At 46.6% G+C, this 71,799-nt stretch overlaps 3 protein-coding genes across 3 annotated transcripts; all 3 read left to right on the top strand.

Annotated features, from left to right (window-relative positions):
* The first annotated feature begins 27,364 nt into the window (after positions 1-27,364).
* On the top strand, positions 27,365-32,531 carry LOC142559583 (uncharacterized). The gene is made up of 2 exons (XM_075671164.1): positions 27,365-27,553; positions 31,893-32,531. The coding sequence occupies exons 1-2, from the start codon at positions 27,450-27,452 to the stop codon at positions 32,221-32,223; spliced, it is 435 nt and encodes a 144-aa protein (XP_075527279.1). The 5' UTR covers positions 27,365-27,449; the 3' UTR covers positions 32,224-32,531.
* Positions 32,532-43,363: 10,832 nt separating this feature from the next.
* Positions 43,364-47,736, top strand: LOC142559582 (zinc finger X-chromosomal protein-like). The gene is made up of 2 exons (XM_075671162.1): positions 43,364-43,564; positions 47,119-47,736. The coding sequence occupies exons 1-2, from the start codon at positions 43,461-43,463 to the stop codon at positions 47,429-47,431; spliced, it is 417 nt and encodes a 138-aa protein (XP_075527277.1). The 5' UTR covers positions 43,364-43,460; the 3' UTR covers positions 47,432-47,736.
* Positions 47,737-56,711: 8,975 nt separating this feature from the next.
* LOC142559821 (uncharacterized) lies at positions 56,712-61,640 on the top strand. The gene is made up of 2 exons (XM_075671492.1): positions 56,712-56,794; positions 61,298-61,640. The coding sequence occupies exons 1-2, from the start codon at positions 56,718-56,720 to the stop codon at positions 61,638-61,640; spliced, it is 420 nt and encodes a 139-aa protein (XP_075527607.1). The 5' UTR covers positions 56,712-56,717.
* The last annotated feature ends 10,159 nt before the right edge of the window (positions 61,641-71,799 follow it).

Below are 71,799 nucleotides of genomic sequence, written 5' to 3'. Positions count from 1 at the left end.
AGAATATTTAGAGTGGGCAGGAGGTGATTTTAAATGACACATGCGGCAACAGCGTGCTGCGTTACTGAAACAAAGCACAATATGCATCAGGCCGATAACATAATTATGAAGGCCTTAAATTTAAGGCTAAGTACAATGATGGTCGGTGAATAACAAGTACGATATAAGAAGACACTTTGTGCTCAGATTGGCACAAACTGGAGCAGACTAAAATGCGATAAAATAAAGCAGAACAAGCTGACTGAGAAATGTACAATATACAACATTTTTGTCAGTCCTTGTTTTACGCCGACACACGTTTACCTAAGATGCAGGCGAATTCGTAAAGGGCAAGAACATTTAAGTACTGATTACGATGTTGTAATTCTCAAATATCCTAAAAATTCACAAGTTAGCCAATAATATTAACTGCGAAACCCTGAACAAAACATGCTGGAGATGCAACTTATTGTGAAGCCTGGAGCCTCCAAAAAACGCTATGACCTTAAATTTCATCAGAAACAATTCCTGGCACTTCTGGGCGTTTTGATCAACGGTAAATTTGTTCGGGACGGATGAGAAGTTATCATAAAACCATGAACGATAATACTGTGCGTTAATGAATGGATTTGTGATTCTGATGCAATATTTTCTAGTGCCTTCATCGTTGTAATTTACTGAACCTACAGGCGACACATTAACATTGTGATTGAAGCTTTGACGACGTTACGATGCGTGCGTGCAATGTTTGGAAACGAGTAAATACAAGGTTTTTACCGAGTAATCAATCTTATTACTTTAACTACACATTAAAGAGCGCTAAGTTTCGAGGAGGCGCGAAGACCCTTAAGACAAACCTCGTGCAAAGTTCGCCAAAAGTGTCATTTCAAACCACAGCATGTAAAGCCTTGAGACGAAGAAAGCGGGAGAGAAATATAGGTTCGGCAGGGACGTCTGCGTAAGAAGACATTTATTGTGTTGCGACACCACGAAACCGAGCACAGCGGTGTGGGACCGTCCCGAATGTAACCGTGTGTGGCCTGGCCGTGTCCGAGGGAAACAGGGGCTGTGGGGGTCGATCATAGCCGGGTGTTTGGACCTTCAATGCCCCTCGGTGGGTACAACATGCCACTTTGGCCCCAGCTTCATGTAGACGGCATCCCCAAACCGACCCATCTGGGAGAAATTGGTATTAGCCCTTTTCGGAACCCTTCTCTCGAATGTTCGTCTTCACCCCCCATTTTCAATGTTCTGTAGTCGCTGTTTTATTACTTCCGATTACAGTTACCCCGCACCACGTCCTAAACATCATCCACAGCGTGCCGATGACCCGAAGCAGTGAACTGCGTAATCACGTCGTCTTACGCAGAAAAATGCAGAAGATAGTAAGAAAAGAATTAGAATAATTGTTCGTAATTAACGTACGCACTTCAAACATACGGTTCACATTACCCATAATAGTGGCCACATTCATTTCAAATTTTGCATTGCTCGAGCCCTTGTGTCTCTCAGAAAAGCGAAAAGAACTTTGTAAGCGCTTCAGGCAACGGCTTTTGAACAGGAAAAACTAAGTGTTTAGAATTTATCCCTAAACAACACCCACCCACGTCATATGTCCCCATTTCACCCATAACACGTCCCGCATTGTTTCCAAGCATAAACTTCATGCATAGGCTATAGTTTTTTCGGGGCACCAAAAAATCCCGGTTTGGAGCGGTACCGCACTGTAGCGCGAGGTTATTACCAGGTTAGTCCAGTGCAATGTTTGAGCTGCATGCTGTAACAGATATGAAGCACTATTTTGAATGTGCGCACTGGCCCCGAGTCAAGTTCAGTGCTTTCATCATTTGGAGGCGCCCAGACTCATCCCGACGTCTTCAGTCGTTCCCCTTAGCCACCCGTAAGGAGTGCCTCGGCGACTAGATTGCTCACTGAGTCATCTACTCTTAGTATGGAATGCCACAAGTGCAGTTAATTAGCTACGTTTGCATACGAACGATTGTTTATACGTGCGCGCGAACCCAGGCAGCAACAAAGAACGTTGGCGTTTGGAAGCAGGGACCGTATCACACGTGCATATTGCTCCTGCGAGTGACCTCCACTCGAAACAGGATTTCTGGCGGAGCCATGGAACCGTACAGGTTCTAGCAACGTCGACAAAGAAAAACGGTGAAGGGCGAAGAGGACTGCCTTGTCAAACTTTACGTCAGAGCACATTTTGACGTTTCAAAACTCTTGGGCCAGAACGCGTGCGTCCAACGTAGCTACGATCGGCATTCGCGACTAATGTGCCCTACATGTCAGCGGCTTTGTGTATAGGCGATGAAAGTTCCACCACCACCAATCGTCTACCCGACAAAATGACGAAGGAGCCGAAGACTGCTTTTTACTTCAAAATGTCAGTTATGCGTGCGGCCTTCAAAAAAAAAAATAGCAGTTCCGCCCGAAAGGCGAAGCACCGATTGCGATAGCAAATTAGTAGATAGCTGTACGAAGTAAGAATAGTAGTTTTATCGGCCGTATGGACTTGTAAACATCCTCTTACTAACTAAATTACCTGTGATTGAATAATATATGAGCGACTCAACAAGGACGTTGAAACACATGGAGATAGCGCTGTCTTTGTGCGTCTGCTTCTTTCCACGTCTTTGTCCAGTCGCGCTTACACATTCTATCATGGATTTAAACCAACTAGCCCGTCAACGTGTTTTAACTAAATGAACGAGCACGGTGTCATGCGCGCAGAGGTAGAGATAAACACGTCTCGCTCGATGAGCGCGAAAACTCGCTGCGAAAATTCTGCAGCGAGGAATCGCGGCCGCAGCAGGCGAATGGACCTTCATGCATGTCTCGCTTCAGCGCGACCGAAACGTGAAAAGCACAGCGCACACGAAGCTACCGGCACTAAGCGCACTCTGCAAACATCGCAGAGCGCTTTGAACACGAGGCCCGCGCGGGCGCGCACTTCAGCCATGTCGCAGACCGCTTTCAAGACACACCAGCGCCGGATACGGCGTGGTGTGTCGCGTGGTCAGCGCTGCGGTACACGCCGCGGTTGTATCCACTTTGTAGGAAGGGCGGGCGAGGACACCGAGGCGCCGTAGCAGCCGCCGGAGAAGAACGCCCCTCCTCCCTCGCCTCAACCCCCTGCCTGGCACGACACAGGAGAGGGCACGCATCCCCATCCGGGCCGCGGTCCTCGCTCGCGCACGCGAGATTGAGCCGCGTTCGCCGGCTCACCCTCACACGCTTTCACTTATACGGAACCTCACGGCGACGGCAGAAATGTGCCAGGAGTGTCCATATAATTGCTATCGGAATGAAAAGATACCTGGACTGTGAGCGCTTTGATGTCTACGTCATCAGACGAGTGCGCGAGAGCGAGATATCGAGAACGAAATGGATCTCTAATAGCTGGCTCCTTTTACCTGTACTTCCGAATGATAAACGCGAAATTCTAGATAGCCTAAGATGTTTTTTATGTGGGTTTGCGCTCGATTTTCAGCAGCCGTGACCCGCGTGTGGGAAAGAACTCGGTTCTCCCATCAGTTTCGTGTAGCATGGCTCGATGCCGCGGACTCGGAGTGGCATATTACAACTTCGTCGTTTCCCAACTTCAGCAAACAAGGCGCGTGTTATACGAGTCCAAATGAATGATCGGACAGCAACGGCGGTATTTGCTCCTAATGTATTTCCTGCAAAACGGTTACCACTGAGGAGCATGTTCGTTCTTCACCGAACTGCGTAATTTCAGATTCGGCCACTTCAGGGTAGTGAAAATGTTCATAATGGTGCTCGGTATCTGTATTGCCGCAGAATTCCTGGAAAAACCTGGGAACCAGCAAGCTACAAGGAATGGAACCAGATTCAGAAAACAGCCATCGTGTGCCATCTGTGTGGAGCTGCGTTCACTGACATGGACACCTTCCAAAGGCACAACGCCGGTCACGAGAATAAGGAAAACATTCCCAGCCATGTACGTGTTAAATTTGTTAAAAAAAATTACCGCGCCCTGTAGATACATTACCGAAAACGCAGGAGGAAAGAACCATTTCGGTGTGACTTCTGAGACAGCGAATTTTCCGTGCTAAGGAGGGCTCACGAGCCATATGCGTAGGTGCCATTCCGCCGCAGTCGTTCAAGTTCCACTTCTCCATGCTTGCATATAGTTCGAAGCAACGACTGTACTGGCACGCTGCCCAGCGCACCGCACGTGACCTTCGCACCAGTGTAACAAAAAGTCTCGCGAGAGCGTTTTTGAAGTATACCTCAATGACGCCGTGGTATGTCGTTTAATATCGGAGATACGATGCTTTGGGCCGGGATATTCGGGCAAATTACTAACTTATTGACAAACACAAGTGGGACATTGTTCTCATTCATGCCTACGGCTGAATAATGGACACGTACAAGATGTTTACGGCGGTTATCTCAAGAAATACTGTTTGTGAGCCATTGTGGCTAGTTCTCTTGCAGTATACACGCTCAATTATTGATGCTCTAGCCGTGTTTATGATGAGGATTGTACACTTTCCGGATCATGTGCGATCCTTAGCGAGATATTTTTAGCCATAATAAAGAAAATAACACTTTTGACGGAGTTCTGATTTTCGACATTCCATGAACTGCAACGCCGATATTATCGAACCTTCATTGCTTGCGTACGCAATAGTTGCTTCATTTTGCACAACTAAAGCTTTGAAAACTGATACAGATTTGGTTATCTGAAGCAACTGAACGTTGTGCCACCTTGCCACTAGAAAATTGTCTCATTTAAGTGTGAAATTCACAGCACAACAGGAAATACATGGCGTTCAAATAGAAACAGCGGGTTTGCCCGTAGCCGCGGGTCCTTAATATTATAGCGCACTTGGTGACCTGACATCTACGACTTCCTGCTTCCATTTATTTCGTGTTCAGGGACGATAAGTCTGCGCTCCTCAAGGTTTACCTGCTTTCCTCTAAAACGAGGTTATCTTGTATGAAAATATGTGCTTTATTCAATCGAGATTGATATAGAAGCACGCTTGATTAAATTTAGTCTCATTAGTAAGTAGGTAATCACATTTCTCAAAGTATCGACAAAGAATGTCGCAGTTTCGCGAAGTATTTCCAGCAATAGGAGTCCAAAAATTACACAAAATGAAGATCTGCCATATAAGTTTCGGTAAATGTTCGTTTACTAATTAGCAAACACGGTGGAACCCACGCACAGGCAACTATGAGTCCATCTCACTTGATGACCGCGGAGACATGGCGTCAAAACGCTGGCATGAGGATTAGCGGAAGCAGCAGCGAGCGAATTGCTCTTCGTGCTGAGTCTCGCTTCAACGCGAACTAAGCGACAAGAAGAAAGCGCACAGGAAGCCACCCTGTTAGACAAATGTAGGCTCTTTGGGTCGTGTTTTGCCACACAACAATGATCGTCATCTGCCTTGATTGCGTTTCCTTTCCTGAAAACGCTGCGCTCGCTATCTTCCTGTCGAGAATGCTCTTTCATGCTGATAACGCGCATGCCGTCCGTGACTTGGAAGGACTGGGCTCGCGGCGTTAAAGAAAGGAAATGCGGACAAGACAGATGACGATTGTTGTTTTGCGGCAAGATACGACCGAAAAGGTGTAATTTTGTTTAAGAGTGCACAAAAACTAAGCGGGCCTGTACTGTGTACCCACGACAGATAGTTTTGAAGATACGGCCCAAACTGCCACGTTTAGCCGCGCTTTAAGCAGCCGCCGCCGGAGTAGAACGCCCCCTGCTGCCTTGCACGTGATTGAAGACGGCGCTTCCTCCCCGTCTTCCTTCCTTCCTTCCTACCTTGTGAGCGTTGGATTGAGCCACCATGTTACTCGGCTTACCCTTGCACGCTTTCACTCGAACTCGCAGCACATGGTATGCGGCCGCAATATTATCGAACTTGTACTTTATACGGAACATCACGGAAACGGCGATGCCTATGACTGGAGTGTCCGAAGTTGCCGGGAGTGTTCATATAATTTCTATCGCAATAAGCACCTGCACAGACGCGCGCGATGTGAACGTTAAAGTGCTCACGCTGACTATTTCACTGAATGTGACATCGGAAGACATCTTCTGCACAGCGAAGACGAGAATAAGAGACTGTTCCTTGTTTTTTTCTTCTGTTTTGCCTTTCCGTTGAGCCGGCGAATACTGCCGCTTAAATGCATTAGCCATTTTATTTCTTCTTTGCATTTTCCTGAAACCAGAGTACCTTTATTCTTTCTCAACTCTCGCGGGTAGTGCATAACACAGATGATCTAAGCCAATGTGATGAGGAGGCGGAATATGTGTTAATAATGGTAGTTTGCTGAGAAGCTTTACCAGTTCGCTTTAGTACGCCGCCAGTAACACCGTTACCATTCCGTCAGTGCTTGCGAATGTGTGAACGATCGCAATGCAGTCACAGTTCAGCGGTTTATGCCAACTGAAGCATCGTAATTCACGGCAACAATGAGAAGTTTACTGGCGAAAAAGCAAGCGGGGAAAGGAAGCCAGTGCACTCAAGCGGCAGCAGTATAGTTACTACTAGAAATTGAACACGAGGCAAACTAGAACCGATAGTCTCGTGTGCTATCGTCTCCGCAGCCCTGACCACGCCCTCAAACGGCGAAGTTACAATTGTTTCGATGTTTGTACTTTAACTGATTTAAACTTGACGTCACGTATTACTCTACTGCTCAGTCGGGGCACACGACTCCGGCCGAGAAGCAAGTTCTTCAACCATTGCCTGAGATGCAGGGCGGCCCCAGCAACGCAATGCAAGGTGCAAGCTGTGCCGGCGTCCAACAAGACACGGCAAGGTGAGCTTCCACTGAACATTTCCATTGAATCTTCAGAGGGACATGATCTTGGGTTGTAGCGCGAAGGGACACGGACACAGACTAGAAGCAGACAGGACGAGCGCTACAGGACAGGACAGGACGAGACAGGACGGACGTCTGCTTCTAGTCTGTGTCCGTGTCCCTTCGCACTACAACCCAATCTCATGTTACCGTACCAACTCGCCGAACTTTCTATACTTTTGCTCCACAGGGAGGCTAGCTTAATACTGATAATTTACGCATTTTATTTTTATAATGCTTTTTGTCGACGTAAAAAAAGATCAGCAGTTCTTCGTCGCTCAATATGTCCGTGCGCGGGTTGGCGCCACGGAAAGGTCAGGATCATTGCTGCTTACTAAAAGTTCTTTTTTCTGGGCTGGTTCCTACAGTCAGAATCGAAAGATTGTGGCGGAAACAACCGAGCGCTAAAACTGCGCGCCACCTATTGGGAAAAATCTTGTGTCCTACAACGGCGCTAGGCCGGAAATGTGACCTCTTCTCGTTGAGGTGAGTAAAAGCCCCATACTGCACCGGCGTAGGTGACGAGCAGTCGTCGTCTACCGCACCAGCAATAGGGGGCAACGTTACAAGCACCAGACCGGCAGAAGGGTGTTCCTAGTGTGGCATGCTGCATGCAACTAGCTGCGCCGCAGTTAACGTCTTCTTAGTCGGCATCGGTGCAAGTGCTGAGCTAAAGGGGGGGGGGGGATCTGCCGCAGCTGTGCGCGTTGCCACTCTGCGCTATCTTCCCCGCTCGTTATAACGCAGGTTGTGTACACTGTGTAAATCAGACATCTGTAAACATTTTTTTGTCCTTTTAGGGAAACGGATAACCTTTCGAATCGTTTTATATAACTCCTCTAAACGGGACGAAAACTAGGGTTTCGTAAGTTGAGTTTAACCCCTATATTGCACGCAAAACTAAGTTTTCCTGCGCCTTCATTCTGTGGCATATGCTCTCGAAATAAATGTTTCGCGAGGTATCTGCAGTGTTTATTTTTTCCGGAAAATTATGACAACTGGTATATTGCGTTTGGGAGACTTGCTATAGTCGCATTAACGCGTCATCGTACGAAAAAAAAAAAGAAAACTGCACTACGCCCTGCTTCTTTGAATGCTAATTTATTTGAACTTATCTTGCCATATTATCAAAGTGGCGTTGGCTGAATTTATTGGCAGCAACGATGATGATATTCTCCGGTCGCTTTCTGGTAAAGGCGTTGCTTATAGAAGATATGTCAGATTGGTGAGACCGTGCAGAATCCATTGCAATCGGATGGACAGGCAGGCTGCTTTGTATTGCATTTTTAGAAAACTTAGAGCGCAAGGAAGATACTGGACGAAGAAAAGAAACGCCCTACAAACGCTTACCCACAATTTTGATTGAGCATGTGTGGTGTCTGTTCCTTTTCTTCCTCCAGTGTCCTTGCTGCACTTTAAGTTTTATAACTTGCAGAATCAAAGCTGCATTCTAGCGATACCATTTCTTATGATAGTTGCATACGGAAATTTATTATCCTGTACCTAAACCGCATTTCGAAACATTACCGCATATAGCTCAGGACATGGACCCCTGTTGTACAAATGTAAATTTGGCTGTTACATTTCTTCTGAGAAATCCGTTATCATGTACATATAACGTTGTTTGTGTAAACCCGTATCTACCTACACGAATTAGACTTTGCAGGCATGTTAGACATAACACGTCCCTTATTTCCACGAATATAATGTCGCTGCTACTCAGTACTCAGATAACACCGGGGAAACGTACTAAAATGAAAAGAGGAAAAAAACAAACATGAGAACTCAGCTATACTTCGCGTAGCCTAAATTCAAGCCAGAAATGTTATGCTTTCGCCAAGCATTGCCCTTAACATGATCTGCGCTCTCGTCGAATGTGAACATCACGTAATGTACAAACCTCCTAGGATACTGGGAAACACGTCATATAACGGCTATGTAATGCTATCGGGGACTTGCCGAAAAATGTCGGTTTGGCCCGACAGGCGAATCACTGATTGGGATAGCAAATTATTTGACAACTACACCAAGTAAGGTCAGTCATTTGATCCGCGGCATAAACTGCTACAAACGTTCGCTTACTGACTAAATTACCAAACACGTTGTGACGCGCGCGCAGGAAAACTCAACCGCATCTCACTCGATGAGCGTGGACACTTCGACATTATGCAGAACATGACAGCGACGCCAACGACGATTCCGTCTTCAGAACGCATAGTTTTGCCATAGTTTTGCCATCTCGGTACAAGCAGTCAACTGATTTTGGAAACCCACATGGCGCCCACAGAGCGCAATGCTCGAGCACTGTGGAATACAAGGGCAGGCGGGGTTCAAAGTTTGCGGGATCTGCGAAAAGGCGTGCTAGTCTACATTATTTTTGCCTACTGACAACACGAGAAACCGCGTATCGCCATGGATACGAGCACCGAACGACGCATCGTGCGCCGTGCCATGTCTCGAAGTCAGGCACTTCGTTAGGCACAAATGCGAGACTGCACTTTTGCGCACCCTTTGTAGACTCCAAAAAAGTTTCACCCGCGCTGGTGGGGCTGGAAATGAGCTCCGGTACTGTTTGTTCGGGGTGTGCGACCGTGGCCGAGACGGAACCACTACCGCACTTTCATGCGTCCCTGCATGGCAGCTGCCGAGCAGCGCAAGGTGCACGCCAAGCAGGCACTCCTGCTTGGCATGCGCATGACGAAGCGATCGTCAGTTGAACATTTCCTTTGAATGTCGGCCAGAGACTCGTCCTGGCGTGCAGCCTACCGAGCGCTCAAGGTGTCTTAGGGTGGATCTGTCGAGTCTGGCTTTGTTGGCTGGCTTTGTCGGTAGTGGCTGCTTTAGTCTTGCCGAATGCCTCTGAAGCCGGACCGGACTCGGAAAGCAAATTGGCCGCCCAATCTGGAAAAAGGCCCAGTCGTTAATTGCCACCCGATGCGTGCGTGCCCACGCGGGCGCGAAAAGAAATGTTCGCGCTCCTGTATATTTGCTTACGCTCTTCTGGGTGCGCCGTTACATGAAAATTTTTCTGGATTGGAGAAATGGCTGTCAATTCCAGGTTATTTGATTGCATAAAGCAGCGAGATGGCCGTTGTAATATGTGGTCATACATCACACATAGCACTACAATCGAGGCAGGCACCGTCAAACTTGTGGTAAAAACTCGCTGTTGTTCCCTTTGCTTTTTTATAGAAAAAAATGTTTCTTAGTCAGTGAGGCACATACTGAAATACTGAAAATGCTGAAAGGTATCTATAGCGGCTCCACAGCCACCGTAGTCCTCCATAAAGAAAGTAACAAACTCCCAATAAAAAAAGGCGTCAGGCAGGGAGATACGATCTCACCAATAATATTCACAGCGTGTTTACAGGGGATATTCAAAGACCTGGATTGGGAAGAATTGGGATAATGGTTAATGGAGAATACCTTAGTAACTTGCGATTCGCTGATGATATTGCCTTGCTTAGTAACTCAGGGAACCAATTGCAATGCATGCTCACTGACCTGGAGAGGCAAAGCAGAAGGGTGGGTCTAAAAATTAGTCTGCAGGAAACTAAAGTAATGTTTAACAGTCTCAGAAGAGAACAGCACTTTACCATAGGTAGCGAGGTACTGGAAGTGACAAGGGAATACCTCTACTTAAGACAGGTAGTGACCGCAGATCCGGATCGTGAGAGTGAAATAATAAGAATAAGAATGGGCTGGGTGCGTTTGGCAGGCATTATCAGATCATGAACAGCGGGTTGCCATTATCCCTCAAGAGAAAAGTGCATAACAGCTGCGTCTTACCAGTACTCACGTACGGGGCAGAAACCTGGAGGCTTACGAAAAGGGTTCTACTTAAATTGAGGGCGACGCAACGAGCTATGGAAAGCAGCATGATAGGTGTAACGTTAAGGGTAAGAAAAGAGCAGATTGGGTGAGGGAACAAACGCGAGTTAATGACATCTTAGTTGAAATCAAGAAAAAGAAATGGGGGGGGGGGTCATGGGCAGGACATGTAATGAGGAGGGAAGATAACCGATGGTCATTAAGGGTTGCGGACTGGATTCCAAGGGAAGCTAAGCGTAGCAGGGGGCGACAGAAAGTTAGGTGGGCGGATGAGATTAATGAGTTTGCAGGGACAACATGGCCACAATTAGTACATGACCGGGGTAGTTGGAGAAGTTTGGGAGAGGCCTTTTCCCTGCAGTGGGCGTAACCAGGCTGCTGCTGCTGCTGATGATGATGATGATGAATGAGGCAAAAACGTAACTCGGACGAAAATGCAATTGATCGCCAATTTCGCAAATCAGTATCTCGTATCTGGTCGCATCTTGAAACTTTGTAAGAAGTGGATACGCCTTGATAACCAACCGGGGATAATTCTTGCACTGCAATATGTGCCGTGAAGTAGTAATTAAAAATTAATAACTTTTTGTTAATTTGTCATATATACGTTTTGATTGCTCGGGCAAGTGATGTTTGCGACTGCGAGTAATCCAGCTCAATGAATAAATGCAAGGTATGTGGCATAGGTGATTTTTTTTTCAATATTGTGTTTTAAAAAAAAACTTGATGAATTTTTAGAATAGAAGTTTGTGATCGTTACACTTTTTAACCGGTCTTCCACAGAGCTTGGGGCAAAAGGGTTCCCGATAATGTCTAGCATTGCTTGGTCCGTCTAGGACTACGCAGCGGGCGAAAGATTTCCGCCTGCATATAACTAAATACAAAGCAACGTTGTCTCTTTAAGCTTTGCAAGTAGAATGCCTGTGCAGTTTTATTGGGCGCCGAGATAAAATATACATTCATAGGCTGTGGCTTATTCGATTACTACAGTCTGCTGAAGAGGGCAGCATCCACACATTTGCTACCCCACGTGATGTTTGTGGTTTAGCTACACTCATGACAGGAATAAAGGCTAAAGGTATGATATGATGACCAAAGTATGACGCCCGTTGATGATATTTGCTTTAAAGGGGTACTGACATGGTATTTTTGAGTGTTTATTTGTTGCAGTAAATCAAAATTCTAGACCTCGAAACCCCAATAAAAATGGTGACAAGCCTATTTTCTAGGGTTTGGACAAGACTATTTCGACGCCATAAGCCATTGGATACAGATGCTGCCAGAAAATTTGTACCGTTAGTGCCCCAGTTAAATCCTTAGGATTATGACTATAAAAGTGAGAACATTGACACTAATGAAGCAACTGCATGCATCGATTCGTTAGCGAAGGGCAAGACGCCCGGCCCGGATGGCTTTACTGGCGAATTTTATTAGTGTTTTTCTTCCCGCTTACCATTGTTACTTCAGGTGTACCGTAAGGCCTTGGAAGTAGGGTACCTAACTGCCAAAATGTACGAAGGGAACACCGTTCTTATAGCCGAAAGCGTTGATGAGACTAAATTGTAAAAAAGTGGACGGATATCGGCCTTATCCTTATGCAATGTGGATTATAAGATTTGTGCAAAGGTATTAGCTAACCATTTGCAAGTCATACTAAGGTCTGTGGTCGGTAATCCTCATACGTATCATCAATCATCAAACATACATGAATGTTCGTCCGAATGAACCGGCATCGCCGGTACATTCGGACGAACATTCATGTTGCGAGATCAGTGCTAGAGTGTGTAGCTGAGGGGACTGTGCAGGTAGGAATGGTACAGCTAGATCTGGCTAAGGCGTTCGACTGGGTCAATCCCCCTTTCCTGTTTACTGTACTACAGCATATAAATATGGTATCCCTGCTCCTTAGAGGTGTCAGAATGTTATGCTAATGACTCAACGAGACTGATAGTGAATGGCTCTCGGTCCGATCCGATTAGGCGTGTATCATCGGTAAAACAAGGATACCCTGTGTCACCGCTCCTGTTCTGCTTGTATTTAGAGCCACTTTTTATGAGCATTCTGAAAGAAAAAAAAATTCCAAGTGTTAAATTACCTACTAATGAGGTTCGGGTTCTTGCATATGCAGACATGACTTCTTTTTGTACGGATAAAAAGAGTTCAAAAACTGCCCTTGCAATTACAGAAGATTTTTGTACGGCTTCGGGTGCAAGCTTTAACCTTGAAAAAAGCTCGCATTTTTAGTTTGGATTATGTGCCACAATGCCATCACATTACGCAGGCATTCAATTGAAAAAAATTTGCAACATTTGGGTGTGCCGCTATGACAGCATACAAACAGCAACTCTCATTGGTCGGGAGCAGCTGGCAAAATACAATGAAGACTGAATTCATGGCGACGGCGGAATTTGTGGATGTTCAGACGTGCTGAAGTGTGCAACGTGTTCTTTGCTTCTCGTCTTATGTTTGTGCTGCGAGTACTGCACTGCTCACGAATTCGCATTCAGGCACAGTATCGCGTATTTGCAACATTTATTTGGAGTTCGAGTTGTTAATCGATGCGGCGCAACAATCTGTTCGTCCCATCTGAACGTGGTGGTCTAGCATCACTCCATTTCTTCGTCGGGCAAATTGTTTCTCGCCTGTTTTTCTTTCGAGACAGTGACCATCCGTTTTCGGCGAGAAATTTTGCAACTCCGCTTAGTTCGTTATCGTCCTAATATAGTAGTGTCATCGCGTGCCAAAGATGTTTCGCAGACTCCTTGGGGCTTTCTGGAGTAGGTTCTTGGCACATTTCTTTTCTTGAAAGTTAGATTCAGCCTGGGGGGACTACGTGCTCACTGCGAGTGGAAAAGCAATTTCCGCGGCTCTGGCAGGTTCCATTTCCCCGAATACTTTGTGCCATGCACCCTATTTAAGCCGACCATATGAGGATGTGCTTAAGCGCGTCCGAAAAATGTGTGTACCTCCTGGAGTAAAAGCATTTTTCTTTAAATTACATTCAGAAACACTCCCTCTTAAAGCTTGGTTGAATTCGAGGAGCTACTCAGTGCCGTGTTCAAGAAACTGTCGACTCTGTCCACGTGCCGAGACCATACATCACTGTTTCCTAGATTGTAGGGACGCTGTATTTTTTGGGGCATTCTCCAACGGACGCTTAGCAAGGACATTCAAACCACTCCATATTTAAATAGGTTTATACTGTTTAAGGTTACGGGTGGTCTTTCCTATGACATGTTCATAACACTTGATTTATACAATCAGTGGAAATGAAGACTTAGTGATCGCGATGGCAAAAACCCGCGATCTACAAGATCTTGTTGCAAATGCACTTGTTGGACGCATGTGTGTGTTTGCCCGAGCTTTGAGTGTGTAGTCGTGTCCGCTCTGTAATATACCTTAAGTTTTCTTTTCCATGCAATAAAGAAAAAAGAAAGTTCGGCGGGGTGCACTGGTAAGATACTGGGTTCGGGATCGTCAGGGCGCAAGTTCGAATCCCCGGCAACGAACTCCTTTTTTTTACTTTCATTATTTACTTTTTTGCACTAACAAATTTACATAGCTCTAAAGAGGTCTCTGTCAATTTTATTTAAATATTGATCAAAATCTACAGGACCTCATACAGCAGACGTCAGAAAAACGTCCCAAAATACGCCAGACTGAAATTTCTTGTTGTGCTTTCAACCGGATGTATGTATGTGTACACATACTCGAGCATCAACCATTTCGTTGGACTCTTCCAAGAGCCATAAGCTGCCGAAGCGCTTGACCATGGCACCAGATTTCGAATATCCCTGTATGTGCACGTCCCTAAGTTATTATTGTGGGCACAGGTTCACCCAGCAAAGAGTCAGTTTTGTGACTCACTGACGTGTACACGGGCCTCTTTCATCACTGTCAAAGCAACGGAAGACAATAGGGTAAATTACGAAGCTTTGTAATTCCCGCCGTTGGGCAGCACACACGACGAACGGCTTTCAGGTTTTAATAAGCATCACGAAAAACGGATCGTTACCGCCAAGCGAGAACGCCGTTTCGAAAATTCTCGATTCCTAAGTTTTGGTGAACAAGGCGATTGTTCCTTAGCGCCAAATACATCATCGGAAAGCGTCGGCACTGACAAATAAAAGTGTCCGTTGCAAAGGCGGTAGCACTCGAGAGCAGTAGGTTTTTCCTGCAAACAACTCCACGATCCGAAATTCGGGTTCTTTACGGCAAAGTTTAACTAATGAAGTGCCCGCCCTGTCTGTTCTCTCGCAGAGTGCCCGAAGAAACCAGAGAAGCAGCGCGGCAGCAGCTAGACCACCAGGCTGCCAAAGGAATCCAAGAGTGCCGTGTTTGCCGGTTCACTTTCACGGACATGAAAGCTTTCCAAAAGCACGCCGCAGACCACTTGCTTGGGAAAGAACAGATGTGTCCCAAGTGTGGCGCATTGTTTAGTTCTTCTTCCCCCTTCAGGAAACATATGCATAATCACGGTGAACGGCGCTTTCAGTGCCGCCTGTGCGGGAGGAAATTTCATGCCAAAGCAAGCCTCAAGCTGCATGCGCTTGCATGGCACGTAGTAGCACAGGATGAAGCCGTCAGAGGGTATCCATAGCACGGCAGCACGCTCCACGAACCTGGACGGGCACGTCGACAAGCACCGTCGCACATGAGGGTGGCATCGGCATCGGTGCCGCCGGAAGTTCGCCCGGGAGGAGTGACTTCTCTGGATGTCGTCGTGGCAACAAGACGTCTCGTGTGCCTTCGCAGAAGAACTTGCGCTCTGGGCCCCAACTTTTCTTGGTATCCGCGAACTTGAATTTACGTAAAGGCAAGGCGCAGAAGACCCGGACTCAAGAAGAACACACACGACACGAACACACACACACAAGCAAGAGTTTTACTTGAGCTGTCGTGTGTGTTCTTCTTGAGACCTGGTCTTCTGCGCCTTGCCTTTACTAATTCAAGCATGAACCAAGTAGCCCAAGCAAAAGTTTTACCGCTAACTTCTTGACAAACAAAAGTGGGCTAATCTTATTCTTTCTGACTACGGCTGAAGAATGCCTGCAAATAAAATTCTGAGTGGTTATGTCGAGGAACACTCTACGCCAGCTCTGTGGTTGGTTTCTTCGAAGAATGCAGCCGTTCCTCGCTTTATCAGTCGCAGCAGCTTTACCAGTCACCTTGGCTGGTGGATGTTATTAATGATGAACTACAACTTTGATTCGTCTATATAATGGATTTAAATGACGATTGCGTTATTGGCATCCTCTGTAAAACGGCGTGAAGATAGTCACCTAGCCTGCTTGATTTGATTCGTGTACTGTACATACTTTCATTTTTTGTATAAATCTCCACAATTCTTTCTTTATCCAAAGCTTCCCTATCTACCTTTTATCCCTACCTAGAATTGCAACAGATCACATCGTATCAAGTTCTTTTCTGCTCTTCTTACACCAATACTCTTAACGTCTCTTCCTTATCGCGACTGCTGACCGGTTTATGCTTCCACCCACTTTAAATCGAAGCGCTTTAGGAAGGTGTACGTTACTTCGGCGACTCACTGGGCAAATTCTTTTGCATGCGATAAGGAGGTGCCGATTGGTCTCCGAAATTGCAATGCACCATAAACATGGCTCATCTCGTTGCGAATACTTGCTACGGTATGTTTCTGTCCTTCGCCAAGGAGCTCGAGTCTCAAATAAAGCAAGGCACTGCCCTTTGTGTTATCCGCCAGATTTTTCCTCCTAATTTCTTTCTTGCCGTTCTTGTATATCTCCGCGGTCTTCATGTTTTTTTTTGTTTCAATTCTTTGCACCCGATTCGATGTATCTGTGTCTCCCACTGATGGCTCTCGGCTACCTATTTAGGCGTTAAGTTACCCGTTACTTGTGGGCCGATTTCCTCGACCACTTCCTCCATTCTGTGCGCACGCTTTTTCGGGTGCAGCTAGTTGGGCATACTTTTACAGTGCGCTCCGCGGATGCCCCGAGCGGGGCGCCACCTGGTTGCGCACCATGAATCCGAAGCGGCGAGTTTAGCGTGCGTAGTGCGCTATGATTAACTGGCCCATTCGGCAAGGAAACAGCCAGGCCGCAGCCGCGGTCACGAAACCGGATGAGGTTGGCAAAGAAAAAGTTCGCTTGAAGAACAAATTAAGGCAGGAAAGGCACACGACAAAATCAGAAAAAAAAAAGCTCGGCGCAATTTACCGCCCCGTTGCATAGGGCAGCGTCCATCCATCCATTAATCGATCGATAGATCAATTGCTTTCTGAAAGAAAGAAGTACCGGTCGAGAGGGGAGAATTTTTTTCAATAAACAGAGACTTGGATGGATGGAGTAACCTTATAGAAAGGTCCTGACAGACTTCGGCCTGAGGTAATACTTTTTAGCATTGCACTCTGCTGAGAGGTGAAGGAACAGGAGAAAAAAAAAGGTATGAGTAATGAGGTTGATAGGAAAAGTAAGGTCCGATTATGCGAGCATACAAGTTCGTTTCCACAGGATGCTTTACGAGCCTCGAATATAAGCTGTGTTAATAAAAAAAATTCTGAAAGCTTGATGGCTCGTAAAATGTCACCGTGAAGGGCAGGCATTGGCGTGTTCGTTGGTACCGTAAGATGTGTTGCTACGTAGTAAAAATGTATTGCAGAAATAAAAAGCAGGTAAGGAATTGAGGGGACCAGGATCATTGCAAGCGTAGGTATACCGGTATAATACGGGGATAGAGGTTTTAAATACGAAAGTAAGACCAAGATCAAGTAGTCGAAAGGCTAGATGGCCATGAATGTAATACAACCTAAATAAATCAAGCTAGGCTAGGTGACAACCTGCCGCAAGCCCGTTGTACAGGGATTTCATTAAGCAACCTCATCGTCATTATTCTCATTGTTGGCGTCCTGTTTGCATTCAGTGAAATTTCGGTCATAGCGGTGTTCCATTTCCTTTCTTTTCTGTCATCTTAAACTTGTAGCTGATTTTTTTGCCAGGGAAATTACGCTAAAGCTGCGGGACAGCGCTCAGAAAATTTGAGTTTTCGATGAATTCATTTGGATGCACAGTGGTGACAAATGAAGCGATTTATGCCTTTTGCGGTCATTTTCGTCCTAAGATAAGCTTTAACGTAACGCTTTGGTGTCATGATTTATCGATCTTCCTCACTAAAAAAAGATGAGCGAAATAAAACAGATTCATTGAAAATTTTTGAATACTTCGCATGCCTTACGTAAAGCTCATCGTCAGTTTGACGATGGTATAGGCTGCCCGCATGATTGAAGAGAAGCTTCCTCTGCGTGCACACCCGGGTTAGGCTTAGTTGCTTTTGTGTCGTCTGCTCGGTGGGCGACTGTGTGGGCGAGTATATTTGTGAACAGATATAGGAAGGTTGCCGCGATGGCTTAGAAGTAGAGCTTCCGCCCCGCGTGCAAGAGGACCGTGGTTCGAATCACTGTGCCGGGCAATTTTCCGACTGATTGTTGTTTTCCACTGCGTCTTGATAAAATTGCATAAACAGGCCTGGAGTGCGGCCTAATTTCGGTGACAAGATCCGGTAACGCGCTGCCTCACCATAGCAAGATTGGCCACCTTCGTGCACTACTGGGCCACAACCTCCTATATTAATACAACAATTAAACCCCAGCCCTCAGTCACCAGCAGCTGCGAAGCAACTGACCACGGCGGCGGTCACACCTGTGACGCAGCAGATGGTGCTAAGAATATCTGGGTCAGGACAGGCTCCACTGGAAGCTGGCAGCGTTTCATGCTAGAACGCTATCTGGTGAGGCGAGTCTAGCAGTGGTATTGGGCGAGTTAACGGGCAGTAAATGGGATACAATAGGGCTCAGTGAGGTTAGGACAAATGAAACATATACAGTGCTAAAAAGCGGACACGTCCTGTGGTAACACGGCTTAGTGGAGAGACGAGAACTAGGAGTCGGATTCCTGATTAATAAGGATATAGCTGGTAACATACAGGAACTCCTAAAATTCAGGAGAGGGTGGCAGGTCTTGTTATGAAACTTAATAAGAGGTACAAATTGAAGGTTGCACAGGCCTACGCCCCTACGTTCAGTCATGATGACCAGGAAGTCGAAAACTTCTGCGATGACGTGGAATCGGCGATGGGTACAGCCAAAACAAAATACACAGTACTGATGGGCGACTTCAATGCCAAGGTAGGCAAGAAGCAGGCTGGAGACAAGTCAGTGGGAGAATATGGCATAGTGTCTAGGAATAGCAGGGGAGAGTTATGAGTAGAGTTTGCGGAACAGAATAATATGCGGATAATGAATACCTTTTTCCGCAAGCGGGTTAGTCGAAAGTGGACGTGGAGGAGCCCGAATGGCGAGACTAGAAATGAAGTAGACTTCATACTCTGCGCTAACCCTGGCATCATACAAGATGTGGACATGCTCGGCAAGGTGCGCTGCAGTGACCATAGGATGATAAGAACTTGAATTAGCCTGGACTTGAGGAGGGAACAGAAGAAACTGGTACATAAGAAGCCGATAAGAGGGAAAATAGATGAATTCAGGATCAAACTACAGAACAGGTATTCGGCCTTAGCTCAGGAAGAGGACCTTAGTGTTGAAGATATGAACGACAATCTTATGGGCATAATTAAGGAATGTGCAATAGAAGTCGGTGGCAACTCCGTTAGACAGGATGCCAGTAAGCTATCGCAGGAGACGAAAGATCTGATCAAGAAACGCCATTGTATGAAAGCCTCTAACCCTACAGCTAGAATAGAATTGGCAGAAATTTCCAAGTTAATCAACAAGCGTAAGACAGCTGACATAAGGAAGTATAATACGGATAGAATTGAACGTGCTCTCAGGAACAGAGGAAGCCTAAAAGCAGTGAAGAAGAAACTAGGAATAGGCAAGAATCAGATGTATACGTTAAGAGACAAAGCCGGCAATATCATTAAATAATATGGATGAAATAGTTCAATTGGCTGAGGAGTTTTATAGAGATTTATACAGTACCAGTGGCACCAACGGCGATAATAGAAGAGATAATAGTCTAGAGGAACTTGAAATCCCACAAGTAACGCCGGAAGAAGTAAAGAAAGCCTTTGGAGCTATGCAGATGGGGAAAACAGCTGGAGAGGATCAGGTAACAGCAGATTTGTTGAAGGATGGTGGGCAGATTGTGCTAGAAAATCTGGCCACCCTGTATGCGCAATGCCTCATGACCTCGAGCGTACCGGAATCTTCGAAGAACGTGAACATAATCTTAATTCATAAGGGGATGCCAATGACTTGAAAAAGTATAAACCCATCAGCTTAGTGTCCGTTGCCAACAAAGTATGTACTAAGGTAATTGCAAATATATAATCAGGAACCCCTCAGACTTCTGTCAACTAAAGGACTAGGCAGGATTTAGTAAAGGCTAGTGAACAATAGACCCTATTCACACTATCAATCAGGTAATAGAAAGGTGTGCGGAATATAACCAACCTTTACATATAGCTTTAATTGATTACGAGAAAGCGTTTGATTCAGTCGAAATTTCAGCAGTCATAGAGGCATTGCTGAATCAGGGTGTAGACGAGCCGTATGTAAAAATACTGAAAGATATCTATAGCGGCTCCACAGCCACCGTAGTCCTCCATAAAGAAAGGAACAAAATCCCAATAAAGAAGGGCGTCAGGCAGGGAGATACGATCTTTCCAATGCTATTCACAGTGCGTTTACAGGAGGTATTCAGAAACCTGGATTGGGAAGAATTATAGATAAAAGCTAATGTAGAATACCTTAGTAACTTGCGATTCGCTGATGATATTGCCTTGCTTAGTAAGTCAGGGGACGAATTGCAATGCATGCTCACTGACCTGGGCAGGCAAAGTAGAAAGGTGGGTCTAAAAATTAAGCTGCAAAAAAGTAATGTAATGTTTAACAGTCTCGGAACAGAACAGCAGTTTACGATAGGTAGTGAGGCAATGGAAGTGGTAAAGGAATACATCTACTTAGGGCAGGTAGTGACCACGGATCCGGATCATGAGACTGAAATAACCAGAAGAATAAGAATGGGCTGGGGTTCGTTTGGAAGGCATTGTCAGATCATGAACAGCAGGTTGGATTATCCCTCAAAAGAAAAGTGTACAACAGCTATTTGTTACCAGTACTCACCTACGGGCAGAAACCTGGTGGCTTAGGAAAACGGTTGTTAAATTGAGGATGACGCAACGAGCTATGGAATGAAGAATGACTGATGTAACGTTAAGGGATAAGAAAATAGCAGATTGGGTGAGGGAACAAACGCGGGTTAATGACATCTTAGTTGAAATCAAGAAAAAGAAATGGGCATAAGCAGGAGATGTAATTAGGAGTGAAGATAAAGTGAAGATTAAGGGTTACGTACGGGATTCCAACAGAAGGGCCGCGTAGCAGGGGGCGGCCGAAAGTTAAGTAGGCGGATGATATTAAGAAGTTTGCAGGGACAACATGGCCACAATTAGTACATGACCGGGGTAGTTGGAGAAGCATGGGAGAGGCCTTTGCCCTGCAGTGGGCGTAACCAGGCTGTATATGATGACGATGGTGATGATAGGAAGGTTATATGAGCACCGAATAAAACTTCGAAGGGTCAAAACGGTCACGAAACGTACAGATTTGTTTAGTTTGCGACCGGTGTCTAACAAGTGCCGACTATTGCAATGTTTCATTCTATACTATTCTATATTACCCGACGCCCCTCCTGCTCGAGCCAATCATTGACTTGCAGTATTTCTAGGTAAATAAATAAATAAATGAGCGGGCTTACATAGCTTTTCTATGCTGATTGATAAAGTAGTTCCGATAACACATTCTCTTTTGGCGTGTTATTATAATTGTTATATATTATTGCAATTTATTGTCGTGGTACAACGCGGACAGAAGACAGGGAGATGTTCTCCAAGAACAAGATGACAACCTGTTCATAAACAATCAGAACAGAGAGACCCCTTCTTCGTGCTCACCCAACCTCACTGACCCACTAGGTGGAGTCCTTTTAACCGGATCGTCGTTGTCGTCTGCGTAGAATACACGCGTCAATTGTCCTTCCCTAAGGGAACATCGCCTCAAAGGAGACTAGAAATGTTGCTTGCGCAAGAAGGATGTCTGGCACAGTTTGTTTGCCGACATTCAGCTTTGTGCGGACAACGTGCACAAGGTCAGGATGGTGTGTGCGGCGCCCCTTTGGCACTTTCGGGAACGACTTCGCGCGTGACATCACTGAGTCGGCGCAACACTCCATATGGTCCGATGTGTCGCCTTAGCTGTTTCTTGGAGAGACCTCGTTTCCGTATGGTTGTCGAAACCCTCACTCTATCGCCAGCTTCATAGGTTACTGTTCTACGGTGAAGATTATAGCGACCTGCTTCGTAGTCTGGCTGCTGGAAGTTCCGCGAGCTTGTAAGCTGCCGAGCCTCTTCTACGCGTACGCGTTGCGTAAACACATCGACGTCCGTGTCAGTGTCCTCAAAGTCATGTGGAAGCATTGCATCCAACATCGTTGGTACATCCCGTCCGTGAACAAGGGCGAATGGAGTCATACGCGTCGTCTCTTGTTTGGCCGTGTTATACGCAGAGATGATATAAGGTAGGACGTCATCCCAATTTTTATGTTTATTATCCAAGTACATTGAGAGCATGCCTTCAATTGTTTTGTTTAGGCGCTCTGTTTAGCCGATGGTTTGCGAACGGCAGGCATTCGACTTCCGGTGAGCCGTTCCACTTAGAACCAAGAAGTGATCTAAAAGCGCAGCCGTGAATACGGTTGCTTGGCCGGCTATTACTACTGTTGGTGCGCCGTGTCGCAGCACAACGTGCTCGATGAAAAAGCGCGCCAACTCGGCTGCTGTGCTTCTCTGGATTGTCTTTTCTTCAGGGTAACGTGTGGGATAGTCGGTTGGGACGATAACAAGGTGATTCCCTGCAGTAAAAGTAGCAAGTGGGCCCGAAATGTCCATTCTGATTTGATCAAATGCTCTTCGAGGAACTTGGACGGGCTGTAGAAGGCCGGCTGGTTTTGTCGGAGGTGACTTGCGCCTGCGGCAGTCGAGACAAGTGCGAACGTGATGTTTCACGGTGGTGGTAACTCTCGGTGGGTAGTACCTTTACTGCACCCAGGCCGATGTTCTCCTGTAGCATAAGTTAACATAAGTCATCTCGTTGTGACAGGCTTGAAGCACTTCTGTACGAAGAGCTGCAGAAATGACGAGCACATAGTGGGACCCGGTCGAAGAAAAGTTTCTTTAGTAAAGGACTTTGGCCCGTAAACAAAACTATTACAGTCCTTTTGCGAAAACTCAGGGCGGCTTGGCAGATCTTCCCTTTAAGTAATTTATTACCTCAGTCAACTCAGGGTAATGCTCTTGTTGTTGCGCGTTGGCGGATGTGTTCAGAACCTAAAGAAATGCTGAGTCTCCTTCGGGTGGAGCAGGCGACACTATGGGCGATTCAGACAGGCAATCAGCGTCCGTACGTCGTTTCCCCGAATCTTACATGACTGTCATGTCAAACTCCTGCAGCCTTAGGCTCGAACGCGCCAATCCTCCAGAGGGATCTTTAAGGTTTGTCAACCAACAGACCGAATGGTGGTAGCTAATAACTTCGAAGTGGTGGCCATACAAATATGCGTGAAATTTCATAACCGCCGATACCACGACAAGGCATTCTTTCTCAGTTGTGGAGTAATTAGCCTCCGCGCGTGAGAGGGTTCTACTTGCATAGGTAAGCACTCTTTCTGTGTCCTCCTGCCGCTGCACAAGTGCCGCTCCCAGGCAAATATTGCTGATATCAGTGTGGATCAACGTAATAGCGCTCTAGTCAAAGGGAGCAAGCACTGGAGACGTCTAGAGACGTTGCGGCAATTCGTTGATTGCACCTTGCTCTTCGTCACCCCATACGAATACAACCTCGTCTCTCGTGAGGCCAGTTAACGGCGACGCAATGCGAGTAGAGTCAGCAATAAACCGCTGTAATAGGCACAGAGGCCGAGGAATACCCTGACAGCCTTTTTATCGGATTGTACAGGAAATTGTGACGGGGTGGCAATTTTTTCAGGATCCTCGCGGACACCTGCGTGGCTGACGCCGTGACCAAGACAATGTAGTTTCACGAAGCCAAAGCGGCACCTCTCCGGCTTCATGGTGAGGCTGGCGGACAGTATGGACTGCGGAACCACTTCAAGTCGTTCGAGGAGTTCTTCAAGTGTAGCGGGGAACACGATGACGTCGTCGAGGTACAGTATGCAGTTTTTTCCACTTCAGACCCGAAAGCAGAGTAATGAGGCGTTGGAACATAGCAGGGGCAGAGCACAAGCCGGAAGATAAGACCTTAAATTTGTATAGGCCGTCTGTCATCACAAAACAGTTTTTTCAAGGTCTCTCGGATCTACTTCCGTTTTCCAATATCCGTTTTTCAAGTCAATTGAAGAGACATAACGTGCGTCTTGAAGCCTGTCGCCTATGCAGGGAAGCAGGTACAGGTCCTTCTTTGTCACTTGATTTTGTTTTCGGTAGTCCACACAGAAATGCAAGCTGCCGTCTGTTTTCTTGACTAGAACTGCTGGAGATGCCCAGGCACTCGCTGATGGTTGGATCACTTCGTCTTGAAGCATTGTCACTTGTTGTTAGGTGGTTTCACGTTCTCTGGGAGTAACACAATAAGGATTTTGGTGAACTGCTCTAGCCGTGTCCTCTGTATTTATTCGGTGCTCTGTTAGAGGTGTCCGACCGACGCTGGACGCCGACGCAAAGCAGTCGTTGAACTTGTCCAACAGCGTCAGAATTCGTTCTTGTTCATGCTCCGACAACGCAGTGCTGACATCAAGTACAGGAGCTGGGCCTTGCCCAGACGCTTCTTCGAGTAGTGAACCGCAGCCGGGAGCATCTGCAACACCGTCAAAATAAGCCACAGCCGTGCCCTAATCACGGTGCCGTAGCTCTGTGCTAAAGTTGGTTAGCAACAGGTTCCTGCACCCCTCGGTGACGTTCACGATTTCTCGTGAGCCCAGGATACCGTGAATAAAAAAAACAACGCGGTTATTTGGTCAGCAACTCCTTCGCACGGAAACAGTACGTTACATGCTGCCGAAACAAGGGTACATGATCGAGCTGGGATGACGACGTCATCTTCTGTTAGATGAAAGGAGTTGCGTTGCGGTGATGAGCAATGGACTACCAGGGCTCTGGTAAAAGTCCCCATGTCGTCCGGGATGTTAATCACGGTGCCATATTCTTTAAGGAAATCAATCCCGCTAATCAAATCTTTACAGCACACAGGAAGAATGATGAAAGCGGCCGTGAAAGAAGAATCGCCCGATGTTTTTTAGAGCGCAGCTCTTTGGCGTCCGTTCCTGGGTTTCGCGTCGTCGTCGGCGTCGTCGTCGGCCTCGTAACCAGCTCCGCCCCCCTTTCATCCCCCCAGCGCTAGCAGCGACCGACTGATACCGCTGGATGCCGCTGACGCCGCTAGAGAGTCAAGATAACGTGACTGCATAGAACACCGTCGCCGCCATGCAGAAAGAGGAGGAAAGGGTCCCCCCCCCCCCCCCTGTTCTTGTGTGGCGGATAGCTGGGGTTGACTCACTATCGCCGTCAGCGGCATCAGTCAGTCGCTGCTATCTCTTCCCTCCTCCCTTTATCGTGTTGTCCGCTTGCTGCGCGCGCTTCTGCCCCCATCGTTTGCCGCTGGGTGTACACGCCGCCCCCCTCCGCTTCCGCTTACTGCTGGTTGCTCTCGACGGCGGCGATGAGCCTCCGCTTCGGCGGCGCGAACTGCAGGGTCTTCTCGGCGGCGGCGATGAGCTTCTGCTTCAGCCTCGCTTACTGCTGGTTGCTCTCGACGGCGGCGATGAGCCTCCGCTTCGGCGGCGCGAACGGCAGGGTCTTCTCGGCGGCGGCGCTTAGCCTCTGCTTCCCCCACGGCTGTGACAACCTCGCGAGGCACTTGTATAGTCTCGTCTCGTCTTTGAGAATCAAGCATTGGTGTACCAAGTCGAACATATATCAGTCTATTTCTCCGACCACAAAGCTTCCTTCATGACTGTCAAGAACTGTTAGTGGAGTCTTTGTTAAAGGAATACGTGTGAAAAATAAAAAAAAATTATGTGATAGCGCATACATGTGTTGCTCGATTTCTTTGCCTCAATCTATCCAAAAGGTGAAACAGCTTATTTGCTGCGCTCACATTTCGCATTAGGAAGTAACGTAATCGTCGGTAATTTTTATAGGAGTAGATCTTCCAGTAGGCATAAGTAATTGGCCGCCTGCCGTCCTTATATGAGGTCCCGTCCATGGAGTCTTTACTTTCTTCAGGCGGAGGACGAGTTCCTGACTGATTATCAAGAAGTCGGCACCAGTGTGGACTAAGGCTGTCACCTGCTGCCGATCCACGAAAATATCAATGTCGGCTCTCAAAATTTCTTCGGTGTCGGCGTTTATCGGCTCCACGGCGTTCTGCAGCGTGAGTGTTGGGGGCTTTTTACTGTCTTGCGGTGGGCCTTCTGCCTTACCCCCGAATTCTTCACCGACCGCAGGCTTGAGAGCAGCACGATACCACTGCTTAAGCGCTCCGTCACGTGGCTTTTTGCACATTTCGTCGGCTTTCATTGCAACCCGGAAAAAAGAACTGCGTAAGGCGCGTAGTAAAGGAAACAACTCGATCGGTGGCTTTTTGAGGTGCTCTACAAATCTACGTATCATACTAGGGGTCCTGAGCAAATAATTTAAAAAGTTGGGTAATGTAACCTTATTAACAAGTTATACGGAAAAAATTGTCTGAGTTGCTATAGGCTATTGCTAACAGTATGCGTTCGGTTCAATTCGCTTACGACGGGCCTGTCATATTTAAATTCCTGGCTAAACTTATGTGGAACACCCTGTATATGTCGTCTCACAAGCATTTATATAGGACACCGACCTGTTAATATAGAAGTGCATTAGAGTGAATAGAATCATTGATATACATTAATTTCGTAGGTTTAGCCACTGGGTGAATGCATGTTAATGGAAAATCCTCCATAGCGGCCATCTGCTATCGAAACACAAGAGGTGCAGATTACTTAAACGTTGAATGACACGCGTAGTAATTTTCGGTGCATACACGTGTCATAACCACTCTCCTCTCGACAAGTATTATGCATTACCTTCGTTATCGTGATATCACAGCGATGTCTCGCACTCGGCATCGGCCTTATTCGGAGTTTGTATTTTGGCATAGCTTGCGAGCGGTGTTGTACATAAACAAAGAAATTGCTAGAGAATGATGCGGTAACCTTTTGCGGCGGACAAGCATAAATACTGAATAAATAACACGTTGCAGAGCACGAAAGAAAGCAAAAGTTTAGGCATCGCGGTTAGTTATAGAGTATTTATTAACCGCTTTCAAAATGCTTCGTTCCACTTTAATTCGAGCATGTGCGTTGGATTTGCGTAATTATTATGTGACAAAAAGGTACAGCTTGTATACGAGGTCTCTTCAGCCACCACTGCATGCTACGCTCGAGCACAATATGAATTATGGGTATACAGGCCGTGACGGAAATATTGTGGGATGTGCGAACGCGAGCCAAACCGCGTTTTATCACCTTCTGATAAAGCAAGACACTTGTCTTGTTAGGCGCGCAAGCTAGAAAGGACGCGCATGCGCAGTACATGTCTCGACACCAGGCGCAAGTTTGTGCAGAGGGCGCAGGAATTTGCGTTGGAACGCCCTCTTAGATTGCGTCAAAATTGACCGCGCCTGCACTAACGTGCCCTAGGAAGTCACCCACTCCACGCTCCGCAAGGGACACTCGATTATGGCCGGCAAAGAAGCAGATCGACCCTACTTTACGATGTCGGGCGGCAGCTGCAACGTGGACCAGAGTGCAAGCAGTGCAGCCAGTGATCTAAACCAGGGCAGGTGAGCTTCCATTGAACATTTACTTCGAATCATGTCAAACCTAGAGAATCTGTTACTCGCCGACTGCCAAACACTTAGCTTATTTCACGGTAAACCTTTCTAGGCGAGCTCTCATGTGCTTTGCTCGCCGCGGATGCTGCTGCTGTCTTGGTGAATACGGCTCACAAAAGAGACGTTTGCAATGTTCTATTGGCTTGCACGTAGCCCCAGCACACTGGCCTTTATACTGGGTTTAGCGCCTACGAAATTACTCAGTCAACGAACGCGCCCTACCTAATATCCTATACGGATAAAGTGCAGGCTTTAGAGTGTCTTATTCTTTCAATAAAGCGAAGCTTTCTACGCCTCAGGGTTTCATGCGCTCACCCGGTCAATATATTGCAAAGTATGGTGGGCCAGTCCTGCAGGTAAGGCTATACTAAACCTAACCTAAGTGAAATTCTGGCGGTTTAAGCGTCAAAACCACGATGTGATTATCAGGCACGGAGTAGTGGGCGACTCCGGATCACCTTTGACCACAAGGGGCTGTTACCGTGAACCCCACGGAACACTGGTTTTAATCAGACCCCCACCGAAATGCGGCAGAAGCCCGGATTTGTTCACGCTACCTCTGGCTTAGCCGCGCAACACCAAATTTTGTAGGCCCTCAGGGTGAGCAATATTAAATTTATTTGATCGCGGAAAAGGCGCGCTTTAAAGTTTGCCGATCACGCTTGAAGTGCAATGTACGTGTCGTGTGGTTTGGGTGTCCGTGTCTTGCCGGCTGATTTTGTCCAGCAGGTGCACAAATGTTATGCTGCAAAGAGCTCTTCAGAAGATGTTTTATTGCCGCGTCGCGAAAGCTTAGCTTCATATATGCTTGGAAACGCTCCCTGGTGCTCTATTCATTTTTTCTTAAATAGAAAAATGCCCAGTCCTTATTTTACACCTCATACATGCGTATCCACGCGGGCGGACAAAATATTGGCGCCCATAAGAGCCTATTTGCTTACACTATTCTGGGGGCGAAATTACATAGAATTATTTCTGAATTGCAAAAATGGCTCCAAGTTCAGGTTATTTGATTACATAAAACGGCAAGATGGCCGTTCTAATATGTGATGACACATCACAAATTGCACTGCATTCGAGGTATGCAGCGTCAAACATGCTGTAAGAAGGCACTGCTGTTCAGTTTACCTTTCTGAGGAAGATTGTTGTTGGTCAGTGAAGCACACACGTAACTGGGACGAAAATGTATTTGATCGGCAATTTCGGAAATCATTATCGCGGATCTTGTGACAGTCTGAAAATTCGCTCGAAGTTGACACGTCTTGACAACTCACCGGATAGAATTCGTGTATTGCAATATGTGTCGGCAAACAAGTAAGAAGTTAAATAGAACATTTTCTTAATGAGTCATATGTACATTTTTATTTCTCGTTCAATGTTTGCCTATAGGAGTAACCGAGCTTAATGAATAAAGCTATGCTGTAAGAGATAAGTGATCCTTAAAAAAATATGCGATTTAAAAGAGACGGGCGGTACATGGCAGGCTTAGAAATCTTTAGAACAGCAGCTTGTGATTGTTGCACTTCTTATCGGTCTTCATCTGAGCATGCGGCAAAATTGTCCCGGATAATTTCTAGCATAGCTTGGTCTGCCAATGACTACGCAGGGGGCGAAAGATTTTCGCCTGTATATGAATACAAACCAAGTTTGTCTCTTTGAGCTTTGTAGGCAGAATGCCTGTGCAGTTTTAATGAGCAGCGAAGTCAAAGGTAAAGTTATAGGCTGTGGCTTGATCGATTGCTGCGGAATGCTTTTAGGGGCAGCATCCGCACATTTGCAGCCCCACGTTAGGTTTCTGGTTTATCTACGTCCATGAAAGCAACAAAGGCAAAATTTATGATTTGATGACGAATGTATGATGCCACTCGATGATATTTGCGTTAAAGGGGTACCAACACGACATTTTTCAGCGCGTGTTTGTTGCGCTGAATGAAAATGCTAAACGTCCACATCCTAGTACAAATGGTGACAAGGCTATTTCGTAGAGCTCTGACAAGACTGTTTTCAAATGTTTCAAGTTATGGGATCTTCAAAGCAAGAAAATGAATTGTCGAAAAGATCTTGTCAGTATCTCGTTAAAGGTCCAGACGTGTGCGGCGATGGTGTTCCAGACGCCTTGCTTCAAAACTTTTTCTTAAGTTTCATATGTACAGGTGTGTGCAAATTTCGGAAACGCAGATGTCTTCTACTGCTGGCTTTGGCGCTGCGCCGCTAAGCGCGAGGACTCGGGTTCGACAGCCGGTGGTGGCGGCCACACTTGGACGGAGGCGTAATAGAAAAACGCCCGTGTGCTATGTACAGGGTGAAGAGCTCCAGGCTGTCAAAATTAATCTGGAGTCCCCAACTACGGGCGTGGCCCATGAACATATCGTCGTTTTATCGCCAAAACACCACAGAATACACGCAGACGCGAGAAGAGGGAAACAGCTGACGTTTTATGCGCACGTCGTTTCTTGCTCATCAGGAGCAAAGTTTGTTTCCTAGCAAAAACATGACAGTATCTCGTGCGGCATGATCTAGTAGGATGTTTCTTGCAATTTTAGGCTGAGAAGAGATCACGCCGCCAGTACCTAGAAATTTCACTGTCAGTAGCAGCACAACTGTTCTGATGAAATCAATATTTTTGTGTTTTACTGAATTAGCGAAAAAAAATTACATATAACCTGTTTCCCGACGTGTGCCCTTGCCGGTACACCTGTTCCTTAAAAAGCGTACTGATCTTGAGCACGCTATATTTCCAGAAATTCTGGCCAGACTTTCAAAAAAAAAAAAAGAAACACCGTGTGTCTTTCTTTTCTGTGTAGGCTTCAGTGGCACCTCTTTTGCCGGAAAAGTGCGAGGCTGAGTTATTGATGGCAAAGGAAAGTTGAACTCTCTCAACGTATACTCTCAAATCACAGGTACAAAAAGATGACATAGCACTGTATCGAAACGCACGCGCTCTTTAACGTCAGTTTATGCCTTATGCGATGCTATCCGTCCCACTAACCACCTGAGGGTGTCGATCATCCCGCGAGGAGCCCCTGCATATGCATGGGGGCTTCCTCGAATATTATCGTTGGCTCGGTGTAGATTACGTTTCACCGTGTGTGTGTGTGTGTGTGCGTGCGTGCGTGTGTACTGTCACGCGGTCGTGACGTCAAAGAACACAGTAGCAATACTGTGAAACACAAAACTAACTTTTATTGGGCGAACCTGCGCTAACAAAAACAGGCTACACTCATAGCACAACGATAGCTGCGAACACGGTCGGCGATCGTCGAAAATCTGATCAGCGGGTCAAGGGCGTCGACTTTTATACTGCAGTCATCGAATGTTCCGGACTAATCGTTGGGACCCGCATGCCTTCCACAAAGTTCTACAACATTCGAGTCACGCGATCAAATCAGATAACACAAGGTTCGGCGACAACAGACAGCGGATAGAAGCATCGATAACTTTCCAGAAACTTCGGATACATGCAGACGCGTCCCGCGCTGTGCGATAACATTTGTTAGGCGGCCAAACGTGGTCGCCCATTAAATAAAAGTACACGTGTCGATATAATATATATATATATATATATATATATATATATATATATATATATATATATATATATATATAGTGTGTGTGTGTGTGTGTGTGTGTGTGTGTGTTCTGACTGCATGCGCGACACGAATGCTCGAGGGTGCGCGAGCACCAACGATTTTGGTGGACCCTTCCATGAGTCATGCACCTGCATAAACAGCTGAGGCGCTTCACCATGCCACCACATTTCGACGATCTATGCGTGTGTACGTCCCTAATTTATTATTGTGGGCGCAGGTTCACATCATAGAGACGTTTTCGTGGCTGGCCTATGTGCACACCGGCCTCTTTCATCACCGTCTATCCAACACAATAAGGTAAATTGGGAGGCTTTGCAATTTCTGGTATCGTGCAGCACGCACGTCTCATCGGCTTACATGTATATCACTGGGTCTCTACCGCCTCATTGCATTGTCCCGGATAATTTAGCTATCGTGAATTATCGTGAAATCGTGAAACACGGCTCGATGGCTCCAATATAGAACGCGGTTTTGAAACTTTCACGATTCTTAAGTTTCGGTGAAGAAGGCGATTGTTCCTTGGCGCCACATCCACCATCGGAAAGCGTAGGGGACTGTCAAATAAAAGTGTCCGTTGCAAAGGTGGTAGCAGTCGAGAGGAGTACGTTTTTCCTGGAACCAACTCTACGATTTCAAATTTGGGCTCCTTACAGAAAAGTTTCACTAATGAAGTGCCCTCCCGATCTGTTCTCTCGCAGTGCTCCCGAAGAAACCAGAGAAGCAGCGTGGCATCAGCGAGAGTACCTGGCTGCCATCGGAATCCAAGAGTGCCACCTGTGCGGGTTCGCTTTCACCGACATGGCGGCCTTCAGAAACCACGCCGATGACCACTCGCTGGGGAAAAAGCACTGCTGCCCCCAGTGTGGTAAACTGTTTATGAGGCCTCACCTGCTCGCGAGTCATTTAGGTACGCACGGCGAACCGTCCTTTGAGTGCGGCGTGTGCGGCAAAAAATTTTATACCAAAGATGGCCAGAGGAGGCACATGCGTTCATGCCGCGTAGGGGCACAGGACCGAGGAGCCGTCTGAGGGTCTCCTTAACAAGGCAGCACCCGCCAAGAAAGTGGTCGAGCAAGTCGTCAAGCACTGTCGCCTCTGACGGCGGCATCGGCATCGGTGCGGCCGGAAGTTCGCCCGGGAGGAGTGACACCTCTGGATGTCACCCTGCCGCCAAGACGTGTCGTGTGCCTTGGTCGAAGAACTTGCCGTCTGGGCCTCGACTGTTTTAGCTGTGCGCTAACTTTTTGACAAACCAAACTGGGCTAATCTTATTCCTTCTGACTACGGCTGAAGGATGGCTGCGAATAAAGTTCTTACAGTGGTTATCTCGAGGAATACTGTGCGCCATCTATGTGGTTTTCTTCGAAGAGCGCATCCGTTCTTCGCAATCCTCCAGTCATGGGTAAAATAAATTTATACGCCTCCTGGATTGAAGACAATAGTGAGATATCTTTTTTTGGAAATAAGAGTAATAGGATAGTTATATCATCACCATCAGCCTGGTTACGCCCACTGCAGGGCAAAGGCTTCTCCCATACTTCTCCAACAACCCCGGTTATGTACCAGTTGTGGCCATATCGTCCCTGCAAACTTCTTAATCTCATCCGCCCACCTACCTTTCTGCCGCCCCCTGCTACGCTTCCCTTCCCTTGGAATCCAGTCCGTGACCCTTAATGACCATCGGTTATCTTCCCTCCTCATTATATGTCCTGCCCATGGCCATTTATTTTTCTCTAAGACGTCATTACCTCGCGTTTACCTCGCGTTTGTTCCCTCACCCAATCCGCTCTTTTCTTATCCCTTAACGTTACACCAGTCATTCTTTCCATAGCTCGTTGCGTCTTCCTCGATTTAAGTAGAACCCTTTTCGTAAGCCTCCAGGTTTCGGCCCCGTAGGTGAGTACTGGTAAGACACAGCTATTATACACTTTTTCTCTTGAGGGATAATGGCAACCTGCTGTTCATGATCTGAGAATGCCTGCCAAGCGCACTCCAGCCCATCCTTATTCTTCTGATTATTTCCGTCTGATGATCCGGATCCGCCGTCACTACCTGCCCTAAGTAGACGTATTCCCTTACCACTTCCAGTATCTCGCTACCTATTGTAAATTGCTGTTCTATTCCGGGACCGTTACACATTACTTTGGTTACTAAACTAAAGGGTAGTTAGATGTTTAACAGGAAAAGAACCTCGGCTTCTGACAGGATGTGACAGAGTGGACCGGACGAGCGGTAGTCATTATAGTAGAGTTCTTTATAGTGAAGTGGAGAAAAGGGCCGCCCTAATATTCTCGAGCCTTGCTGGTGACATTAGCAACAGTTGTGGCGCCCTGCATTGTAAAAAAAGAACTGTTAAAAATGGTACACACTTGTTCGATGGCGGAAGCTTAAGAATCTGCCCGGAAACACGTGATGCTCAAAGCGGAAGAACAGCTACACTAGTTGGCTTATCTCATGCATGTAACTAATGATCACAGAAGACATTGGTGTGTCTAATTATTTACTTTATTGATGATGCTTCATTGGCATCCCCTTCATAACGATGTGGAGACAGTCCCCTAGTGTGCTTGGTTTGATCAGGTGTACTGTACATACTTTCATTCCAGTCTTATTGTATGAATCTCGATAATCATTTCTTTTCTCAAAGCTTCTCCATCTGCCTTGTATCGCCACGTAGACATGCAACGAATCAGGTCGCATCAATTTCTTTCCAGCTTACACCAATACTCTTAACGTCTCTTGGTTATCGCCATTGCTGGGGGGTTGATGCTTCCAGCCATATTAAATTGAAGCGTTTTTGGAAGGTTTGCTACCTCGGGGTCTAACTGGATAAATTCCTTCGAATGCCATTAGGAGGTGCCGAGCGGTCTCTGAAATTATGCTGTAGTATTCACATGCCTCATTTTGTTGCGAGTATTTGCTCCGGTATGGTTTTGTTCCTAGGCAACCAGCTCAAGCTCCAAATATAGCAAGGCACTGCCCTTTGTGTTATCCAACAGGTTTTTATTCCAAATTTAATTCCTCCCGTTTCTGCAAATGTCCCTCGTCTTTTATTTTTTTCATTCTTTACAGCCAATTCAGTGTCTCTATTTCTCTCTTCAGCCGCCGTGGTTGCTTAGTGGCTGTGGTGTTGACCTGCTAGGCGTCAGGTGGCGGGATCGAATCCCGGCCAATGCTGCCGTATCTTGATGGAGGCGAAATGCGACAACGCCCGTGTACTTAGATGTAGGTGCACGCAAAGGAAACCCAGGCGGTCTCAGTTTCCACAGTCGCTCATTACGGCGTGCCTCATGATCGAATAGCGGTTCTGGCACATAAAACTCCATTATTTTTTATTGTTTCTCTCTTTCTTTCTCAAGACTCCCACTTGTCTATTTAGACTTTAAATTACCCGTTACTTGGTTGCCAACTTTCTCAACGTCTTTCTCCCTTCTGTCCCGTCGCATTCTTCAGTAGAGGTAGTTGCGCATATTTTCAAAGTGCACTCCGCGCATGCGCAGTGGCGAGCGCCATCTTGAGGCCTTGTGATTGGTTCGCCTATTGGGAAAGGGAACAGGCAGACTGCAGCCTTGGATCACGAATCCGGGCGAGGTTGGCAAAGAAAACCGCTTTGCGTTAAAAAAAATTATGTAGGTAAGACACTCAAAGAAAATCAGAAAAGGAACTCGGTGGCCCAATTTACCGCTTCCTCCGGTTCAAACGCAGGCTCACAGAATCCATCCATCAATACAACCATACTATACCTGTAGAGGCACGTCTGAGTATTTCTCAAAGAAAGAAATACTGGGTGAGAGTGGAGAATATTTTCAGCAAACAGAGTTTGAGCTCCAATACGCCAATATATGAAACGCCAATATATGAAAGAATCTAACCCTACAGCTAGAATAGAACTCGCAGAACTTTCGAAGTTAATCAACAAGCGTAAGAAAGCAGACATAAGGAAGTATAATATGGATAGAATTGAACATGCTCTCAGGAACGGAGGAAGCCTAAAAACAGTGAAGAAGAAACTAGGAATTGGCAAGAATCAGATGTATGCGTTAAGAGACAAAGCCGGCAATATCATTACTAATATGGATGAGATAGTTCAAGTGGCTGAGGAGTTCTATAGAGATTTATACAGTACCAGTGGCATCCACGACGACAATGGAAGAGAAAATAGCCTAGAGGAATTCGAAATCCCACAGGTAACGCCAGAAGAAGTAAAGAAAGCCTTAGGAAATATGCAAAGGGGGAAAGCAGCTGGGGAGGATCAGGTAACAGCAGATTTGTTGAATGATGGTGGACAGATTGTTCTAGAGAAACTGGCCACCCTGTATACGCAATGCCTCATGACCTCGAGCGTACCGGAATCTTGGAAGAACGCTAACATAATCCTAATCCATAAGAAAGGGGACGCCAAAGACTTGAAAAATTATAGACCGATCAGCTTACTGTCCGTTGCCTACAAAGTATTTACTAAGGTAATTGCAAATAGAATCAGGAACACCTTAGACTTCTGTCAACCAAAGGACCAGGCAGGATTCCGTAAAGGTTACTCAACAATAGACCATATTCACACTATCAATCAAGTGATAGAGAAATGTGCAGAATATAACCAACCCTTATATATAGCTTTCATTGATTACGAGAAAGCGTTTGATTCAGTCGAAACCTCAGCTGTCATGGAGGCATTACGGAATCAGGGTGTAGATGAGCCATATGTAAAAATACTGGAAGATATCTATAGCGGCTCCACAGCCACCGTAGTCCTCCATAAAGCAAGCAACAAAATCCCAATAAAGAAAGGCGTCAGGCAGGGAGATACGATATCTCCAATGCTATTCACAGCGTGTTTACAGGAGGTATTCAGAGACCTGGATTGGGAAGAATTGGGGATAAAAGTTAATGGAGAATACCTTAGTAACTTGCGATTCGCTGATGATATTGCCTTGCTTAGTAACTCAGGGGACCAATTGCAAAGCATGCTCACTGACCTGGAGAGGCAAAGCAGAAGAGTGGGTCTAAAAATTAATCTGCAGAAAACTAAAGTAATGCTTAACAGTCTCGGGAGAGAACAGCAATTTACAATAGGCAGCGAGGCACTGGAAGTCGTAAGGGAATACATCTACTTAGGGCAGGTAGTGACGGCGGATCCGGATCATGAGACGGAAATAATCAGAAGAATAAGAATGGGCTGGGGTGCGTTTGGCAGGCATTCCCAAATCATGAACAGCAGGTTGCCATTATCCCTAAAGAGAAAAGTATATAATAGCTGTGTCTTACCAGTACTCACCTACGGGGCAGAAACCTGGAGGCTTACTAAAAGGGTTCTACTCAAATTGAGGACGACACAACGAGCTATGGAAAGAAGAATGATAGGTGTAACGTTAAGGGATAAGAAAAGAGCAGATTGGGTGAGGGAACAAACGCGAGTTAATGACATCTTAGTTGAAATCAAGAAAAAGAAATGGGCATGGGCAGGACATGTAATGAGGAGGGAAGATAACCGATGGTCATTAAGGGTTACGGACTGGATCCCAAGGGAAGGGAAGCGTAGCAGGGGGCGGCAGAAAGTTAGGTGGGCGGATGAGATTAAGAAGTTTGCAGGGACGGCATGGACACAATTAGTACATGACCGGGGTTGTTGGAGAAGTATGGGAGAGGCCTTTGCCCTGCAGTGGGCGTAACCAGGCTGATGATGATGATGATGATGATGATGATGTTCTTTGGCCTTCTAGTCTGCTCAAAAGCGAGTGAACCGGAGGAAAGAAAAAAAAAATGGTATAAGTAATGATGATGAGAATATGTACAGTAAGGTGCGATTATGCGTGTATATATAGTGGTTCGTGTCCATAGGGCCCTTTCACAGTCTCGAATCTAGGCTGTGTTAATAAAGAATTCTGAAACAACCCTGATGGGTTGGAAGATATGACCGTGAATGGCAGGCATTCGCAACTTCGTTGACGCCGTTTAATAACAGGTGGTTGAGTAAATATGTATTGCAGAAATAAAAAGAAAGGACGGAATTGAGGGGATCGAAGTCATTCGAAGCGTAGATATATATCGATATAATGGGGATAGAGGCTTTAAATACGAAAGGAAGATCGAGATCAAAGAGCCGAAAGGGTAGATGCCGATGAATGTAATAAACCCGAATAAATGACTAGGTGAGAATTTGTCGGCAGCCCGTTGCAGAGGAGATGTTAAGAAACATCCTCACCAACGTTAATAGCATTCTTCGCGTCCTGTTTGCGTTCAGATACATATTGGTGATAGCGGTATTCTCGTTTCTTTCGTTTCTGTCATCCTAACTTTTTGGTTGATTTGTATTTTTTTTCAACGAATTCATTTGGTTCACATGGGTCAACAAACGAAGCAATTTTTACCTTTTGCCGTCATTTTCATCATAAGCTCCGCATTAGCGTAAAGCTTTAGTATGGCGCTATATCGATCTTCCTGAATAAAAAAATGAGATGAAATAAATTTTTAGAAATTAACTGAAGATAGTTGAATATTTGGCATGCCTTACATAGAGATCATAGTCAATTTGACGATGGTATAGGCGGCGCGCATGATTGAAGAGAAGCTTCCTTTGCGTACACACCCGGATTTTGCTTAGTTGGTCCTCTGCTGTCCGCTCGGTCAGTGACTATCTCGGCGAGTATATTTGTGAATTGATATCACGGTGAAACCGTGATTACGTGCAGCTGTACTTGGCTTCTCTGCGTGGAGCATGTAACTAGCCGTACGGCGAACTAGCCCTTGAGTTAGTTGATATACGAAGGTAATATCAGCACCCGATAAAACTTCCAAGGAATAAAATTAGCACGAACGGTAAACATTGCTTAGTTTACGACCATTGTCTAACAACTGCCGACTCTTGCGATGTTTGATTGTATACCTGTCTATATTACACGACGCCCTCCTACTGAGCCAAATCCTTGAATTGCAGTATGTCAAGAAAAATAAAGAAACAAACAAATAAAGGAGTGGGCTTTCATAAACTTTCTATGCTGACTGAAAAAGTACTTCAGGAGAGCACATCTCGGTTCCGCGTGTATATATATATATATATACATTTGCCTATAAGACCTGTACACATAACGGCGGCTTATCGACCTAAAAATGATATAGTGCCATCGATTAAGTCGGATCCCTGATTTGGTCAAATCACGGTTTCAGTGATCCCCTCGCGAATATCACGCCATTTCTATGTTCAGCTAGCGATAAAAAACGCAACAAACTTACCATCAACATCCAAGGAGCACGAGTAAAACGTGTGGACGACGCACACGCACACACAAATGCACGCACACACACACGCACACACACACGCACGTACAACCTCACACCGAAATGCCAGCTTGCGTAAGGACAAACGCATACAAAAGGATCAAAGATATCTCTCCTCGGTAGTACCACGGGGAAGTCTGATGGTCAAGGAGCAAAAGGCCTCCCACAATCTCTCTCACAACCGCTTGTAGAAGCGCCTGCGCATTAACGTCTGGTGATTCCAGGAATGGCCGTCTCGTGTCTCGTTGCAGCAGGCGTTGGACATTGTGGCGGCTAAAGATAGCCACAGGGATGAGTACATCCGGGAGTAGAAGCGAATGAAAAGGTGTATTTTACATTATTTTGCAATATTGCACCTGCTCCAGGTGTAGAAGCCAACGTACTCCATGTAGGAGCACATTAAATGACTGCGCTCACATTAGGACACGTCAGGCCAAGTCACTGCACTATTCCCCTTTCAAAACAGTCGCCTTCTCTAGGACACTGTACTGACTTTATGTCGACCAATTACTTTATGGCGGCCAATCACAATCGTCGAATCGTTCGCAATATCTCTCCCATCTTTTCGCACCCTTCCGCCGGACCTCGCCTCCAATGGTGCAACACTGCCTCCTCATGTACATTGGGTCCTCCGCGTCGATGTTGGGCCCTTTCCTCATTTAGTGAGCTTTCAGCGACGGTCAGCTTACATCTACCCTTCCTGGTTGTTAACTGTTCTACAGGATCCGGTGGTTGTTGTCACCTTGGGGAGAGCTTCGTTGATGTCCCGTCAACGGTCGGCGTCAGGCTGCGTCCAGGTTTGGACGGGCGCTGATGAAAGGGGTGTGGTGGTCGGTTGGAGGTGCCTCGTGGGAAAGACAAAAAAAATTACTTTGCTATCTTGAGACGTAACAATGTCGACAACGATTCGACGGGAAAGGTTTGTATCTGGTAAGCGCCACTGTAAATAGTGCATAACGATACGTCCAAGTGACGAGTGGTTGAACAAGGAATGCCGCCGGAGCGAAGGTTTCAACAAGAGGGATTGTCTTTGTAAGTTACTGCCAGGTCTAAAGCAAATATGCTTGCCGAAAGGTTTCTTCAAGCCACACTACTTGGTCGACTACTTTACATCGCCTCGTACGTGTAACTTCATGGGAAAGTTTCTCTTGTTTGAAATGTTTTAGCTTGATACTTAGTCTCCATTCTGCTCAGTTCCAAGCATACACATAGCAGCTTAGCAAAAAACGTTCCCCCGGCGCAGTTGCTTAGGGGCTAGGTCGTGTTGCTGCTAAGCATGCGGTCGTTGGATAAATTCCTGCCCCGGAGAAATGCAAAAAAAAAAAACTCAGTGCCCTCGACTCTGTAAAGAAGGATGACCAGCAAAGCTGTGCATGTGGGCCCCTTAATGACGAACTGTACCTCCGCCGCGGGTCGGTTCAGCATTTCACTATGTTCGGCATCGGCCCTCGTATGGGGAGTGCTTACGCCTGCTTCACCTCCGCCGGTGGTCGGCTCGGCATGGCACTATCTTCGGCATCGTCCCAAGTATGGGGAGTGCTTAAAGCCTGCTTCTTCTCTGCTACTGGTTGGGCCGGTATTGCACTATATCCTGAATTTGCCCACGAATGGGGAGGGATTAACACCTGCTTCACCTCCGCCGCGGGTCAGGCCGGTATTGTACTGTCTTCGGGATAGGCCCACGTATGCGGAGTGCTTAACCCCTACTTCACCGCCGCGGGTCGGGCAGATAATGCACTATATTTGGGATCGGCCCACGCATGGGGAGGGCTTAGCACCTGCTTCACCTCCGCCGTGGGTCGGGACGGTATTGCACTGTCTTCGGGACCAGCCACTGTATGGGGAGTGCGACACTCCTACTTCACCTCCGCCGCTGGTCCGCCGGCATGACACTATATTCGGTATCGGGCCATGTATGGGGAGCGCGTAACGCCTGCTTCACCTCCGCCGTGTGTCGGGCTGATATTGCACAATATTTGGGATAGGCCCACGCATGGGGAGGGCTTAACACCTGCTTCACCTCCGCCGCGTCTTGGACCAGTATGGTGCTATCTCCAGGATTGGCGCTAGTATGGGGAGTTTTTTGCTTACTGCTGCAAAATTTCCATGGAGGCTAGAGGTCCACAGCTTCACTGTAAAAATACCTTTGTCCCGTGCATCAGGTTTACATTAATGAATCCCAGGCAGTCAACGCATTCGTTCTGCTGTGCAGCAGCAGCTGCCTCACGTGCATCGTTAATACATGACGTCTTACCCACCTGTTATTACCACGCCGTCTTCAGGCACTGCACCAGTTCACCCGCTGCAGTGTTGCGGAGCTGCATTACGCTGGTGCTATCTCGACTAAGGCTACCGCTTTGAGAAGAAGGCGGAATGCAAAAAGGCTTGTGAAGTACGTAGATTTAGCTGCAAGCTAAATATCCTTAGTGGTGAAAATTGTGCTGAAAGCATGCCCTGGCTGATAATCAGATCATGGTTCTGGCACGTATACCCCTCAAATTCGGAAACGCCTTTGGAGGGGCTATAAAAAAGAAAGCTCATCCTTCTGGCGCCGCTTCCATAATTTTTTTTTTATCCAGCAAATGGCGCTTGCACGATTTCAGCAATCCAACTAATTTTCAATTTCGGAGGACAGTATCATCACATGGTTAGCTGAACCAAGACACAAATTCTATCCATTCCATTAAAAGAAAATTCAGTCTGATATTTTTGAGATAATTGGAAACTGTTCTTTGACATAAACATTAAGCTAAAGTTCTGCGAGACGACACAGTTCCCAAAATACGTTGGGCAGTTTATTCCGGAAAATGAAGCAAAGGAAGGATATGAACGATTTTATAGCGGTGCCTCGAAGCTCCTCAGGGAGTATTCAATAAATAGATGGTGGCATCCTTATGGCCCGACTAGGCGCGCGGAAATGCTGCAATCGATAACCGCGGAAACTCACAGTAAAACGCTGGCTTCAGGAAATGCGGCAGCAGCAGTGGGCGAAGTGACGAAAAGTGAGCTCCGACAACACAGAGCAAGCACAAGGCTACGAGCCACAGACGCGCCTAGACGCTGCCCCCAAGGGAGATAAGATTCTAGATACGGCCTGCGACCACGTGCAGAAGCCAGATGCGCCGTTGCAGCCGGAGTAGAACGCAGCCCACGTTGGGCCCACCTCCCTCGCCCTCCCCTTCCTCCAGTGCGTCGCAACACTGGGTGCCTCGCGCACGACGGCGGCTGCCCGCTTTCATCTGTTTTTCGCGGGCAATGTTGAGCCGTAATCCTCTGCTCCCCTCGTGCGCTTTCACTCACGCATACAGCGTAGGGGCGCGGCGACGGTATTATCTCCATTGGACTTTATACAGGGGCTCACGGCGACGGCGACGGCGGAAATGCGCTTGGAGTGTCCATGTATTTGCTATCGCAATAAAAGGCATTTCAGCCCCACTACGGAAGCCTCGTTCACCATGAAGGGATTGATGTGAAGTTTGGTTATGTACGCTTCATAATGTGACGTGAGCACCCGGTGCATATTGGGGGCAGATTGACTGAGTTGCGATTGAGCGTTAGTGCCGTAGTCCGTATGTGAATGGATCCAGCTAAAGCCTTGCCGCCTTGTTCCTTTCTTTTGAAGTTATATTTGTGCTATCCCAGTCCATGCCACGGCCCGAGCACACTGAGTGTTCCACCAACGCGTTTGTTGCCATATGCTTGATGCTTGATGTTGCCATATGCTTGATACCTATTTACACGTGTTGAAAACCAGCGCAAGGAATCCTGTACAACGCACCCGGGAACTTCTCTTTTTCGAGCTAGTCTTTGAACGTTAACCATTTTGGGCCTTAGCTTGCGTGTAGGGCAACTGAACAGTGCAAATTTAAGTAGCAGCCGCAGTGCGTCTGAACGCAGCTCCCTCTGTATATCAAATCAAATTAGTATATATTTAGGTTTACAAGTACCTCTAGGGACCGCCGATCTGTTATTATAGAAGTAGATTTTTGTGAACAGATGCCATGATATATATTATTTTCATGGGTTTAACCACTGGGTGTCTGCCTGTTCATGGCAAATCCTCCAGAATGACCTTCTGTTCTCAGGTCACAAGAGGTGCAGATTACTTAAACATAGAATGATAAGCGTGGTACCCTTCTGTGCATACACGTGTAATAACCATTCTCCTCTCGACAAGTATTATGCAGCACCTTCGTCATCGTGACGAAACTGCGACGTCTCGCACTCGGTCTCGGCCTGATTCGGAGTTTGTGTTTTGGAATAGTTTGTGAGTGGTGTGGCGAATAAACAACGAATTTGCTAAAGAATAATGCTGTAACCTTTGTGGTGTACAAGCATAAATGCTACCCGCTGTGGTTGCTGCACAAGGTCGCGGGATCGAAATCCGACCACGGCGGTCGCAGTTGGTTGGGGGCGAAATCACCCATCTACTTAGATTTAAGTGGAAGTCAAAAAGAACCCCGGGTGGTCGAAATTTCCGGAGTCCTCCACTACGGGTTGCTGGATCGCGGTTAGTTGTATAGTTATATTAACCGCTTTCGTAGTGCTTCGTTTCACTTGCATTCGAACCTGTGCGTTGAATTTATATATTTATTGTGTGACAAGAAGTATAACTGGCCCAGGAGGAATGTTATTCTTTCATCAGTTGCGTGTGGTTTTGGTAAAATTGAGAAGCCTCCACTGCATGCTACGCTCGAGCACTATGAGATGTGGGTGTATAAGTCGTGATATAGATATGACAGGATCTGCGAACATGTGCCAAACTGCCTTTTATCACCTTCTGATAAAGCAAGAGACTTGTATAGTTAGGAGCGAGAGCTAGAAAGGACGCGCATGCGCAGTGCCATGTCTCCAAACCAGGTGCTAGTTTGGGCAGAAGGTGCAGGAATTCGCCTTGGCACACAATCGTAGATAGCGTGAAGTTGGACCGCACCTGTATTACCGTGCCCTAGGAACTAACCCGCTCCACTGTCCGTACACGACGGGCGACTATGGCCGGGAAAGAAACGGCTCGACCCTACTCGACGATGTCGGGCGGCAGCTGTAGCATCGGCGATGGTACAAGCAGTGCAGCCACTGGTCTGGACAAAAGCGGGTGAGCTTCCATTGAACATTTACTTTGAATATTGTGAAACCTAGACACGCCGTTACATGCACCTTGACAAACATTTACGTTCCTTTGCGGTGAACATTTCTGGACGAGCTCTCTTGCACTTTGCTTATAGTGGCTGCTGCTGCTGCTGCTGTCTTGGCGAATACGGCTGACACAAGAGACATTTGCAATGGGGAAGTGTCTTGCATGTAGCCAAAGCACATGGGCCGGTACACCAGCTCTAGCGCCTACTAAATTGCTCGGTCAACGAACACGCCCTACCTAATATCCTCTACAGATAAAGCGCATGCTCTAGAGTGTCTAGTTCTTTTAATAAAACGAAGCTTTCTACACCTTAAGGCTTTATGCCTTTAGCCGGTCAATTTATTGCAAATTATGATAGGTCAGTCCTGCGGGTAGGGCAATGCTAAACGTAAAGTTCAGTTATATTGTGCGCGTTTACTTGCCAAAACCACGGTGTGGTTATCAGGCACGTCGTTATGGCGGATTCCGGATCAATTTTGACCACAAGAGGTTCTTAACGTGAACCCCACGGAAAACGGGTTTTAATCACGCCCCCATTCAAATGCGGCCGCAGCAGCCAGTATTTGATCCCGCTACCTCTGGCTGAGCAGCACAGCACCAAATTCAATAGGCCACAACGGCGAGCGCTATAATATTTGTTTCATCGCGGGAAAGGAGTGCTGTAATGTTGGCGAATTTCGGTTAGAATGTATTTACTTGTCGTGTGATTGTTGTATTCGTAACCTACTGATTTTGTCAAGGAGGTGCACAATGGTTGGGCTGCTAGAAGCTTTGCAGAAGATGTCTTATAGCACCATCGTGAAAGCTTACCTTCACATAGGTTTAAAAAAGGTCGCTGTTTCTCTATGCACTTTTGCTTAGATAGAAAAAGGTCCAGTCGTTCTTTTCCGCCTCATACATGCGCACCCTCGCGGGTCGACAAAACGTTCGCGCTCATAAGCGTCAATTTGCTTACGCCTTTCTGAGTGCGACGTTAGATAGAAATTTATCTGTATTTAAGAAAGGGCTCTCAGTTTCAGGTTAATTAGATAAAGCGGCAAGTGGCTGTTGTAATATGTGATGACGCATCATACATTGCACTGCATTCGAGGTGTGCAGCGTTAAACTAGCGGTAAAAACGCACTGCTGTTCCGTTTACTTTTGTAAGGAAGCTTGTTAGTCAATGAAGCACAAAGATGACTGGGATGAAAACGTTTTTGATCGCCACTTTCGCAAATCATTATCTCGAATCTGGTGAGAGTCTGAAAATTCGTTCGAAGTTGATACGCCTTGACAACTCACCGGATAGAATTCGTGCATTGCAATATGTGCCGTCAAATATTTATTAAGTTAAATAGAAGTTTTTCTTAATAAGTCATATATACATACTGATTTCTCGTGCAAGTGATGTTTACCTCTAGGAGTAACCGAGCTTAAAGAATAAAGGTATGCTATCTGACATACGTGATTTCTTTAATTATGTGATTTAAGAAAAGACACGAGGGACATGGCAGGCTTAGAAATCTTCAGAACAGCAGTTTATGATCGTTGCACTTCTTACCGGTCTTCGTCTAAGCGTGCGGAAAGTGATCCGGATTATTTCTTGCATAGATTCGTCTGTCAATGACTACGCAGCAGGCGAAAGATTTCCGCCTGTATATAAATACAAGTTTGTCTCTTTCAGCTTTGCAAGCAGAATGCCTGTGCAGTTTTAATGAGCATCGAAGTCAAAGGTAAAATCATAGGCTGTGGCTTGTTCCATTGCTGCAGAATGCTTAAAAGAGCAGCATCCGCTAAATTCATGAAAGAAACACAGGCTAAATTTATGATTTGATGACGAATTTATGATGCCTGTCGATAATATTTGCTAAAGTGGTTCTGACATGACATTTTTGAGTGTGTATTTGTTGCGCTGAATGAAAATGCTAGACCTCCAAATCCTAATAAAAATGGTGACAAGGCTATTTTATAGTGCTCTGAGAAGACTGTTTTCAAAGTTTTTCAAGCTCTAGGACCTTGAAAGCAAGAAAATTGTTGAAAAGATTTTGTCAGTACCTCTTTAAAGGTCTAGACGTGTACCGCACCGGTGTTCTGGAGGCTTTACTTCAAAACATTTTCACGAACCTTGTAACTTGTACTGCTGGCTTTGGCGTTAGGCCGCTAAGCGCGAGGACTCTGGTTCGAATATCGGTGTGGGCGGCCACCTTTCGCCGGAGGCGTAATGGAAGAACTGCCGTGCTCTGAGTGTAGGATAAAGGAGTCCAGGTCGTCAAAATTCTACGGCGTGGCCCATAAATTATTTCGCCGTTTTATCACCAAAACACCACAGAATTTTAATATACATATACGTGAGAAGCCGGAAACAGCTGACGGTTTCATGCGCACGTAGTTTCTTGCTCATCGGGAAGCAAGTTTGAGTTTCCTAGCAAAAACGCGACAGTATCTCGTGCGGCGTGATCAAGGAGAAGGATTTTTCTTGCGATTTAAGGCTGAGAGGAGATCACCCGGCCAGTAGCTAGAAATTTCAGTCAGTAGCAGCATAACTGATCTGATTAAATGGACTATTTATTGTTTTACTGAATTAGCGAACCCTAAGGTACACATAACCTGTTTTCCGACATCTGCGTTTCCAGTACATCTGTTTCTCAAAATTTGTACTGATCTTGAGCACGCTACATGCCCAGCAATTTCCTCGGTGTTGGCTTCAGTGGCCGCTCTTTCGCGGGGAGGGTGCGAGGCTGACTTGTTGGTGGCGAAAGAAAGTTGCAGAACTCGCTCAACGTATACTCTCAAATCGCACGTACGAAAAGACGAGACAGCACTGTTCTCGAACGTACACTCTTTATCGCTAGTTTGCCTTTTCCGGGCGACGCTTTCTGCCCCACTAACCACCTGAGGGTGTAGGTCATCCCTCGTGTGTGTGTGTGTGTGTATATATATATATATATATATATATATATATATATAATATATGCGCGCGTGTGTGTGCGTTGTTGTCTGTGTGTGGAAGGGCGCGTGCCTTCCACGAATTGTAGAAGGCCCGCGAGCACTTTCGATATCGGTGCACCCTTCCATGAGTCAAGCACCTGCATAGATAGCCGACGTGCTTGACCATGACACCAGTTTTGGACGATCTATGCCTGTTCACGTCCCTAACTTTTATTGTGGGTACAGGTGCAGGTCATCAACGCGAAAGAAACAGGCGACAATAAGGTAAATTAAGGGGCTTTTCAATTTCTGGTATCGTGCAGCGCAGACAATGAACGGCTTACAGCCTTACCATTGGGCTCCAAGCTAGAACACAGTTTTGAGACATTCACGATTCGTAATTTTCGAAGAGCAAGCCGATTGTTACTTAGTGCCAAATCCATGATCGGAAAGCGTCGGCACTGCCAAATACAAGTGTCCGTTGCAAAGGCGGTAGCACTCGAGAGGAGTAGGTTTTTCCTGCAAGCAACTACACGATCCCAAATTTGGGCTCTTTACAGCAAAGTTTTACTAATGAAGTGTCCTCCACATCTGTTTTCTCGCAGAGTTCCCGAAGAAACCAGAAAAGTAGCGTGGCAGCAGCGAGAGAACCAGGCTGCCAACATAATCCTACAGTGCCCTGGTTGTCGGTTCGCTTCCTCCGACATGGAGGCCCTCAAAAACCACGCCTGTGGTTTCAAGACTACCCACAACTGCTCCGTTTGTGGGAGACAGTTTAAGACACCTTGGAGCCTTACGAGGCATTTACATACGCACGGCGAACCATCCTTCGTGTGCGGCGTGTGCGGCAAAACATTTCATACCAAAGATGGATACGAGACCCACATGTCTCTATTCCACGTAGGCGCACAGAATTGAGAAGCCGTCGAAGGGTCTGCTTAACACGGTAGCACACACCAGGAAATTGGTCCAGCGCGTCGGGAAGCACAGTCGCAGGTCTCGCATCTGCGTCGGTGTAGCCGGATGTTCGCCCGCCAGGAGTGACGACTCTGGATGTCATCCTGGCACCAAGACGTGTCGCGTGCGTTCGAAGAAAAACTTGCGATCTGGGCCTCAACTGTTCTGGCTGTGCGCTGACTTCTTGACAAACCGAAGGGGGCTAATCATATTCACTCTGACTACGGCTGACAAATGCCTGCCAATAAAGTCCTTACAGTGGTTATCTCGAGGGATACTGTGCGCCACCTGTTTGATTTTCTTCGAAGAACGCGTCCGTTCTTCGCAGTCCTCTAGCCATGGTTAAAATAAATTTGCATGCCTCCTGGATTGAACAAAATAGCGAGACATGTTTCTTCGAAGAAATTGTAGTAAGAACATTTATAGTAGTTTTAATAGTGAAGTTGAGTGATACATGCCGCCCTAATATCCTCGAGCTTTGCTGGTAACTTTATCAATAGTTTTAGCACCTTGCATTATACAAACAAAGCTGCTAAAAATGGTACACGTTTGTTCGATGGCGCAAGCTCCAGACTCTGCCTGGAAAAACGTGATTATCAAAGCGGAAGAACCGCTGCTCTAGTTGGCTTAGCTCGAGCACGTAACTAATGATCAAAGAGAACATTGCAGTGGCTAATTAATGGACATTAATGATGATGCTTTACTCGCATCCCCTTCATAACGGCGCGGAGAGAGTCACTCAGCCTGCTTGGTTTGACCAGGTGTGCTGTACATGCTTTCATTTCGGTGTTTTTCTTTAAATCTCGATGATCATTTTTTTTTCTCGAAGCTTCTCCATCTGCCAAGTATCGCCCGTAGACTTGCAGTCAATCGGGTAGTATCAATTTCTTTCCTGCTTAACCAATACTCTCAACGTCTCATGGTTATCGCGATTGCTGAGCGGTTAGTGCTTCAAGCAATTTTAAATTGAAGCGCTTTTGGAAGGTTTATGTTACCTCCGGGTTCCGGATAAATCCTTTCGCGTGGCATTAGGTGGTGCCGAGTGGCCTCTGAATATATTCTGCAGCATTCACATGTCTTGTTGCGAATATTTGCTCCTTACGTTTTTGTTCCTTAGCCACCAGCTCAAGCCTCAACTATAGCAAGCCTGAACTATAGCAGCCGCCCTTTGTGTTATCCAACAGGTTTTTCTTCCAAATTTCGATCTTCCCGTTCCTGTGGATGTCCCTGGTGCTTTTTTTTTTCATTCTTTACAGCCCATTCGGTGTCCCTCTTTCTCTCTTCAGCAGCCGTGCTTGCTTAGTTGCTAAGGTGTTCAGCTGGTAAGCGTCAAGGCGCAGGGTCGAATCCCGGTTACGGCGGCCGTATTTTGTCGGAGGTGAAATGCAAAAACATCGGTGTACTTCGATTTAGCTGCACGTTAAGGAAACCCAGGAGGTCTCCATTTCCATGGTCCCTCATTACGGCGTGCCTCATAATCATAGTGGCTAAGGCACGTATAACCACATAATGTTTATTTATTGTCGCTCTCTTTCTTTCTCATCACTCCCGCTTGTCGACTTACACTTTAAATTACATGTTACTTGGTTGACAAGTTTCTCAGCCTCTTTCTCACCTTTGTCTCCGCGCATTTTGAAGTACGAAATAATTTCGTGTTCTTTTACAGTGCACTCCGCGGTGGCGCTGAGGCGAGTGCCATTTCGAGGAGTTGCGATTGGTGCGCCTATTGGGAAAGGGAACACCCACTCTGCAGCCGCGGTCACGAAACGGGGTGAGGTTAGTAAACAAAAAAGCTTCGCATAAAAAAATTATGAAGGTAATAGACTCGGCTAAATAAAAAAAAACTCGGTGGAGCAATTTACGCCCCCCCCCCCTCCGTTTCAATCGTACGCTCACAGCATCCATCCATCCATCGATACAACCATACTAAACGTGCAGTGGCATGTCCGAGTATCTCTGAAAGAAATTGCGGCTGAGTGTGGAAAATATTTTCAATAAGCAGATAGAGTTCGACCTGAGGTAATATTCTTTAGCCTTCTACTCTGCTCCAAAGCGATTGAACCGGAGAAAATACCAAGAAGGGTATAAGTAATGATTATGAGAATGGGTACAGTAAGGTGGGATATTGGAGTATGGAAGGTCTTGTCCATAGGGCCCTTTCAGAGTTTCGAATGTAGGCTGTGTTAACAAAAAATTATAGAACAGCCCTGATGGCTCGTAAAATGTAACCGTGAATGGAGCGCATTGGGGTTTTTCTTGGTACCGTTTAATAGGAGGTTATTGTGTAAATATGTATTGCAGAAATAAAAAAGCAGGGAAGGAATTCAGGGGATAGCAGTCACTGGCCCCTGGGCGCGTAGTTATATTGGTATAATAGTGGGATGGAGGTTTTCAATACGAAAAGAAGATCTAAATCAAATAGACGAAAGGGTTGACGCCGATGAATCTAATAAAGCACAAAAAATAAAGCAGAATAGGTGACAATTTGTCGCCAGCCTGTGTACAGGGGATGTTAGTAAACATCCTCATCTTCCTTATTCTCATTGTTCGCGTCCTGTTTGCATTCGGTGAAACTTCGGTGATAGTTATCGCTGTTCCCGTCCTTTTCTTTTCTATTGTCTTACCTTTTTTGTTGATTCTTTTTCTGTGAAATTATGCTAAAGCTGCGCTAGGGCGCTCAAGAAATTTGAGTTTTCCATAAATTCATTTGGATACACGGTGGTGACAAACGAAGCAATTTTTAGCTTTTGCGGTCATTTTCATCCTAAGGTTTAGTGTAACGCTTTGGTGTCGCGATTTATCGATCATCCTCATTCAAAAAAAGGTGAATGAACTAACCGCAGATTATTTGAAAACCGCTGAATACTTGGCATGCCTTACGTAGAGATCATCGTCAGTTTGACGATGGAATAGGTGGCACGCCTGCTTGAAGTGACGCTTCGCTTGCGTGCAAACCCGTGTTAGGCTTAGTTGCTTCTGTGTCGTCTGCTCGGTAGGCGACTGTTGTTGTGATTGGGGGTTCATTCCCATCGCTCGTGATCCGTTGTCAAGATTGGAGTCGGCCATGAATTAGAAGGTCCATGCCCTGGCCCCTGTCGTTGTCCAACTTATCCACGCTGAGGACGTTGATGAAGGGAAGGACTGCTTCTCATCGAGAACGAGGAATATGGGTTTATTTCCAGTATTTATATCAGTCTAACATGACTGCTTGAGAAAGTACATCAGTCTAACATGGCTGCTTGAGAGAGAGTGTCCTGAGCAGCCGCGCAACAGCGGTTTTTAAACACTCGGTCCTCCCCCGATACCCACGTGACGGAAACGGCCGTCCAAGCACCGTAGGTGAGACCGAAGGCGCATTTATTCCCCGAACTGCAGCGCGCTCGCCGGCCGCCCATTGTCTAGCGTCTTGGTCGGTGCATGGGAAGGGGTGTCAGTAGACGTTGCCGCGGCTCCGTAACAATAGTTGGTCCGCCGAGCCCGTTTAGTTACAATGGCGACTTCGTTAAACTCGGCTCCAGCGACGGAGAGTCGAGCACGCAGGTATTGTTATTCACCCACAGTCGACTTAGCCACGCCATGGCTAGAGGTGTGCCGTGACGCTCCCGGAATGTTGCCTCCACAGTCGCAACTGGTTGGCATAATTTGCACTGCAGCTGGCAGTTCTTGACACTGTGTGGGCGAATATATTTGGGAGTAGACATACGAAGGTTATATAAGCGCCCAATAAAACTGCCAAGGGTTAAAACGACCACGAAAGGTTGACATTGCTTAGTTTGCGACCAGTGTTTAACAAGTGTCAACTGTCGCACTGTTTCGTTCTATACTTGTCTTTATTAAACGACGCCCCTCCAGCTCAAGCCAAATCATTGAATTGCAGTACTTCAACCTAGATAACTAAAGAAATAAGTAAATGATGCGGCATATATAGTCGTTCTATGCTGATTCATAAAGTAGTTCCGGTTACCTATTCTCTTTGGTGTGTGTGTGTGTGTGTGTGTGTGTGTGTGTGTGTGTGTGTGTGTGTGTGTGTGTGTGTGTGTGTGTGTGTGTGTGTGTGTGTGTGTGTGTGTGTGTGTGTGTGTGTGTGTGTGTGTGTGTGTGTGTGTGTGAGAGAGAGAGAGAGAGAGAGAGAGAGAGAGAGAGAGAGAGAGAGAGAGAGAGACGTTGTTCAAGAACAGGAGGACAACCTGTTCATGAACAAATAGAAGAGAGACACGTCGTGTTTATTCTCGCCCAATCTCACTGACAATCCAGGCGGAGTTCTTAAATATCCCATTGTCGCTGTCGTCTGCGTAGCGTACACGCGTCAGTTGTCCCTCTCTTAGAGAGCGTCGCCCCGATAAGAGACCAGAAATATTACCTGCGCAAGAAAGGATCTCTGGCATTTGCTCACATTCGGCTTCGCGCGGACAACGTGCACATATCCAGGACAGTGCGGAGGGCGCCGCATTGGGACTATCGGGAACGATCTCGTGCGCGACATCACCTAGTCGCCGCAATACTTCGTATGGTCCGAAGTATCACCTTAACAGTTTCTCGGAGCGGCGTCGTTTCCGTACGGGTGTCCAAACCCACACTCTGTATCCGACTTTATAGGTGACTATTCAACGGTGAAGATCATAGCGACTTGGGTCGTAGTCTTGCTGCTGGCAGGAGGTGCCGCGAGGTGCCGAGGCTCTTCTGCGCGTTGCATAAACACATCGACGTCCGTGTCAGTGTCGTCAAAGTCGGGTGGAAACATCGCATCTGACATCGTTCGTACATCCCGTCCGTGAACAAGGGCGGACGGAGTCATGCGCGTCGTCTCTTGTTTGGCCATGGTATGCGTAGAGATGACATAAGGTAGGATGACGCCCCAATTTTTGTTTAATATCCAAGTACACGGAGAGCATGCCTTCAATTGTTTTGTTTAGGCACTCTGCTAATCGGTTGGTTTGTGGATGGTAGGCGGGTGACTTCTGATGAGCCGTTCTACTTACCAGCAAGACGTGATCTAAAAGTGCAGCCGTGAATGCGGCTACTTATTCTGTTATTACGACGGTTAGTGCGCCGTGTCGCAGCACAAAGTGCTCAATGAAAAAGCGCGCCACCTCGGCTGCTGTGCTTCTCTGGATTGTCTTTTTTTTTCAGAGTAACGTGTGGGATAGTCGATAGGGACGATAACAAAGTGATTCCCTGCAAGAGAATTAGGAAGTGGGCCCAAAATATCCATTCCGGTTTCATCAAATGGCCTTCGAGGAACCTGGGCGGGCTGTAGGAGGCCGGCTGGTTTCGACGGAGGTGACTAATTCCTGTGCTAGCCGAGGCAAGTGCGAACGTGATGTTTCACGGTGGTGGTAACTCTCGGCCGGTAGTACATTTACTGCCTTCTGGCCAATGTTCGTGTCAAGCATAAGTGACCAGAAGTCACCTCGTTGTGACAGGTTCGAAGTACTTCCGTACGAACAGTTGCAGGAATAACGAGCACATAGGGGGACCTAGTCGAAGAAAAGTTTCATATTAATGGACTTCGGCCTGTAAACAAAACTCAAGCAGTCCTCTTGCGGAAACTCTAGGCGGCTTCGCAGATCTTCCCTCTAAGTAATTGATTAGGCCAATCAACTCAGGGTAGTCCCGTTGTTGTTGCGCGAGGGTGGATGTGTCCAGAACCCAAATAAATGCTCAGTCTTCTTCGGGAGGAGCAGGCGACTCTATCGGCAATCGGTACAGGCAGTCAGCGTGCGTATGTCGTTTCCACGGCTCTTTCATGACAGTCAGGTCAAACTCTTGTAGGCTCGAGCGCGCTAATCGTCCAAAAGGATCTTTAAGGTTTGTCAACCAACAAACCGAATGGTGATCGCTGATATCTCTGTAGTGGCGGCCATACAAATATGGGCGAAATTTCATAACCGCCGATACCACGGCGAGGCATCCTTTCTCAGTTGTGGAGTGATTAGCCTCTGTGCGTGAGAGGGTTCTACTTGCATAGGCAAGCACCCTTTATTTGGCCTCCTGCCGCTACACCAGTGCCGCTCCCAAGCAAACATTGCTGACATCAGTGTGAATCAATGTAAGAGCGGCCTCATGAAACAGAGCAAGCACTGGAGGTGTCTGGAGACATTGCCGCAATTCGTTGATTGCGCCTTGCTCTTCGTCACCCCATACACAAGCAACCTGGTCTCTCGTGAGGCCAGTTAACGGCGACGCGATGGGAGCAAAGTCAGCAATATACCGGGGTAATATGCATAGAGACCGAGGAAGCGCCCGACAGCCTTTTTATTGGATGGTGCGGGAACCTGTGCGACTGCGACAATCTTTTCAGGATTCTGGCGGACACCTGCGTGGCTGACGACGTGGCCAACACACTGTAGTTCCGCGAAGCCAAAGTGGCAGTTCCCCGGGTTCATGGTGAGGCCGACGGACCGCACGTATGGACTGCAGAACCGCTTCAAGCCGTTCGAGGTGTTCTTCAAACGTAGCCGAGAATACGATGACGTCATCGGGGTGCACTAAGCATCTTTTCCACTTGAGACCCGGAAGCACACTCATGAGGCGTTGGAACGTAGCAGGGTCAGAGCACAAGCCGATAGGCAAGACCATAAGTTTGTATAGGCCATCTGGCATCACGAAACGCATCATACAAGGTACCTTGGGTCTACTGCGATTTGCCAATATCCGCTTTTCAAGTCTATTGAATAGAAGTAACACACGTGTCGAAGCCTGTCGTCTATACAGGGAAACAGGTACACATCCTTTGTCACTTGATTTTGTTTTCGGTAGTCCACACAGAAACGCAGGCTGTCGTCTTTTTTTCTTGACTAGAACTACAGGAGATAGCCAGGGACTCGTTGATGGTTGGATCACTTCGTCGTGAAGCATTGTTGTCACTTGTCGTATGGGTTCACGTTCTCTGGGAGCCACACGATAAGGATTTTGGTGAATTGGTCTAGTCGTAGGCTCTTCAAGTATTGGGTGCGTTTTTGTGGAGGCGTCCGACCGACGCTGGACGTCGGTGCAAAACAGTTGTTGTGCTTGGCCAGTACAGCAAAAATCCGTCATCGTTCATGCTGCGACAAAGCAGTGCTGACGTCAAGTACATGAGCTGTGTCTTCCATAGGCGCTTTTTCGTGTAGTGAACAGAAGCCGTGAACATATATGAATGTATATTCATATAATATGAGTTATACATAATACGTATATTATGCATATACACATATTATACATTCACGGCAGCAGCCTTGAATGTATAAACATGCCCAACACCATGAAAATGAGCCACAACTGTGCCCTATGCACGGTGCCGTCACTCTGTGGTAAAGTTTCTTAGCAACAGGTTCGTGCGCCTGTTTGTGACATTCACGATTCCTCATGCGACTGGGATACCATGAGTAAACAACAACGTGGTTATTGGTCGGCAACTCCTTCGTAATAAAAGGGCACGTGACATGCTGCCGAAACAAGGGCACATGATCGAGCTGGGATGACGACGTCGTCTTCTCTTAGACGAAAAGAGTTGGTTTGCGGCGACAAGCAAAGGACTACCAGGGCTCTTGTAAAACGCCACCACGCGCTCCGGGATGATAATTACGGTATCATATTCTTTTAAGGAAATCAATGCCAATAACCAAATTTTTGTAGGACACAGGGAGAACGATGAAAGCGGCCGTGGAAGAAGAATTTCCGATGTTAATTCTAGGAGTAGATCTTCGAGTAAGCATAAGCAATTATCCGCCTGCCTTCCTTATGCGAGTCCATGGAGTTTTTACTTTCTTCAGGCGGAGGACGAGTTCCTCAATCATTACAGAGAAGTCGGCACCAGTGTCGACTAACGCTGTCGCCGGCTGCCCGTCCATGAAAACATCAATGTCGTCGCTCACAATTTATTCGGTGTCGGTGTTTATCGGCTTCACGGCGTTCTGCAGCGTGAGTGTTGGGGGCATTTTACTGTCTTGCGGCGGGCCTTCTGTCTTACCCCCGAATTGTTCACCGAACGCACGCTTGAGAGCAGCATAGTAACACTGTGCAAGCGCTCCGTCACGTGGCTGTTTTTTATATTTCTCGGGATTTCTATCCAACACGGGAAAAAGCACTACGTGAGACGAATCGTAAAGGAAACAACTCGATCGGTGGTTTTCTTAAGGTGCTCTAGAAATCTGCGTTTCATACCTGGCTCCTCAGCCGATAATTATAAAGTTGGGTAATTTAATTTTATATAATGAATTATGGGAAAAAGTTGTATGATTTAGTATAGGCTATTGCTAAATGTATGCGTTCAGTTCAATTCACTTACAATGGGCCTTTCATGTTTAAATTCCTGGCTCACCTTATGAGCAACACGCTGTATATGTCGGCTCACAAGCACCTATATAGGACACTGACCTGTTAATATAGAAGTGCATTAGAGCAAACGCATTCTTTGATATACAGTATTTTCGTACGTTTAGCCACTGGTTGTATGCCTGTTCATGGCAAATCCTCCAGAATGGCCAGCTGCGATCGGGACACAAGAAATGCAGATTGCCTAAACGTTGAATGATAGGCGTCGTACTATTCGGTGCATCCCCGTGTCATAATCATTCTCCTCTCGACAAGTATTACACATTACCTTCGTCATCGTGACATCACTGCGACGTCTCGCACTCGGCATCGGCTTGATGCGGAGTTTGTATGTGGGCATAGCTTAGTAGCGGTGTACTGCATAAACAATGAAATTGCTAGAGAATAAAGTGGTAACCTCTGTGGCGGACAAGCATAAATACTCCATAACTAACACGTTGCAGTGGACGAAAGAAAGCATAAGTGCACGAATCACGGTGAGTTATAGAATATTAATTAACCGCTTTCAAAAAAGCTTCGTTACAGTTTAATTCGGAAATGTGCGTTAGGTTTGCATATTTTTTATGTGACAAAAAGGCACAGCTTGTACACGAGGTCGCTTAGCCTTTCATCAGCCACCACTGCATGCTGCGCTCACGCACTATGATAAATAGGAAGACAGGTCGTGATGAAAATTTGCCGGGATCTGCGAACACGTGCCAAACTGCGCCTTATCACCTTCTGATAAATCCAGAGCTATGTATCGTTAGGCACGCAAGCTGGAAAGGACGCGCATGCGCAGTGCCGCGTCTCGACACTAGGTGCTGGTTTGGGCAGAGGGCGTAGTAATGCGCCTTGCCACGACCTCATAGACTGCGTAAAGTATGACCGCCAATGCACTGTCCTTCCCTGTGAAATAGCCGACTGCACGGTCCGTACGGGACGTGCAACAATGGCCGGGAAAGAAACAGCTGGACCCCACCTTAAGATGTCGAGTGGCAGTTGCAACGTGGACCAGGGTACAAGCAGGTGAGCTTCCGTTGAACCTAGACATGCTGTCACATGCAGATTGCCAAACATTTAGCTTATTTTTCGGTAAAAATTTGTAGCCGAAATCTTGTGGGTTTTGCTCACCGTGGCTGCTGCTGCTGTCTTCGTGAATACGGCTCACAAAAAGAAAAAAGGAATTGCCATGTGGAATTGGCTTGCACGTAGCCCCGGCACATCGGCAGTCATACCGGAGCTAGCGCCTAAGAAATTACTTAGTCAACGAACCCGCCCTACCTAATATCCTTTACGGATCAAGCGCAGGCTCTGGATTGTCTTATTGTTTTGATGAAACGAAGCTCTCTAGGCTTTAGGGTTTCGTGTGCTTACCCGGTTAATTTATTGATAAGTATGCTGGGCCAGTCCTGCACCTACGCCAATACTATACCTACACTTCAGTTAAAGTTTGGGGGTTTTCGCGCCGAAACCACGATGTGACTATTGGGCTCGTCGTAGTGAGGGACTGAGGATCACTTTCTACCCCAAGGGGTTCTTAACGTGAAGTCCACGGAACACTGGTTTTATGAGGCCCCAATCGAAATGCAGCCGCAGCAGCCGGTTTTTGATCACGCCACCTCTGGCTTAGCAAAGCAGCGCCAAATTCACGAAGCCGCCACGACAAGCAATATTAACTTTGTCTTAACGCGGAAAAGTCGTGAAGTGAACTTAGCCAATCTCGGATACAAAGTAATCTACGTGTCGTGTGGTTGGGGTGTCCGTGTCTTGCTGATTTTGACGAGCAGGTGCGTAATTGTTGCGCTTCTGCAAGCTTTGCAGAAGTTGTCTCATAGCCGCACCGTGAAAGCGTACCTTAATACAGGCTTGAAAAAGCTCGCTGGTGCTCCATTCAATTTTGCTTGAATAGATAAAGGCCCAGTCGTTATTTTGCACCTCATACATACGCATCCACGCGAGCCGGACAAAATGTTCGGGCTGATAAACGCAATTTTGCTTACGCTCTTCTGGGTGCGACAATAGATAGAAATGTACCTGTATTGGCAAAATGGCTGCCAGTTCCAGGGTATTTGATAACGTAAAGCGGCAAGATTGCATTAATATGTGATCACATATCACTGATAGCGCGGCCTTCGGGGTATGCAGCGGCAGACTTGCGGTAAAAACGCGCTGTTGCGTTTACTTTTTTAAAGAAAATTGTTGTTAGTCAACGAAGCACAAGCGTAAATGGGACGAAAATGTATTTCATCGACAATCTCGCAAATCAATATATCGGACCTGGTGACATCCTGAAAGTTCGTTCGAAGTGAATAAGCCTTGATAACGCGCTGGATACAATTTATGCATTGCAATATGTGCCGTCAAGAATTCATTAATAATGATTAGAACTTTTTGTTAAATTGTCGTACATACATATTGATCGCTTCTGCAGAGACTGAGAAAGGCCAAGGAAAGACGGGGAGGTTAATCAGAGATTATATTCGGTTGGCTGCCCTGTGTCGGGGGAGCAGCATAAGGGTGCCATAAGTGAGATCGAGAAAAACAATAAAAAAAAAGACACACACATACATACGACACATAATTGTTTCCTTAGGCACAGTAACGCAGTTTGAGAGGGCGTTACTAATGTTACGCCGTGTCACCGTTCAATCCTACGTCACACAGTGTACAGTCAAAATTTGTCGCAAAGTCCCGCGTATTTTAAACAACTTAGCAGCGCCTTTATGGCGGATCGCAATGATCTTGCCTCAGGCCAATTTCCAAGGATGTCTTCTATTAGTGGGCGCTTGTCCAGTTGGTGTAGGGTGGCTTAGGGGGCTGATCTTGGGGGGTCGAAACGGGGGAAGTTCCATAGGTGTGCGATTGTGCCATTGCTCCCACCGAAGTCAGAGAGTGGGCTGTTGGCCATCGGTATAAGAAAGGAGTACGCCTTTCAAAATGCTACTCCAAGCCGTAGACGGATTTGAAGGGTGCAGTGACGTCGTGGAAGGTCGGGCGGAATACGGAGCGGAAAATTAGGGTCCAGGTTATGAAGGCGTGCCCTTGGGAATTCCAATGAATTGCATTGAGCTAATGTTAGTTCACGCGCAAGTGCGGAACGTTTTTTCCTGCGTCGGCTCTTGAAGACGGCTCGTGAAATTGACGTTAGCGTCTGGCAGTAACCCAGCGCAATGAAAAAAGCTATGCTATGTGACATAAGTGAGTTTTTAAAACTCTGTGATTAAAAGAAAGACACCGTAAATGGGGTGCTTAGCAATCTTAAGAAGCGCAGTTCGTGATCATTGCACTTCTTACCTGTCTTCCTCTGAGCGTGCAGCAAACGTGTTCCCGTTAATGTCTAGCATAGCTTGGTTCGTGTACAAATACGCAGCGGGTGAAAGATACCCCTTGTATATAAATACAAATCAATTCTAGTTCTTTAAGCTTTGCAAGAACAATGCCTGCGCAGTTTTCTTGGGCACCGAAGTAAAATGTGATAGAGTGTGGCTTGTTCGATTGCTAAAGTTTCCTTAAAAGGGCAGCATCCGCACATTTGCTACGCCACGTGATGTTTCTGGTTCAGCTTCGCTCGTGAAACAAAGGCTAAAGGTATGATTTGACGAAGAATGTATGACGCCCATCGATAATATTTGCTTGTAAGTGGTACTGATGACATTCCTGAGTTTATTTCTTGCGCTATATAAAAATTCTGTATTTCTAAATCCCAATAAAAATTATTACAAGCCAGTTCTGTAATATTTTCGAGAATGTTTTTGAACGTTTCCATCTCTAGGACCTGAAAAGCAACAAAATGAATAGTCTAAAATATCTTGTAACTGTCTCGTTAAAGGTCTAAATGTGTACGGCGCTTCTGTTTTACACGCTTTGCTTCGGAACGATCTTTTTTTGTAACCTTGTATGTACAGGGGACTAAAAATATCGGAAGCATAGATGTACACAATGGTTGGCTTTGACGTTCGGTCACTAAGCTCGAAGACGAGGGATCGAATACCTTTAGCAGTGACCACTTTTCGATGGAGGCCCAATGGAAAAACGCTCCTGCAATGAGCACACGTTCAAGAACTCCAGGTTGTCAAAATTAATCCGAAGCCCCCCGACTACGGTGTAGCCCATACTCACATCATCGTTTTGGCTCGTAAACCCCTCAGAGTTTTAATAAATGCAGACGCGAGAAGACGGAAACAGCTGGCGTTTCTTACGCGCGTCGTTTCTTGGTCATCAGAAGCCAAGTCTGTTCCCTAGCAATAACTCGAGACCATCTCTTCCGGCTTGATGCAGTGGATGGATTTTTCTTGCGATTTTCGGCTGAGAGAAGATCGGGGAGCCAGCGGCAAGAAATGTCATTGTCAGTAGCAGCGTAACTGCTTTGATTAAACCAATTATTTATTGTTTTACCGAATTAGCGAAGCAAAAAGATACCCATTACCTGCTTCAAAACATCTACCGTTGCCGGTACATCTCTTTATTGAAACTCGCAGGGATCTTGAGCACGCCATATTTCAAGAAATTTTTGCCAGGCTTCCAAAAAACACCGTGTAGGTATCTTCTCCGCGTGGACCTTAGTGGCTCCGGTTTCGCCGGGAGAGCACAATGCTGACATATTGCGGGACAAGGAAAGTTGTAGAATTGGCTTTACGCATACTCCCCCTTCGCAGCTACAGAAACATTGGAAAGCACTGTATTGAAAAGCACACACTTTTTATTGCCACTTTATGCCTTTTTGGGACGACGCTTTCCGCCCCACTAACAACTTAAGGGTATCGCTCACCGCAAAGCGCACCTGCATGCATGGGGACTTTCTCGACTATTATCGTTGACTCTGTCTGTAGTGTAAGGTTTCTGTAGTTGTAGTTTCTTGTAGTTTTGTGTGTGTATATATATATATATATATATATATATATACATATATGTATATAATGTGTGTGTGTATTCTAATTTCATGCGTGACACGAATTCTGGAAGGCACGCGGGCACCAACGATTTCAGTGCACCCTTCGATGAGTCATGCTCCTGCATCAATAGCCGACGCGATTGACCATGACACCCGATTTCGGCGATCCATGCGTTTTCACGTCCCTAACTTATAATTGTGCGCGCAGGTTCACATCGTAAAGACTCGGTCTTGTGGCTGGTCGATGTGCGCTCGGGTTTCTTTCATCACTGTCAAGGCAAAACAACGATAAGGTAAATTACGGGGCTTTGCAATTCCTGCTGTCGTGGAGCACACAGCTCTGGCTTTCTTTCGCCTGGTTGCTTTTCAGCATCGTCCAAACGGCTCCATGGCTCCAAGCGAGAACGAGCTTTCGAAACTTTCTGTATTCTTAAATTTCGGTGAACACGACGATTGTTCCTTGGCGCCAAACCCATCGTCGGTAAGCGTCGGCATTGTAAAATGAAAATGTCCTTTGCAAAGGTGGTAGCACTCGAGGGGAGTAGGTGTTTCCTGCCACCAACTCCACCATCCCAAATTAGGGGTCTTTGCAGAAAAGTTCAACTAACGAAGTGCTCTCCCGATCTCTTCTCTCGCAGAGTTCCCGGAGAAACCAGGGAAGCAGCGTGGCAACAGCCAGACAACCAGGCTGCCAACAGAATCCAAGTGTGCCACGTGTGCCGGTTCGCTTTCACCAACACGGAGGCCTTTCAAAAGCACGCCGCTGACCACTCGCTCGGGACAAACCACAGCTGCTCCAAATGTGGTAAACTGTTTGTGACCGCAGCGACCCTCAGGAGGCATTTACTTTTGCACGGCGAACCATCTTTTCAGTGCCGCTTGTGCGGCAAAACATTTCATAGAAAAGATGGCCTCAAGAGCCACATGCTTGCATTGCACTTCGATTCACAGGACTGTGAAGCCGTCGAAGGGTCGCCTTAGCACGGCAGCAGGCGCCACGAAATCGGACGAGCAGGCCGGGATGCACTGTCGCACCTGACGGTGGCATCGGCAACGCAAAAGCCGGATATTCGCCCTGGAGGAGTGACTTCTCTGGTTGTCACCCTGGTGCCATGATCCGTCGTGTTCTTTCGCAGAAGAACTTGCTATCTGGGCCTCAACTGTTCTAGCTGTGAGCTAACTTTTTGACAAACAAAACTGGGCTAATCTTATTCATTCTGACTACGGCTGACAAATTCCTGCCAATAACGTTGTTACAGTGGTTATCTCGAGGAATACTGTGCGCCAGCTCTGAGGTTTTCTCAGAAGAGCGCACGCGTTCTTACCCATCCTTTAGCCATGGTTAACATAAATTTGCATGCCTCCTGGATTGAACAAAATAGTGAGATGTGTTTCTTGGAAGAAATTGTAGTAAGGATATTTGTAGTAGAGTTCCTAATAGTGAAGTTGAGTGATACGTGCCGCACTGATATTCTCGAGCTTTGCTGGTAACGTTATCAATAGTTTTAGCACCCTACATTGTACAAACAAAACTGCTAAAAATGGTACACATTTGTTCGATGGCGGGAGCTCCAGACTCTGCCTGGAAAAACGTGATGCTCAAAGCGGATGAACCGCTACTCTAGTTGGCTTAGCTCGTGCATGTAACTAATGATCAAATAAAACATTGCAGTGGCTAATTAATGGACATTAATGATGATGCTTTAGTCTCATCTCCTTCATAACGGCGGGGAGACAGTCACCAAGCGCGCTTGATTTGATCAGGTGTAATGTACATGCTTTCATTCAGGTGTATTTGTATAAATCTCGATAATAATTTTTTTTTCTCAAAGCTTCTCCATCTGCCTTGTATCGCCACGTAGACATGCATTGAATCAAGTCGTATTAATTTCTTTCCTGCTTACACCAATACTCTTAACGTCTCTTGGTTATCGAGACGTCTCTTGGTTATCGGGGTCATAAACAGCAGCGGGGATAAAGGGCACCCCTGCCTCAGTCCCTTATTGATATGAACTTTCTCTTCGCTCCTCATCCCTTCCCATTCAACGCAAACGGTATTTTCTAGGTAAACCTCTCTCCAAAGCTGTATACAATCGTTACCTAAGCCTTCCCCTTCCAGAATATCCCACAAGATGTTGCGGTCTACGTTGTCGTCGGCTCCTGTAATGTCTAAAAAGGCTACATACAACAGTCTGCTTTCTGCTTTTGATATTTCAATACACTGAGTAAGAACAAACATGTTATCATCCAAACGCCTGCCTATTCTGAAGCCATTGTGAAGCTCTCCCAAAATGCCATTATTCTGTCCATGCTTGAAGCTCTAATTTCATTGCCTGCATTGCTAGCCTGCATATTACCGATGTAATGGTCAACGGTCTATACGAGTGAATTCTGTCTTTCTCCCCCTTACCTTTAGAAAAATAAATTCATTCTACTTTGTCGCTAGCTGTCTGGTATTCGTCTATCTTTTAAAGTTTTTTTTTCCACTGCTTTCACCAGAGCTTCCTTACTTTTTGGTCCTAGTTCATTTATCAGCCTAACCGGAACCTCGTCTAGCCCTGTGGCTGTGCGCTTAGGTATTTTCTCTTCCGCTATCTTCCAGGTTAAATTTGTCAGCAGCAGCGTCTTTTCAACTTGGGTCTCTTTCATGCTCTTTTTGTCTTCAAATACAACCTCGTCATTGCCTTAAAAAGGTTCGGCTGTTACTTTTCGGATGTAATTTATTGCCGCTTCCCCTTCCAGTCTGTTTTCATCTTCGTCTAGGATATGATGTTGTATTGTTGTTGACTTCCTGCCTAATAATTTTATGTCGCTTCAAAATATTCTAGGTGCCGCCTTCTTTTTCTCATGTATTTCTCATAACCAACGTTCACTTTTTAATTTTGCTAGCACCAGTATTTGAACCATAGACCTTTACTGCCGGTATATTTCCCAATCTCAATGACATCGCCCACTCCCAAGCGCGCGCACTAACCCACCTCGCGGGAGCAGGATCGAGCTCAGACTCCGGGGTTCTCGAGTTTCGGGACACTCTCACTACTTTCAGCGAAATTACTACGCACTATCACCTGGGTAGGAGGACTTATCCTCCCCCTCACAGTAAACTGGCTAGACCTCTGGCGTCCACATTACGCATGCTTCAGGCTAAGTGCTATCCAAACCTGGCCCTTTTCCACACGATCACTCCAGAGGCTTTTAATCTATTTGCTTCGACTGTGGGGCTGTTAGCAATCTCGCACATATGCTCTGGCGATGCCCCTCGTTACAGGGACCCAATCACATCACAGAAGAAGAATGGAGCTTTGCCATCCAGAGCTCAAAACTTACACGTCAAACCTGAGCTGTCCAGAGAGCCCACGATGCGGCGGTTAGGCTCGGCCTACCCGTCCCCACGTGGGAGCGGCCCGCACCTCTGCCCTAGGGCAAAGCTTCTCAGGACCTTGTAATTAAGGTTCTTTGTCTGTCTGTCTGTTTACTTCAGCCTGCAGCAACTGCGCCTTCTTTGCCTGTTGGGCTCTTGAGATGCTTTTCTTCGTTCGGCGATCGCTTCTTGTATCTCCTTATTCCACCAGCTTTTCGGTTTCTCTTTTCCTTTCCAAAGCACATGTTGTTTCTCTTTCCGTATTTCTGTCGTTATTACACTTAGAAGCTCACCATATTCCCACTCTTTACTTGGCTGTTTGCCAAGTTCTTCCTCAACTCTGGTTACTATATTTGCTATTTGTTCGGCGTTGAAATTCGGACTGGCCATTTTGCTCTCCTTGCTCTTTCCGAACTACATATTTCATCTTCAAAATGATGCGTTTATGGTCACTCCCTATGCAGCTAAACCCTTCCTCATCGATGACCATTTCGCTCAACTTATCATGAATTCCTTCTGTCATCAGACAGTAATCAATGGTAGATTGCCGGTTTCCCACTTTCCACGTGATCTCTCCTTCACACTTAGGCCCTGTATTAACGATAACGAGGTTATGTTGCTCACAAAGGTCTTGCATTGACTTCCCGTTATTGTCGGTATAGCCATCTAAATCCTGTATGTGGGCATTCATGTCACCTGATAGGACAATTTCAGCACCACTCCTGAAACCCTTAATATCAGCGCTTATGCATTCCACTAAATCTTTATTTTTCTCTGCAATTTTTGACGGTCCACAAATACGTAACGCCCAGCCAAGTTTCTTTCCCACTCATTGTACCTGATAACCAAAGATGCTCTTCCCCGCAGGGGCGTCTGCGTCAGCAGGCGTTTGGTGTGTTGCGATACCACGGACCCGAGCACACGAGGGTTGGACCCTCCCGCGTGTAGCCGTGCGCGGCTTAGCCGTGTCCGGGGAAAAGGGGATCCTGGGGGTTGAGCCAATGCCGGGTGTTTGGACCTTTACGGCCCCTCGGCGGCGGCAACACACCCCTTTGGCCTCGGCTTCACGTAGACGGCACCCCCGGACTGACCCACCCGGGGGAAATCGGTAGTTGCCTTTTCCTGTCTCTCTCTTCCTCTAATCTTCGTCTTTCTCTCACTTTTTATCTTTCCTGTCTTCTCCTAGCTTCCACTTACTTCCAATTTTTCCAGGCAGCAAGGGTTAACCTTGTGTGAATAGCCAACCTAGGTTATTTCGTATTTGGTTATAGTGGTAACGTACTGCTGGCGTTTGCAGGCCGTGTTTTACGGATCCTGCAGCGTCCCCTTGTAGGACTCCACGGTGGGTGGCTGGCGTTACTGCCGAAATTACAATCTCTTATGGCTTCTTCTTTCCCCCCATTACCTGATCGCTCCCTCAAGAGGGGGCGCACCGATGATGTCTTTGAATTTTTTGCCCGCCAAAAAGAAACTTTTCCTCGTTTCCGTGTAGTGCACTCTGAAACACCAGGCAAACCCGTGCGAACAATCTCTCCATTCCTCGTGTCCAAGTCTCTTACCGAAGTTTTTGGTACAGGTTATAAAGCATCCAGGATGGCAAGCGGCGATCTCCTTTTGGAGCTCCGCAACCAGAAACAATATGAAAATCTACCCAATCTAGTTTGATTTGGTGACGCCAAAGTAACAGTAACTCCTCATCGTACCATGAATACCACCCGTGGCGTAGTCTCCGATGATGATTTATTGGAGCTGACTGAGGCTGAGCTCTTGGAGGGCTTCAGCGAACAGAATGTCATAAATGTCAGAAGAATCAAGATAAGGCGAGACGGAAAACAAATTGCGACCAAACACCTAATACTCACCTTCAACTCCAGTGTCCTGCCCGAGTCAATCGAGGCCGGGTACATCAAGCTTCGTATAAGACCGTATGTGCCGAATCCCTTGAGATGTTTCAAATGCCAACGTTTTGGCCACAGCTCGCAGAGCTGCCGAGGCCGCCAAACATGCGCCAAATGCAGTGCCCTTGAACACGCCACTGAAGCATGTAAGAACTCTCTACACTGTGTAAACTGTGACGGGGACCACGCCGCGTACTCGCGGTCGTGCCCCTCCTGGAAGAAGGAAAAAGAAATTGTGACTATAAAAGTAAAAGAGAATATATCGTTCAAAGAGGCACGAAGGCGGGTAGCATACCTGCCAAAGAAAACCTTTGCCGATATGGCGCGTCAGGGGGCAGCGTCACAACGGCCTCCGGCGGCTGTCCGACCCACAGTCAGTGAGTCGGCAGTCACGCCATCTGCCCCCACGGTGGTTGCGGCTAGCGCTGCTCCGCCAACCGAGCAGACGGAGCCATCGACCCCGAAGGTAGGCGCAGCCGAGGCTGCCCCAACCTGCGAGGCCCCCTCCAGCGCTGGCAACGGCCAGCACAGCCAAATCCCTCAGGGAGCCCCATCGACCTCCGGGCTGGTGGGCGCAGGGGTCTTGCCCTCCAAGGCGGGACTCCCCCTGAAAACCTCTCGCTCGCAAGAGCACGTGTCCGAAGCCTCACAAGAGGCAATGGACACTACACCTGTACCCAAGGCGCACCAAACGCCTAAGGAGCGTCGAGAATCGCTCGAACGCTTCAGAAAGAACAAAACACCTATTACAGGGCCTCGAAAGGGCTCTGTAACCTAAGGCATCTTTCCGTTTCCGTACACACAGCACTAATTTACATTAAATATGGATACACAAATCATACAATGGAACGTCAGAGGTCTCCTTAGAAACCTTGATGATGTACAAGAACTAATCCACCAACACAATCCAAATGTGCTGTGTTTACAGGAAACACACTTAAAATCCAAACACACAAACTTTCTCCGACAGTACATAACTTTTCGCAAAGATCGCGATGATGCTGTTGCATCATCGGGCGGTGTCGCCATTGTTATCCATAAGAGCATTGCGTGTCAACTTTTACAGCTACAAACGCCTCTCGAAGCAGTGGCGGTTCGAGCTGTTCTCCTAAACAAACTCATCACCATTAGCTCTCTTTACATACCCCCACATTACAAATTAACGAAGCACGAATTCCAATCCTATATAGATCAATTGCCAGAACCTTATGTTGTTCTCGGCGATTTCAATGCGCACAGCTCCCTGTGGGGCGACTCTCGTACAGACGCGCGAGGTCGTCTCGTTGAACAGTTCCTCTTTTCTTCAGGTGCGTGCTTACTGAATAAGAAGGAACCCACGTATTACTCCCTAGCAAGCAGAACCTTTTCTTCAATAGATCTTAGCATAGTTTCCCCGTCCATACTGCCCGAACTCGAATGGGAAGTAACGAACAATCCTTACGGGAGCGACCACTTCCCTATACTGATAAGAACATCTAAAGAAAACGAATATCCTCCGCACGCTCCTAGGTGGAAGATAGACACAGCCGACTGGGAGAAATTTCGAACTCTCACTAACATCTCATGGGCCGACATGTCTTCTTTAGAAATTGATGCTGCTGTGGAATATCTTGCATCATTCATAATAGATGCCGCATCAAAATGCATATCGGAAGTGAGTGGTCTGGCATGCAAACGACGTGTGCCGTGGTAGAACAGCGAATGTAGGATCGCCCGTAAGAATCAGAACAAGGCGTGGGGGTTGCTACGCGCTTCTCCCACTGCAGAGAATCTTATGAACTTTAAAAAAATAAAGTCCCAAGGCAGGCGAACCCGCCGACAGGCCAGAAGAGAAAGCTGGCACAAGTTTTTATCAAGTATTAACTCGTTTAGGGATGAGGCCAAAGCCTGGAACAGAGTAAATAGGATTAGAGGGCGGCAAACACATTCACTCCCCCTGGTAAACACGCAGGGAGATACACTGGAAGACCAGGCAGACTCACTTGGGGAATATTTTGAGAGCGTGTCAAGTCCAACAAATTACACACAATATTTCCTCAAATACAAAGAAACAGAAGAACGTAAGCCATTAACAAGAAAAGGTCGAGAGAATGAGCCTTACAACCGTCCCTTTAGCATTGCCGAGCTAAGAGCTGCCTTGATCACATGCAAGAGCTCTGCACCAGGACCTGACAGAATTATGTACGACATAATTAAGAACGTACACACTGATACACAACTGACTTTACTTGCACTTTTTAACACTATTTGGGCTGCTGGATATCTTCCACTTGCATGGAGAGAAGCGATTGTGATTCCCATCCTGAAGCAAGGTAAATATCCTTCGTTGGCGTCAAGTTACCGCCCGATAGCCCTCACAAGTTGCATTTGCAAGCTGTTTGAGAAAATGATTAATCGGCGACTCATACATTGCCTGGAATTAAACCAAATGCTTGATCCCTTTCAGTGTGGCTTCAGGGAAGGGCGGTCCACAATTGATCACCTTGTGCGCATTGAGGGAAACATTCGCGACGCCTTTCTACATAAGCAATATTTCCTATCCGTGTTCCTCGATATGGAGAAGGCGTACGACACAACGTGGCGCTACGGAATCTTGAGAGACTTGTCGGGAATGGGCATCCGTGGCAATATGCTCGTCCTAATAGAAAGTTATTTATCCAACCGTACCTTCCGAGTAAAAGTCGGTAATGCACTGTCACGTCCTTTTACGCAGGAAACTGGTGTACCCCAGGGAGGTGTGCTCAGCTGCACTCTTGTTATTGTTAAGATGAACACACTACGTGCTTCACTGCCACCGGCCATTTTTTATTCCGTATACGTCGACGATATACAAATAGGCTTTAAATCCTGCAACCTTGCAGTATGCGAGAGACAGGTACAGCAGGGCCTGAACAAGGTTTCCAAGTGGGCTGACGAAAACGGATTTAAGATCAACCCCCACAAAAGCTCTTGTGTTCTTTTTACTAGAAAGAGAGGCCTGGTTCCAGATCCTTGTGTTCAACTGTGTGGACATCAAATACCCATAAACAAAGAACACAAATTTTTAGGTATTATACTAGACTCCAAGCTTACTTTTATACAGCACATTAAATATCTTAAAGAAAAATGTCTAAGGACAATGAACTTACTTAAAATTCTATCCCACTCAACATGGGGTAGCGACAGGAAGTGTCTGATGAATGTTTATAAGAGCCTAATTCGATCACGATTGGACTATGGGGCCGTCGTATATAACTCCGCCGCTCCGAGCACACTAAAGATCCTAGATCCTATCCACCATCTAGGAATCCGCTTAGCCACTGGTGCTTTCAGAAGAAGCCCGATTGAAAGCTTATACGCGGAATCAAATGAATGGTCGCTCCATCTACAGAGAAGTTACATCAGCCTTACATATTTCCTAAAAATACTCCAACCATCAACATCCATGTTTTAACACTGTTAACGATATGACCTGCTCTACACTATTCCATAATCGTCATTCTGTAAGAAAGCCTTTCTCGCTTCGAGTGAAGGAGCTTAGTGATGAGATACATGTCCCACTCCTCGAGCTTCGCCTAATGCATCCAACCAAGTTGTTACCGCCTTGGGAGTGGCAGGTCATAGATTGTGACATATCCTTTTTAGAAATAACAAAACACGCACCAGAGATCGAAATACGAACTCATTTCCTAGAACTCCAGCACAAGCACTCCTGCGCAGAGTTCTACACAGACGCTTCGAAGTCTAATGCCGGGGTGTCGTATGCTGCCGTCGGCCCATCCTTCTCAGAATCCGATGTACTACACCCGGAAACAAGTATATTTACGGCCGAGGCCTACGCATTACTGTCTGCCGTGAAGCATATAAGAAAATCAAAACTCCAAAAGTCAGCGATATACACAGACTCCCTAAGTGTCGTGAAGGGCCTTATGTCACTTTATACACACAAAAATCCAGTACTTAATGAACTATATTCCGTCTTGTGTAAAGCGTACAGATCTAACCAGCATATCATAATATGCTGGGTGCGTGGCCATAGGAGTATCGAGGGTAACGTTCTGGCGGACGAGATGGCCACGTCAATCGCATCGCAAGCTGTTAACTCTACCGCTGCGGTGCCTGTCAGAGATCTGAGACCTTTCTTGCGAAGGAGATTGCGAGACCACTGGCAACGCATGTGGGACGCGGAAACGGATAATAAGCTCCACCTGATAAAACCACAGTTAGGATTCTGGCCCTCTACTGCAAAATCACGCCGAACAGATGTCCTATTCTGTCGTCTCAGAATAGGACACACGTTTGGCACCCATAATTTTCTACTCACCGGAAGTGAGCCTCAAACCTGTGGTAGATGCGGGGAGAGGCTGACCGTACTCCACGTCCTCCTGGAGTGTCGGCAAGCCGAATCTGAGAGAAAGAGACATTTTTCATTAGCATACCGACAGCACATTCCTCTTCATCCTGCAATGCTCCTTGGTCCAGAACCGCTTTTTAATACAGACACAGTGCTACGTTATCTTAGAGATGTGGTCTTACATGTTATTAGTCCCATGAATCCGTAGCGCCTCCTCTCTCGAGAGGATGCCACTGCGATAATTGTTTTGAATAGCACATGCCTCCAGGCCCTTGTGTTTCAAGGGCTCTAAGGAGGCAGTAGTGCTCTGGCATTTCTCATAATCTGATATATTTTACCTATCGTATCATTCTTTTTATATGCATCTAAATGTTCATAGTACAAGTCATACGTCATCGCCATAATTTTATTACACAGATTTTACGCGCTTTAGAGCGTATATTTTAAGGCCCCTTTACAGCCACGACACACCAATTTCATAGTAATCATAGTTACACCGCACACCCACTACCACAGGCATGGCGCTCTTTGGCCATTCCTGGCCCTTGCGCCATGAAACCCCATACATCATCATCATCAGCATCCTCGCTCCAGAGGATGCTGCTGCGATAATTGTTCTGAATAGCACATGCCTCCAGGCCCTTGTGTTTTCAAGGGCCATATGGAGGCAGTAGTGCTCTAGCATTTCTTATAATCTGCTATATTTTACCTATCGTATCATTCTTTTTAAATTCATCTAAATGTTCATAGTACAAGTCATACGTCATCGCCATAATTTTATTATACAGATTTTACGCACTTTATTGCGTATATTTTAAGGCCCCTTTACAGCCACGTCACACCAACCTCATAGTAATCCTAAGTACATTGCAAACCCATTAGCACAGACATGGCGCTCTTTGGCCATACCTGGCCCTTGCGCCAAAAAACCCCATACATCATCATTCCACTCCACTTACAGCGTAAGTTTTTTAGGGCCTTTTACAGCCATATCACATCTACCATGATGAGTTTATTGTGCATGTCATGCACAATACATCGTCAACATTACCACATGTCATGGCGCTCTTTGGTCAAACCTGGCCCTTGCGCCATAAAACACCACACATCATCATCATCATCATCATCATCAAAGATGCTCTTGAAATTGTGAATTTACTGTTTTCCATTTGGCTCCCTGATGAATGAGCATTCCGAGTCCCCCTCCCTTTTTTTCCGTCTTAGTTCTGTTGCACCCTTCCCAAACATAATTTTCAATAACTGGCGGCCTTTCTGAGTCTCTAAGGTGCGTTTCTGTAACCGCATACACCCCTGTTTTTTCTCTATGTAACTGCTACTCAATCTCTGCCCACTTTTCCTTTGTTCTGCCGCCCTGCATGTTTATGTAGCCTATTGCATGGCGAGCTCTTTTTCTTGCTTTCCTCCTTTTTCTGTTATCGACGGCGATGCTCTTCTGATGTTCCCCTAGGGGACCTTCTTCATTACTATCTACTCTGACCTCCTGAACGCCCGCGGGCCTCCTAGAAAAGCAACAGGGCGACCACCAAG

The sequence above is a fragment of the Dermacentor variabilis genome, chromosome 10 (assembly GCF_050947875.1).
Source record: "Dermacentor variabilis isolate Ectoservices chromosome 10, ASM5094787v1, whole genome shotgun sequence".
Lineage (NCBI taxonomy): Eukaryota > Metazoa > Arthropoda > Arachnida > Ixodida > Ixodidae > Dermacentor > Dermacentor variabilis.
Note: the sequence above shows the minus strand (reverse complement) of the source record. Positions and strands in the feature narration are given on the sequence as shown.

Bases quoted from the DNA above. Each gene is read 5' to 3' on its own strand.
- LOC142559582 (XM_075671162.1), top strand. From the start codon at position 43,461: ATGGCCGGGAAAGAAACGGCTCGACCCTACTCGACGATGTCGGGCGGC. The intron at 43,565-47,118 runs GTGAGCTTCCAT...GTTTTCTCGCAG, and splicing joins ACTGGTCTGGACAAAAGCGG to AGTTCCCGAAGAAACCAGAA.
- LOC142559583 (XM_075671164.1), top strand. From the start codon at position 27,450: ATGGCCGGCAAAGAAGCAGATCGACCCTACTTTACGATGTCGGGCGGC. The intron at 27,554-31,892 runs GTGAGCTTCCAT...GTTCTCTCGCAG, and splicing joins AGTGATCTAAACCAGGGCAG to TGCTCCCGAAGAAACCAGAG.
- LOC142559821 (XM_075671492.1), top strand. From the start codon at position 56,718: ATGGCCGGGAAAGAAACAGCTGGACCCCACCTTAAGATGTCGAGTGGC. The intron at 56,795-61,297 runs GTGAGCTTCCGT...CTTCTCTCGCAG, and splicing joins GTGGACCAGGGTACAAGCAG to AGTTCCCGGAGAAACCAGGG.